General features: G+C 51.2%; 2 protein-coding genes across 5 annotated transcripts in view; both read left to right on the top strand.

Moving 5' to 3' along the window:
- The window catches only part of TFAP4 (transcription factor AP-4), an 18,096-nt gene extending 12,653 nt beyond the window's left edge, over positions 1-5,443 (top strand). For all 3 annotated transcript variants that reach the window (XM_042240440.2, XM_027961560.3, XM_027961561.3), the window contains exon 7: positions 1-5,443. This exon is cut by the window's left edge and continues 1,334 nt beyond it. The gene's annotated coding sequence lies outside the window, so the exon portion shown is untranslated.
- A 5,378-nt stretch (positions 5,444-10,821) lies between these two features.
- Positions 10,822-47,955, top strand: SRL (sarcalumenin). Of its 2 annotated transcripts, XM_027961898.3 has the most exons (7): positions 10,822-10,892; positions 33,523-34,500; positions 36,245-36,346; positions 37,474-37,569; positions 41,221-41,337; positions 42,934-43,167; positions 44,681-47,955. In XM_027961898.3, the coding sequence occupies exons 1-7, from the start codon at positions 10,832-10,834 to the stop codon at positions 45,490-45,492; spliced, it is 2,400 nt and encodes a 799-aa protein (XP_027817699.2). In that variant the 5' UTR covers positions 10,822-10,831; the 3' UTR covers positions 45,493-47,955. The 2 variants fall into 2 exon arrangements, with proteins under 2 accessions (XP_027817699.2, XP_004021201.1); XM_004021152.6 differs by lacking the exon at positions 33,523-34,500.
- The last annotated feature ends 22,186 nt before the right edge of the window (positions 47,956-70,141 follow it).

Here is a 70,141-nt window from a genome sequence, read left to right as displayed (position 1 = left end):
TTGTGTAACCTCTCTGAACCACAGGATCCTCATCTACGGAAGGGAAGGGAGCACTGCCTTAAGGTGCGGTGTTTAAGAGCTCAGGGCCTGGAGTCGGTCTGCTGTTGATCAGTTTCACCTTGGGCACATCTCTTGATCTTTGAGACTCAGTTTTCTCTTCTGAAAGTTGGGAATCATAAGGGCTCAAGGTTAAATTTCTTAATCCTGTATGATCAGAGATGGCTTAATAACATCTCGCTCTTGACCTGCTTTTCCTCAGGTATGTGACAGGTATGTTCGGACTGAGGTCAGAGCAGAATAGTGGATTCACACCTCACCCCACATTGAATGGTTCAAGACATGAATTTGTTGGATAGAAAGGAAGGCAGGGGCCTGTATTTTTTTTAACTTTGAATACTTTTTAAGTGAAATTAACAATTTAAGCATTTAAAATTGAACAGTTCAATGGCATTTTGTTGTTCAGTCACTAAGTCATGTCTGCCTCCTTGAGATCCCATGAACTGCAGCACTCCAGGCCTCACTGTCCTTCACTATCTCCTGGAGTTTGCTCCAACTCATGTCCATTGAGTCAGTGAGGCCTTCCAACCATCCCATCCTGTTACCCTCTTCTCCTGCCCTCAATCTTTCCCAGCATCAGGGTCTTTTCCAATGAGTCAACTCTTCGCATGAGATGGCCAAAGTACTGGAGTTTCAGCTTTAGCAGCATTCCTTCCAAAGAACACCCAGGACTTTAGAATGGACTGGTTGGATCTCCTTGCAGTCCAAGGGACTCTCAAGAGTCTTCTCCTTTTAGCCAGGTGTAAGACGCGCCACTCCAGTGTTCTTGCCTGGAGAGTCCCAGGGACGGGGGGAGCCTGGTGGGCTGCCGTCTATGGGGTCGCATAGAGTCGGACACGACTGAAGCGACTTAGCAGCAGCAGCAAGACGCGTCCTACGGGTTGCAGGCAGCGCCTAAAAGGGTCAATAGAGGGCGCTGTGGAACCAGGATGTCTGGCAAGCAGGGGCAGAGGCTCCGCCTCCTTCCGGTGTCTGCTGGACTACTCAGTTCCTATAGGCCAGAGGCGGGGCTCGGGGGCGGGGTCAAGGGAATACCCAAGACTTGTCCTTTGGAGCCCAGCTACCGTAGGCGGTCTCACCAGCAGGAGGCGGGAATCGGGGGCGCGGCCGCGGCCCCGCCCCTTCCCGGACTCGCCCCGCCCCGCCCGGCCCCTAGCTGCGCATGCTCCTTGGTGCCTGAGGCCATCTCGCGCGCTCCCGATAGCACGCTTCTCTGGCTCTGGCCCGACCCCGCCCCGCGCCCTCCCACGCACGCTCCGCACGCAGACGCTGCAAACGTGCGTTTCCCGCGTGTACTCCGCACGGAGGCGCTCGCAGGCTTTCCGCTGTGCCCGCTGGGTCTTGTGGTGGCTCCTTCGCTGCAGAAGTTTGGAGCCCCGCCGTTCCAGAGACTTAACGATGTCGCAGTCAGAAGGGAACAAATGACCTTAGTGTTAATAACTTGTTTCCTTTTAACCCAGGTAGCGAATGTAAGAAACTGAAACCATTCGCCTCAAATTGGGACTTGAACCCATGTGCGGAAACTTGGACACTGCCAAAGCCCAGCTTGGAACTTAAACCCAAATGGCTGGGACTCGAAGGTGGCCAAAACTCACTGTCTTGTGAGGTCATACATCTGATTTCAGGACCTAATGAAGCTCAAGCTCTTGATGTCTCATCACAGAAAGAATTCAGTGAGAGACAGAGTGGTAGGTAAAAAGTAGATTAATTTAGAAAGAAACGCTCCATAGTATGTAGGCCATTTCAGTGCCATAGAGTGGACCATGGAAGAACGCAAGTACAGCCTCGAAATGTGGTAGTTAGCTCTTATGGACTGGGTAGTTCATAGGCTAATGAGTGAGACGGTTATCCCAACAATTTTGGGGAAGAGTTGGAGATTTCCAGGAATTGGACCACCACCCACTTTTTGGTCTTTGATGTTCGTGGAACTGTCATGGCGCCTCTGGTGAGTCACTTAGCTTGATGAGCTGTTACTGAGGATGAAGTTCTAGTTGAAGTTGACTTGTCTGCCATCTTCGACCCATTTAGTTCTAATCAGTTTACCTCGTGTTCTTGGGCTTCATCATTCTTTCAAAGGTTGTGCGGTACCCCCTTCCTCTTGTTTACAAACTACACATGAAATAGCTCATTCTTCCTGCCGAATCTGGGAGCCCTGTATGCAATACTTTGGCCACCTGATGCGAAGAACTGACTCATTTGAAAAGACCCTGATGCTGGGAAAGATCGAAGGGGACAACAGAGGATGAGATCGTTGGATGGCATCACTGACTCAACAGACATGAGTTTGAGTAAATTCTGGGAGTTGGTGCTGGACAGGGAGGCCTGGTGTGCTGCAGTCCATGGGGTTGCGAAGAGTCGGACACGACTGAGTGACTGAACTGAACTAAACTGTGTGCATCTTGCTCTGGCCACACCTTTGTAGGGAAGGCCATGGATCTGGGCACTTGGGAGCCAGGCCTAGGATTCAGAAAGGGCATGGTGTCCAATGGGCACAGCAGACACTGGCCTGGGAGGAGGAGGAAGTGGAGATAATGTGGGAACCAGATTGTAGAGGACTTTCAAGTCACGCTATGAAGCTTGGACTGTATTTTTTGTGAAGGGAAGGAGTCTAGGAGAGACATGACCAATGCAAAGTTCAACAAAACCTTTCTTATAAACTGTTGTATTGAAGTACTGTATTACGTACATTTAGAGGGCTCATAATGAAGTGTTTAACTCCGTGAATTTTCACAGACTGAATGTACACCCATATAGCCATCATCTCACCAAGCCTTCAAGTGGTTTGTTTCTTAAACAAAAAATTGTTGGAAGTAGTTACAGGAATGTACAGGAGGCATCTGCAGCCTTCACCCTGCCTCCCCCAGTGCTAACATCTTGCCTACCTAATGTACCCCATGGAAACCAGGTGAGTGTTTTTGGTGCAGGCCACAGGACTTATGCAGAGTTTACAGTTCTGCATGGGTTCACTTCTGTACCTGTGTCTACAGTTGCTCTGTACCATTTTGCAACAGCGATTTTGAGAACTGGAGTTGCTCTGCATCCTTACCAGTACTTGATATTATATTGTCAGATCACTCTCTTTTTCAGGGTTTTTTTCCAACCAATTTGGTAGGTGTAGAGTAGAATCTCACCACAGTTCTATTTATATATTTTCGGCCACACCTTGAGGCATGCAGCATCTTAGCTTCTTGACCAGGGATCGAACCCTGGCCCCTTGCAGGGGAAGCATGGATTCTTAACCACTAGACCATCAGGGAAGTCCCTAGTTTTGCTTATTTTATATTATCATACAAATCGTACAGTATATATACTCTTTTTGTCTGGCTTCTTAATATAATTCTCTGAGATTCATATTTGATTTTGTATATATTAGCAGTTTGTTCTTTTTATTTCTAAGAATACTGCATTGTATGAATATACCACAATTTGTTTAGCCAGTCATTTAACAGTGGACACCTAGGGTGTTTCCAACTTGTGACCATTGTGAATATATTCTAGTAGAGACTGTCCCCCAAATAGACTGTGCCAGCCTATGGATTCTGTCACCAGAGTGACGGTGAAGGGGCATCGTAAGCCTGTGCTGTGGACCCTCTTGTGGTGGTTTCTTTGGGAGGGGACTAGGCGTTCTTGGTTCCTAGTGGCCTCCCCCACCCTATTTTAAGGTCTTCGTTAGGGATTAAATCTTATGGGGAAATGTATGTCTGCTCTGATCTGAAGGATTGTGGCATTGCACCATGTCCTCTTTGTGAAGATCCTCAGAAGAAATTCCTGTCGAGTCTCAGCAGCAGAAATAATTTCACTTCTCCGGAACAGTTGGTTTGTTCTTATTTTAAGGATACTGAATTGGCAAGTGATCAAGTTACACACACGTGAGGGTTTACGTATGCACTGCCGCTTGCTTTTGTATCAGCCTTACACATGGCTCCACTTCGTGTGCCTGTCTTTGTGTGGTTTTCATCTCCTGTTACTTCCCATTCTTGTTTTCTTGGTGTACTTTATGGATATTTGGGACCCATTTGTATGCTTTTCTGGCACAGGGTGGGTTATGATAAACGCTGCTTGTGCCCTGATTTGGGGGTGTCTGGCAGCAGAACATTAGCCCCCCACCCTAGTTCTGTGAGATGTTGAAGGGCTATCTAGCAGAAAGAGGGAGGGGACTCCCTGTGACCTTGGCCTCCTTAGCGGTTGGTTAACTGGCCTCAGACCAGTACATAAAGCCCTTGCAAATCCTCCAGCCACCTTTTGGGGCTGGTCGGCCAAGTTGTCCTTAGCCCCAGATTTGTCTCTGGCTCTCCCCTGCCTGCCCCTGCCCCTCCTGGACCCATTCTGCAATCCCTTCTTCATCCAGCTGCCTCTCTGTGCTCTCCTACAGGCTGCTGTCCTTGTGGCCTTTGTCTTTCCCCCTCTGTCTGGAGTTCCGCATGCCCTCCCTCACCCTGCAAGTCCTGGGCTGGGGCGTGGGGTCAGTGCCATCCCCTGCCTTGGTCCCCTCTCTCCTCTTGCCCTGCTGAGTTGCAGGTTTCGGTGTTGATTGACGCGAGCGCGTGCTGGCTGAGAGGAGGGTGGTAGGACTGGGGGCTGGGGGGCAGGATGGGTCCTGAATCCGGCAGCCGTAGGAAGGAATGAGCTCCCCGAACCGGCTGTCCCCCCCACCACACCCCTGGTGTTGAAAAGGAGCTAGGAGTGACAGCTGCAGGGTTTCCTGAATTAGGGGGCCCAGGTCACAAGTTCCCGCGGGTGCGGCCTGTCTCCATGGCAGCCTCAGGATCAAGTTCAAGAGGAAACCGCACAGCGATTGGAGAAGCCTGCGTGCAAGTGCTGCACACATTCCAGAGATTAGTCGTCCCTCTCACGTCGCCTCTCGCCTATCTGAGGCAGATAGAGAGGATGCTCTGAAAACGGGGAAAGAGAATTGACGACAGCCTGTTCCCTTGTAGGGAGAAGGAATTGTCTGGGTTGGACGGGCACTGACAATTAGTGGGGTCTGCTTGTTTGAGATCAGGGGAGGGGCGATCTCCATTCTCCGGGGGACCTCATGGTGCGTGTCCCTGGCTTCCTGCGAGAAGGTGGGATGGCAGTGGGGAGGAGGTCTGGAGCACGTGGCTGGCTGTGGGCCTCACCTGGCATGCAGAACAGCAGAGGCAGTACTCTGTGGTAGTACTCTTTGTCATTGGAGGTATTCAAGCAGGGATCTCTGTGAGGGTTATTGTAGGGAGGATGATGGGAATTTGGGTCCTTCCAAGGAAGACAGTCGCTAACTCCTGAGGTAAATGGGAAGGTCCTCTTGATGAGGGCTACTTTAGAAGAAATGAAATCTGCTGACACCTTGATCTTGGACTTCCAGCCCCCAGAACTGTGAGAAAATAAACTGTTGTTTAAGCCCCCAGTCTGTGGTATTTTGTTATGGCAATCCTAGCAAAGTAACATGCTGTCCTTTTGTGACTTTTGTTTCACTTTGCATAGCATTTTCAAGGTTTAGCCAGATGTTGTAGCATACCTTAGTATTTCTTCTTTTTCTTTTTAAAATGACTGAATAATATCCCATTGTATGGCTGGACCACATTCAGTTTATTCATTCATCTGCTGAGGGATACTTGGGCTTTTTTCACCTTTTGGCTGTGGCGAGTTGTTTGCTGGGTGTACAAGGACCTGTTTGACCGCAAACAGGGCATCTTTAAATCAGACGCAGTCAACCCTTTAAGCGGAGCTGGGCTCACCCTCCCTGTCTTCCTGGTGTGGGTTCCTGTGGTTTCTCTGACTCTCTGTCTGTTCCCCACATCCCCGCCCTGCCCTCCACGCCCTTCCCTGATGTGCTAACTCCTTTCCCCATACCATGGATGCTGTTCACTTGGTTGATGGGAGAAGCACCAGGTTTGTGAGGCGGGCTGATCTGGGCTCAAGCCCAGCAGCTCTGTTCCTAGTTGGCAACCCTGAACAAGTCCCTTCAGCCCAGAGCCTCAGACTTCTCTGTGAGGTAGTGACGTTCGCCTCCCATCCCTCGAAGCCCCGGGTGGAGTGGGCGCCTCCTTGGTTCAGACATCCTTTTCTCTCCCGTGACCGAATGAGGCCCCTCCCTCACAAGGAGGACCACACCCCCTCCAGCTCCCCAGCCATGAACACGGGTTGGAAGACTTAATGTTGGTGTGTTAGTCGGGGTCTCCTGAGAAACAGCCAATGGGATCCGTGTTTACAGAGGGGCCCAGAAAGTCAGAAATCCAAGGGGGAGGCAGCAGCTGGAAGTCAGGTGGGTGGACATTGCAGTCTGAAGGCAGAACTCCCCATCTGTGGGACCTCAGTCTTGCTGCTTAAAGCCATCAACTGATTGGGTTAGACCCACCCACATTAGAGAGGGTGATCTGCTTGACTCAGGCTGGGGTTTAATTATTTTTATTTATTTTTAAATTATTTATTTATTTTTGGCTGTGTTGGGTGTTCATTGCTGTGTGCGGGCTTTCTTACTTGCAGTGAGTGGGGGAAACTCTGGTTGCAGCGCGCGGGCTTCTCACTGAGGTGGCTTCTCTAGTTGCGGAACACAGGCTCTAGGGCATGCGGGCTCAGTAGTTGTGGGGCATGGGCTTAGTTGCCCCTTGGCATGCGGATTGTTCCCCAGACTGGGGATCGAACCCATGTCCCCTGCCTTGACAGGCGGATTCTTAACCATTGGACCACCAGGGAAGTGGGAAGTCCAAGACTGCAGATTTAAATGTTAGGCACATCTGAAAAACACTTGCACAGCAATATCTACACTGTTGTTTGACCAGCAGTTGGGTGTCATGACCTAGCCAGGTTGACACACCCATTGCAGCTGATACCTCATCAATTCTCTTCAAACTGATCTACAGATTCATCATAATTCAATTAAACTCCAAGAAGACTTTTAAAAAACAATTGATAGACTGATCCCCAAATTCATGTAGAACAGTTAAAATGACTTTAAAAAAGAATATCAAAGTTGGAGGATTCATACTACCTATTTTCAAGATTTATTAGGAAGCCACGGTGATCAAGATAGTGAGATATTCAGTTCAGTTCAGTTCAGTCGCTCAGTCGTGTCCGACTCCCTGTGACCCCATGAATCACAGCATGCCAGGCCTCCCTGTCCATCACCAACTCCCAGAGTTCACTCAAACTCACGTCCATTGAGTCGCTGATGCCATCCAGCCATCTCATCCTCTGTCGTCCCCGTCTTCTCCTGCCCCCAATCCCTCCCAGCATCAGGGTCTTTTCCAATGAGTCAACTCTTCGCATCAGGTGGCCAAAGTATTGGAGTTTCAGCTTCAGCATCATTCTTTCCAATGAACACCCAGGACTGATCTCCTTTAGGATGGACTGGTTGGATCTCCTTGCAGTCCAAGGGACTCTCAAGAGTCTTCTCCAACACCCACAGTTCAAAAGCAACAATTCTTCTGTGCTCAGCTTTCTTCACAGTCCAACTCTCACAACCATACATGACCACGGGAAAAACCATAGCCTTGACTAGACAGACCTTTGTTGGCAAAGTAATATCTCTGCTTTTCAATATGCTATCTAGGTTGGTCATAACTTTCCTTCCAAGGAGTAAGCATCTTTTAATTTCATGGCTGCAGTCACCATCTGCACTGATTTTGGAGTCCCCAAAAAAAGTCTGACACTGTTTGCACTGTTTCCCCATCTATTTCCCATGAAGTGATGGAACCAGATGCCGTGATCTTAGTTTTCTGAATGTTGAGCTTTAAGGCAATTTTTTCACTCTCCTCTTTCACTTCCATCAAGAGGCTCTTTAGTTCCTCTTCACTTTCTGCCATAAGGGTGGTGTCATCTGCATATCTGAGGTTATTGATATTTCTCCCGGCAATCTTGATTAGTGAAGGGACAGACACATATGGAATGTGATATATGTGACATATGGAATGGAACAGGACATAGTCCAGAAATAGATTCTCACATATATGGTCAATTATTAAAATAAAAAACCTTTTTTTTGGTCCAAGTTGTTTGGCATGTGAGATCCTAGTTCCCTTACCAGCGATGGAAATTGTGCCCCTCAAAATGGAAGTGTGGGAAAAAAAAGAAAGTATAGAGTTCTAACTACTGGACCACCAAGGTGTCCACATATATAGTCAGTAGATTTTTCTTAAAAAAAGATGCAAAGGCAATTCAGGGTTGATAAGACAGTAAAGAATTTGCCTGCAGTATGGGAGACCTGAGTTTGAACCCTGGGTCAGGAAGATTCCCTGGAGAAGTGAATGCCAAACCACTCCCATTCTTGCTTGGAGAATCCCATGGACAGAGAAGCTTGGCAGGCTACAGTCCATGAGGTTGCAAAGAGTTGGACACGAGTAAGCACGAACACTTTTACGCTTCAGGAAAGTCCTTTTAATAAATAGTGCTGGAACAACTGGATATATATTTGTTAAAATCTAAATTTTGGTCCAGTCTTGCAACATATTTCTTAAAAAAGCAGAAAATGGATTATAGATCTAAATGTAAAACCTGAAACTACTGTACTTCTGGAGAAAACAGGAAAAAATCTTCATGACCTTGGGTTAGACAAAGAGTTCTTAGGTATGACACCAAAGGTATAATTCATAAAATAACACATTGATCAGTTGGACTTTATAAAAATTAACCGTTTCTGCTCTTTGAAATACACATATAAATGAGAAGATAAGCCACAGACTGGATAGGGAATATTTACTAATGATGTATCTGATAAAGGATTTTCTCCAGAAGACATTAAAAAATGGGGAAATATTTGAATAGGCACTTCATCAAAGATGCACCAAAGAAGTGGATGACAGATACATACACAAGAACATGCTTAATATCATTAGTTGTTAGGAAGGTGCAAATTTAAACTACAGTGTGATATCAATACCTATAAGAATCACTAAAATTTGAAAAACAGGCCATACTAAATGTTGGTAAGGATGTGGAGTAACTGGTGTTGGGATTATAAAACCGTATGTTCATCTTAGAAAAAAGACTAAGAGGAGTGAATTAAGAGTTTGAGATGAACATACATGCACTACTCTATATAAAATAGATAACCACCAAGGACCTACTGTATAGCACAGGGAACTGTGCTCAATATCTTGTAATAACATATAAGGGAAAAGAATTAAAAAAAAATTTTTGCCACTGTGCGGCATGTGGGATCTTAGTTCCCTGACCGGGGATCGAACCCGTGACCCCTGACATAGAAGCCTGAAGTCTTAACCACTGGACTGCTAGCAAAGCCCAACTCCAAGGTATTTATCCAAGAGAAATGAAAGTGTATGTTGTAATGAATTGTATATAGATGTTTATAGCAGCTTTAAAAACTGAAAGTCTCTCAACGGGTGATGGATAACAAACTGGGGTCTATCCAGGCCATGAAATACAACTCAGAATCAAAAGGAGTCAACTCTTCATATGTGCTACAATGTGAAAATGTCTCTATCATTATACTATGTGAAAGAAGCCAGATAAAAAAGAACGCAGATGGGATGATTCCATTTATATCAAAATCTAGGAAATGCAAACTAATGTATAGTGGCAAGAAGCAGATCAGTGGTTGCCTGGGAAGGGGTAGGCATGCATGCATGCTAAGTCGCTTCAATCATGTCCGACTCTTTGCGACCCAGTGGACTGTAGCCCTCGAGGATCCTCTGTCCTGTAGGATTCTTCAGGCAAGAATACTGGAGTGGGTTGCCATGCCCTCTTCCAGGGGATCTTCCCTACCCAGGGATTGAAACTGTGTCCCTTACGTCTCCTGCACTGGCAGGCATGTTCTTTACCACTAGCGTCACCTGGGAAGCCCTGAGAAGGGGTAAGAGGGGTGAAGAGGGAGGGACTGTAATGAACATGAGGACAATTTGAGCGTGGGGAATCCGTTTGTCATTTTGATCGTGGTTGTGTACGTGTGTGAAGATATATCAAATTGTACACTTTGAATACGTTATTTGCTGTGTGGCCATTGTGTCTCATAAAACCGTTTTAAATGGGAAGTGCATGAAAGATGCCAACCAGACTTTTGTCCTGTCCCCCATGGCCAACGGTCGCCCCCACAGGGACGCCATCCCCAGCAGGACCAGCCGACGCCACCCCTTCTAGAGCTGGCTTTCAGGGGGCCGTCACGTGCCCCCGGGAAGAGTGCATCAAGTAGCGTGTTGCAGAAGCACTGCTGGACAGGCACTGGTCCGTCCAGGCTCTGCCCGACCGCACAGCATCCTATGTACCATTTCCCTCCCGTCAGCATTCTGTCTCTTCCAGGGGAGAGGGAAGCCAAGGCTCCTCGCCATCGACCTCAAAGGTCAGATGTCACAGGCTTTCCTCAACTGACCATCAAGACTCTACCCTCTTGACCTTCAGAGAGGGCCTCAAATGTGTGTCAGTGCCTGTCGTCTAATAGGCCCTTGGTCCACAAAGCCGAGGCGTGTGAAAGGGACTGCTCGCATGGACTTCAGCTCACATGACTGCAGGTGCTGAGAAGACTTGATCCCTGACTCCCAGACCAGACCCAAAAGGACACCCCACTTTTTCTCTGCTGTACACCCCCCACCCCTGCCCACCCTGCGACCCCTGTCATGTGACCCTGGGGCTGTCGCGGGAGAGGAGTCAGCCAGGCCCTGCCTTTCCCATGGCAGCTGGCGCCGCAGGCGCAGAGCAGCCTCCACGGCCTCTGGGGTCCGCGCTGCTGGCCCATCACGTCCGCCCAGTTGCCCTGGTGACTGTGTGACCCTGCCGCCCGCCCCCGCTGCCGCCTGCCCTATAAATAGAGGTCTGGAGCAGCTGGGCTCTCTTGGCAGTCACCATGAGGGCGCTGGTCCTGCTCTGCTGCTTCGTGGCCTCACTCCTGCTCCCAGGACAAGCAGGTACGACCCCCAGCCAGTTGGCCGGGCCAGCCTGTGACCCCATGCGCCCCTGAGATTTTCTGTTTACTGTGGGGTGGGAGGCTTGGGTGGTGGACGGAGGATGAGGCCTCTGTGGCTCCTGGAGCTGATGGCAGCCCTTTGCCTCCCGGCTGGTCTCACTGAGAAGGCACTGGGTGCGGAGACCTGAGAGCAGTCAGGGGGCTCGTGGGGAGGAGGCCAGAGGGAGCGGAAGCTGTGACCTGAGAGGTGCAGGCAGGTGCAAGGCCTGAGCAGGGGGCTGGGGAGAAGGGCCGGCCGGTAGATGGTAGGGGAAGAAGACCCCAGGAGTCAAGACTGGAGCCTCCTAGGCGGACAGAGGACCCTGTTCTTGGAGGTGGAGGGAACCCCTGGAGGTCACTGAGTTGACCCTCCCACCTGGTAGAGATGGAGTGGTGCCTGGCTTTGCATGAGTGAGGGTGGGTAGGGGGGCACGGCTTGGGAACGATGGGACAGAGCGGGGCTCAGTTTGGGGTGGATTGGAGCGAAGAGCTGGAAACCAAACTTGGCAGTTCAGAGGAGGGCCAGGACCCAGTCTGGAATGGAGCTGGGCTAGGCCGGGGGCTTCACTGGAAGGGGGCTGGGGCCCGTGTGCCGTGGTTTTCCTGTGACATCTCAGCACTTTTTGTGGCAGAGGCGGTGGCTCTGGTTACAGCGTGGGGGCTATTTATAGGTGTGGAGGGGGTACTAGAACATTTTGCCACCTCTGTTCCCAAGACTCCTGGGGCTGAATGCCCCTCCAAGATGCTTCAGGGGTGCCCTGGGAACCCCCCAGGAGTCCAGGAGCCTTGCTTCGCCTTTTCGTGACAACTGTAGGCTTCTTCTGCGCTGGGGACCGTGGGGCCTTGGGGGTTCTCTTTCTTGAGGTCTTGGACCCAGACAGGGAGTCTAAGGCAGGTCCCGTGTCAGGCAGGAGCAGAAGCCAGTCCCTCGAGGGCTGGAGACTGAGGCGGGGGGCTCTGGCCTCGTGTGTGCCACTGGGCCCTGCCCTTGTCTGTCCTTGAGTTAAATTTGGGCTCCATGGGGCTGCAGTGGCCGGGGCGGCAAGGATTCCAAGCGGCTGTCAGGCGGCTAAGTATGGAAACAGCCGTGTAATCGGAGCCTGAGCCGGGGAGCCACTGCCGACCTCTCCCCTGCACCGCCCAGCCCCAGCTGCCAGCTCCGCAGCTTCCACGCTGTCGCCCCAGGAACTTTTAGCCTTTTAGGGACATCCTTTATGTTTCCTCCCGCCACGGGAACTGGACATCTGGAATGTCCCACAGGTCCTGTTGGGGGACCTCGCCATTGGGAAAGGAGGCAGGCAGGTGCTTTCTGCAAAGATCCTTTCTTTGCAGTCCTTTCCTTCCTGGACTCTGCGGTGTGCCCCCCAACTGGCCCTGGCCTGGCCACTCGTGTGCGGGGTCCCCGCCCTCCTCCCCACTGCTCACGGCTTGTGCTTTGTGTTCTTCACAGTGGTGGGCTTTCTAACCCCCAGTTGCAGATTGTAAACCCCAGATGGTTTCCTCCTGTGATCCAGGGTAGGGGATTCCATGAGTGGCTTCCCTCACCCCATAGTGACAATCCTTTCTACCAGTTGACTTGCCTGGAGAATATGCTACCAGTAAATGCCACCATGCCCACAGACACAGCTTTGCTCCTGAACTTCCCACCCCTGTGCTGAATCCTCATTTCCAGCCCCATGTCACTCACCCCTCCCTGGTGGCAGGCCCCCTTCCCGCTTCCTGGGGGGACACTGCAGAGCCACCTTTCCTTCTTGTTTGCCCTCCTTGCTTCCGTGGTCCTCTGCACCAGGGTGATGAGCTCTACAGCCTCCCCGACCCCCAATCCACCCCAGTCCTTTGTAACCGCCAGCGTCCTTCTCTTTGTCTTGGGGACCTGGCCTGGGGCCAAGCCTGCTCAAGGACAGAGGAAAACAGCCCCAAGAGGGTTTACTCAGTCTGCTCATGGTCCAGGTGAGGGAGCAAAAACCAGAGGAAAGAACCGTGGTCAAGGTCAGACAGCGAGTCTGCGGCAGGCACGCTGGGCCAGGGCCGGTCTCAGCCCACCTGGGAGTTCCTGGCCTCCTTTGGCCCTTCTCTCTGCAGTCCTTCTTGGACACCCCAGTCCTCCTTGGACACCCCAGTTTCTCTGCCTGTGGGTGTAGGGCCATGCATGGCTGCCTTGGGATACAGGGCAAGACCAATGCCTTTGAACTTTGACTCCCCAGAGAGCATGTGGGAATGGGGGTGCTGTGAAAACATTTCTCTGGGCTTAAACTGCTGGTGTTTGTTAGGCTGAATTCAGGACAGCCTTGCTTTCTGTCACCTGCTTGAGGCAGAGATTGAGGGACGACAGGAGGTCTGAGTCTGCTTCCTCCAGCCCAGCCCTGGTTTGCAAACTCACCCAGTCTGCTCTGGCCCCACCCTGCCATCCCAATGGTGAGAGATTGGTGGGTGCTGGGGCTCCCAAGGCCCTCCAAGAGCAATGGGGGTCTCTAACCCCTTCGTGACATTTCCTCTCCCACCCAGAAGGAAGTGGTTTTCACAGCCCAGGTTCCATGATCCAGTTGTGGGGAGAGCTCGAAGAGAAGGTCATGAGCTAGGGGATCCTGGGGAGAAATTAGACCCAAGAAGCCTTTGCAGCATGTGCCCCTCCACCACAAGCTATGTCCCCAGTGAGGTCCCCAGCTCCTGGCTTGGTGCTGCCAGATGAGTCGTGGGGAGCAGGTGGTCCACTTCCCACATCGGGTATATGAGGCGCTAGTCTGGATCTGCTCAGTGGATGCAGCCCCCCGACATGGGCACCGAGCCTGGTGGCCTGTGGAACCACGGTTTGGGAAATGCAGGCTTTGCCTCCCATGTGGGTGTGGTGGTGAAGCTCACACAGCTAGCTCAAGGGCCAGAGCTGGAATCTTGGACCAGAGAGGGGTCTGATGAGGCTGGTTGCATCCACCTGGCCTTGGGTGCTCGCTCAGGTGTGGTGGCCAGGAAGGAGCCTAATCAGGACTCCTGGAAGGAGGAAGACGACTCAGGAGGAAAATGACTGTTCCTCCATTGATCTGGCCTGAGGGATCAGGACAAGGCATAGATACGATGCCTTCTGGCCTGGAAGGAGGGGTGTGGCTGGAAGAGGAGGGCGTGGATAGCGTCTGCCACTATGGGGTGCGCCCCTCTACCCCAAATCCAACCTAAAGCCAGACTCACCATCCCTTCCGTTTAAATACTGCTCGAGGATGCAAAGTGCTTTCACTCAGACACCTTCCTTAATTCATCCCGGATCTAGTGTGTGCCTGCTGGTTCGCAGGTGTGGGGCCAAGGGAACGCGGATAGGCACTCTGTCCTTGGCATGCTTACAGTCCGGGGCTGGGGGAGATAGGGTGTCCCCCTTGTGGCTGTGCACACACAAAGAAGACACACACGTGTCCTCGGGGAGGTCCAGGTAAATGGGGTGGGGTGGATGGAAGTGGATCTGAGTGGATCAGGAAACGTCTTCCAGGTGAGGGAGTGTCTGAGATGGGCCTTGAGAAGCATAGGGTTCAGAAGAGAATGCTGAGGAAAAGCAGGGATGAGCACATTCATGCACCAGGGAAGGTGGGGCTCAGGTGAGACCTAGGAGGGTCACGGGGAGGAAGGGTGAGGTGGGGTTTGTGGCGAGTCCGGGAGGCAGGGTTGGGGCCAGAATGTGAGCGGTGCTGGACTGAGGAGGGGGCTTTGCTCTGTGGGTGGCAGGTAACCACGGGGTGGGGGGTGGTTTGGAAAAGTGTGTCTGGCAGTTGTTTGTAGGGAGGAGTAGACCGAGCTGGGATGATGTGTACTCTGGCAAGGGAGAGGGATGGACTGGAGGGCAGGCCCCACAAATGCTGGGGAATCTGCTGGACTCCTTGGCCTGGCAAGCTAGGTGGGAAGGAGCCCCCAAGGGTTTCATGTAGGCCACAGCAGGCAGCACCTTGCCAGAAAAATAAGACCAGGATCGTAAAAGAACCGATTTTAAAAGGTCATCTGAAATCATCATGAATTCTGGGTCCTGGAGGAACGCCTGGATGCAGGTGGTTAGCTTAGGAGGAAGGTCGGGTCTGGGGATCCAGAAATGAGGCTCGTTTGGGTAAAGATGAGGGCAAGGCTGTGAGATCCCCGAGGATGCTGCTGCAGAGAGAGAAAAAGAAGAGAGTCCAGGACCAGTCCCCAGGGAGTGGGAAGAGGAAGAAGATAAATGGATTTCAGGAAGATGGGACGAGATCCAGGCAGAGGCGTGACCTGGCAGCGGAGGACAGGGTGCTTCCTGCAGAGGCTGTGAGTCCTGCAGAGAGGCCAGGGAAGGTGAGGTGTTGGCTTGGACACCAGGAGGCTGCGGACTGGTCACTCAGTGAGGACACGGAGGCACATTCACTGGGACAGACTTTCAATATTAAGTCTACGAGAGCTAGAGGACGGTGAGAGGAGGTGGGGCGGCTGAGTCTGCAGAGGAGGCGGTGTGTTCCTGGGCCGATGGGGAGGATGCAGAGGAGCAGGAAGGGCTGATGATTGTGGGGCATGGGGTGGGAGACAGAGTTTGAGAGTGAGGTGGACAGGTCCGAGGGGGTTTGAGGGGGGATCTCAGAGGGAGCCCCCGTGCACTCAAGGTTCACACAGCAGTGCCTGTGCCCACCAGTGAGCTCAACAAGGAAGTGAGGATCCTGGTCTACAAGAGGGGATTGCTACAGAGCAGAGAGAAGGCCATGGAGGGGAGGAATCAGCCAGAGCTGACCAAGAACCCCTTGAGGTAGAAAAGGAGGCCGGTTGTCCTGAGATGCGTGGGATCAAACAGCAGAGCCCAGACCAGAACCTGGTCTCCAGTCCAGCTGAGATGAGGCCAGGAGGTGGCCAGTGAATCAGCATTTTCATCACAGCAAATGTTGGTCTCTCTCTGTTGGTGAACCAGCCCTCTCGAGCCTTCAGATGCTGCAGAGAAGGGGGCAAAACCCGACCCCAAGCTCTGTCCCAAGGTGTTCATTCCGCAGACACGCACACACCTGCTCCCGGGAAGCGCTGTGTTCGGCTCTGCAGGGACCGTTACTTTGCTGGAAGCTGGCGCAGGGCACGGTGCAGGGCACCGGGCCCAGAGGCAGCTGGGCTCAGGTTTCCTCTGGGTGTTTTCCAGGTGGCTGCAAGGCCTCCCTCTGCAGCTCCTGGCCCATCGGCAAGACTCTTTTCAGGCTGAGGGAATTCAGGATCTGCTCCGGGAGGCCAGGGCCCTCAGAGACCACCCCCCACCTTCCTCACTTGCCTTCTCAGGGGCCTTATAGATTTAGACATGGCTTCAGGCGCCTGTCTCTGCCCTGTTCGTTTCCTTCTCTCCTTGGAGGTTCCCTTTTCGCCCCAGACACTGGCCCTGCTTTGTCCCCATGAGATGTGCCCTGAAACTCATTCCAGCAAGGGCTAACGGCTCAACACTTAAACTGTCACTTTCCAAAGTCACTTTTGGTTTGAAAGGAGTCAGAAGATTTTAGCTCAAGGAATGCATCTCTAACATGGAATTTCTCATTGCTTTGGTGGGCAAGGTCTTACCCTAAGTCCCTAGTCACGGCGTTGAGGCAATAGATAGTCCCCAATGCTGAGCTGTAGAGCAGGGCTTCCTCTACCTGACCCTGAAGGAGAGGAGACAGGGAGTGGGCTGGAGCCATGGTGGCCGCAGCTGTAGGACTTGCTCTGTGGTTAAAAAACCACCCGCTGCTCACCCGCAGCCTTGCTGTCGTCAGCAGGAGGTAAAGCGGGTGGTGTAATTCGGCAATGGGATGGGTCAGTTTTCATCTGCGCTGAGTTTCTGGAGACATCCATTTCCTGGTCTGTGTCACCTGGGATGTATCTTTCTTGGGGCTCAGGGACATCCCATCCCATTTGGTTTCAGTCCCATCCCTCTCCAGCCATGAAGATGGATTTGTTCAGAGTCAAGGTCCCAAGCACCCCTCTGGCGTGGGGTGTCCCTGTCACTTCCTGTCCCCTCAGAGACCTCCAGGTCAGCCTTTCCTGAGCTGCCCATCCTCAGGGTGAGGGGCTGGGGTGGTGGAGTCTGTTTTTAAAATGCCTGAACTGTTAGGTCCGCCATTCACACCCCTGGCAGGGCCTATAGCATCTGCTGCTTCCGCCCTCCAGCTCTTCCCCGGCTGGTGTGGAGGGAAGACTGGTGTCATTGTTGTTTAGTCGCTGAGTCGTGTCTGACTCTTTGCAACCCCAGGGACTGTAGCCCACCAGTCTCCTCTGTCCAGTTCCTCTGTCCGTGGGATCTCGCAGGCAAGCGTACTGGAGTGAGTTGCCATTTCCTCCTCTAGGAGATCTTCCAGACTCAGGGACTGAACCCATGTCTCCTGGGTCTCCTGCACTGGCCGGCAGATTCTTTACTGCTGAGCTGCCTGGGAAGCCTAAGGCTGGTGGTGGGTGTGCCCAGTTCTGAAGCCCACGAGACCGTGGGGCTGGCGGGCAGCTCCTGCCTGGTGCCATCTCAGGAGCCTGTCCTTCCTGGGACCACATTGTCGGGACCATAGGAAAGCACAGTCGCTGTTGCTCTGTCCAGTTCCTAAGCCGGGACCCAGAAGGATTTTGGGTGGGACATTGGCCCAGTGGGGCAGGCTCCCCATGTTCATGGCAAGGCTGTTAAATGATGAGAAGAGGCTTTTCTCCTCTGGCCCTTGGGGTCCTTGTCTTCCACAACCTTGAGGGCCCTTGACCTCTAATCCTCTGTCAGCTCAGAATGCTCAAGCGCAAAGGATCAGTGCAGACTGTGGCCAACCCTGGGGAGGAGGGTTCAGCACAGCCTCCTGAAAAAGCAGGCAATGTGGCCCTGGGTTGGGAATCAGGATGGACACAGTTCGGGGGGATGGGCAGTATGTGATCATCAAGAGGCATGAGGGTGCGACGTGGATTCAGACACGGCAGGAAGAGGGAAGGAAGGGTGGGGCTGGGTAATCACACAGGGTGGTGGCTCAAGACGCGAGGCAGGACCGATTAGGCAGGCAGGGTCCCTCTCGGAAAGGCCCAGCTCTCTAGCCCAGAGGCCAGGCCGTGCCCATTGTGATGTCTGGGCTGGCCGCACTGTGCTGGCAGGAATGGGTCATGCCCCTGCCCTGAGGCGCTGCCTTCTATTTGGGGAGATGACACGCACTGAAAAAAAGATGTAACTAACACTCCGGGCAGCTCTGTTTGGAGTTCAGAGGAGGCCTGGAGGTCTGGCCTCACAGAAGGGCAGGGTTTCAGCTGCACTGGGAAGAAGGGGTTGATCCCTGGGCTGTCAGCTCCAAGAGGACAGGGCTGTGCATTTAACTTGCTCACTGCTCCATCGCCGACGCATAGCGCAGCGCTTGGCTCACTGGAGGTGCTTAGCAATGTCTGATGAATGATGAAAGGTGACTCGTGTAGGCAGAGACGGGCCGGGTCGGGGAGCATCTGGAGCTGGGGGTCAGAGCCGGGAGCGGGAATGCTCAGAAGGTGGTGCTGGGTGGATGAGAACAGCTCTGGCTCGAACATGGGGCTCGAACATGGGGCTCCCATTGAGGGAGACTAGACCACCCTGATGGGCTGGAGCCCACTGGAAAGTACCTTGAATGCTGAGCCAAGCCTCTGTCTCCCTAAGCTCTCAGCATGCTCTAGCCCCTCCCTTTCCAGTAAGCTCCTCCCCTTCCCTTCCCTCTCAGATATTTTTGGATCCTTCTAGAGCAGGGACTGCATTCTGAGCTCAAACAGGTGCAGGCAAAGTCTGGCCTGGAGTTTGGGGCCCGCGGGAAGTGGGTTGCACAGGGATCCCTGCCCAGAACCAGGCCAGGGGGGAGCCCTGGGGTGTGGGAGCCCCCGCCCGCCCTCCCTCCCGCCTCCAGGCCGCTGCCAAACCTGCGGCCCCTGGTTCTCCTTCAAGTGGCCATTCAGTTAGGACCTCGGCCAGCGCAGTTGCCTCCCATAGAGTTTTCCCTAGATGGCAATAGGTTAACACAAAGCCATTGCCTTGATCTTTAGGTCCCCAAAGTGCCTCTGATTCCATGGGTGCCTGCCCTGTATACCTGCACCGCCCCCTCACACCAGAGACACTTCCTGGTTACTTGCTTTTTCCCAAACTTCCTCCTACGCTTTATTAATCAAGGGTCAGGCAGTAGAAGACCATTTATTTCTCTAGCTTATCCCAGGTGGTTGAAGACACCAGAAACACTCCCTGGAACCTAGGGAGGGGTCTGGAAACATCAGGGAGGGGTCACAGCTCTCGTAGTGGCCTGGGGGAGCCCATCCTGGCCTCAGGCTCCCAGAAGATGAAGCCTGGGTCCCAGGGGTCCCAGGAACAGAAGGCCAACGGCGACTCCACCCCTTTCTCCTGTCTCTTCCTGCCTCAGTTCCGTTTCAGAGTAGATAGTTAAGCTGATGTCCTCTTCACCCAGACCTCCCTCCCCTGAGGCTGCCCACGAGGGTACCTGGGAGCGGGGGCGGCATGCACTCTGAGACTTGAGGACAGAGCAAGCCCTGGCATCGTCACAGTTCACCAGCGAGCCCCTTACCACCTCGGCACCTGTTGGCTCTGCCCATAGAGTGGAATAGTACTCGCCCTATTTACAGCATGGGGTTGTTTCGCGACTAAAATAAGAAAGCGGCTATCGGATGCTTAGGATGTTTCTCGATCTCAGATACTTAAGGTTAGAAGGGCTGTGACAGCGATTACAGGCTTTCGCTGTGGACAGTATTCCTGTAGTTTGACACCTGCCTCTGGTTCCCTCAAATATCATGAAACGCGAGTGACTCCAAGGATCTCATCATCAGTACAGCTGCCCCTCTCGGCACTGCAGATATCCTCCGATTCTGTCCTCAATGAGCTTGCAGACCAGGAGGGCAGGCCATCCCTGTTGGTGATAGGAGGAGGGAGCCATATAAAGCAGGTGTAATTGGGGCTAAAAATAAATGGCCAGAGCTTGCAGAGTAAGTGGGAGCAGGGACGGGGCCCCAGGGCTGGGGAGCACGGCCAGCATAGCCTCAGAGGGGCTCAAAGGCTTTCGTAGGGCCAGCTCTGGTGTTGGTCCTGTATTATTTTCCTGGGCTGCTGTTGCTGTAACAAATGACCTCAAACTAAGTGACTTCAAACAAGAGAGAATTTGTTTTAATTGAAGGATAATTGCTTTGCAGTATTGTGCTGGTTTCTGCCATACATCAACATGAATCAGCCACAGGTATACATATGTCCCCTCCCTCCGGAGCCTCCCTCCCACCTCCTACGTCATCCCAGCCCTCCAGGTTGCGACAGAGTCCTGGTTTGAGTTTCCTGAGTCATACTACAAATTCCCACCAGCTATCCATTTCACACATGGTGCATGTGTGCGCTAAGTTGCTTCAGTCGTGTCCAACTCTTTGTGACCCTATGGACTGTAGCCCGCCAGGCTCCTCTGTCCATGAGATTCTCCAGGCAAGAATACTGGAATGGGTAGTCATGCCCAGGGATCGAACCCGTGTCTCCTGAATCTCCTACATTGCAGGTGGATTTTTTACTGCTGCCACCGGAGAAGCCCCTCCACACATGGTAGTGTACATCAAAAAACAGAAATTCATTTTCTCCCAGTCGGCAAGCTGGAAGTCTGAAGTCGAGGGGTGGGCAGGGCACGCTCCCCCTGAGGCTCCAGGCGAGAGTCCTTCCTGCCTTTTCCCTCTGGTGCATCCAGCAGGCCTAGGCCTTCCTTGGCTCCTGGGTGCGTCTCCCTGATCTCTGCCTGTGTCCTCACTTGGCCTCTTCTTTGTATGTCTCCTCCCCCTCTTATAAGGACAGAAGTCTTGGACTCAAGGTCCACTCTAATCCCATATGAACTTATCTTGACTAATCACCTCTGCACAGACCTTATTTCCGAATAATGTGACATCCTGAGATTCTAGAGAGAACGCTCTCTCTTTTTGGTATTCATTATTTGTTTGTTTATTGATAGCTGCACCAGGCCTTAGCTGGGCCACGCAGGGCCTTCAGTCTTCACTGCAGCACGCAGGGTCTTTGACTGTGGCATGGGAGCTCTTAGTTGCAGCATTCAGGATCTTGTTGTTTCCTGACCAGGGATTGAGCCCAGACCCCCCTGCATTGGGAGCACAGAGTCTTACCCACTGGACCAGACATTCCCTCGTTGCTGGCTCTGAGCAGTTCCTGTCTGTCTCCCAGGATGTCACACCTGTTTCCTTGGTCCCCTCTCCAGTCCCACAGCCCACACAGTTGTTCCCAAAGGCTAATATGGAGCTCTGCGAACACTCCCAGGGTGAGTGTGTTGAATGAATGGACGGACAGCTGGCCGGGGATAGGGAATTTCAGGAGCAGTGTCTTGCCTAGCGGTGGTCCTGGGGAGGATCGTGGGGAGGATTTTCCAGCTCCCTGTGCTCGATCACGTGTGCCCAGGTACAGAGTGAGTTGGAATTGGCACATCTGGAGGGCAGGGGTCTGGTTCCTGGCAGCCCATCGTGTGATGGAGAGAGGCAGCGAGAACTGAGAACCAGCAAACTCCCCTGAGTGCCTGCGCCCAGCTCTGCACTGTCTTCTGCGAGGGGTGGGGGGTGGCCAGAGAGGAGCAGGATGGGGGGCCCTCCTAATACTCAGCAGATGTCACATGCAGAAGGAACGTCTGGGTGACCCTCCACCGCCATCCATGAGGGGTTCACCTCTCAGCCTCCTATGCTCCCCTCGCTGGAAGGAGCCCCCAGCTGCAATGTATCTGGGGCTCCTCAGGGTGGAGTTAGGGGTCCCCAACCCAGAGACTGGGGTGTCAGCCAGCTCTGGAAGCTGGTGGCTGTAGCTCTGTGGTTTGTCCTGGCTCTGGAGGGACGAAGAGGTGGGGGGCAAGTCACCAGGGTCCCCTCCCCTTTCCAGAAATGCTCACCGGTGAATCCAGTTGACACCCAAATCCCTTACCCCTACCCCAGGAGCTCCTGCAACGAGCTCCTGGGGTCCACATCCCTGTCCGGTGCTGAGACTCCACTGCCAGGATGAAACTTCTCTCTCCCTGCCTGCCACTCCCTCCAATTACCTGCTCTGTCTTTGAGGGGAGGATCTTTATATTCAGGAATCCAGATCGGCAGCTACTCCTAGGACCCTTTGATCACAAAATAATAGGCCAGTTAAGTGCCTCCACCCATGGGTGCTTCTCTGGTTCTGAATCCTGGTTCTGAATTCCTCTCTTCTGGAACTTTGAACTTTCTGATTCGTAGGAAGGCCTTACATTTTGCCACCATTCACCTGTCCTCTCCTCCCATCTACCCATCCATGCACGCATGCATCCATCCATTCATCTGTCCATCCATCCATCCATCCAATGGCTGTTCTAGATGCCAGGACATACAATCTCTGATAGACAGGCAGTCAGATAAGCAAGTTATCTAGTCTCTTAGACTTTTATAGGTACAGTGGAAAAAGAGAGACTAGGATGGAAAGAAGGGACAGAGGGTTGGGAGGCAGCCTCAGCAGGGTGGCCAGGGAGACCTCACAGAGAAGGTGACAGGGAGCCAGGACTCAGGGGAGGATGGGAGATAGCCAGGCAGTGAGGGGAGAATTCCCCAGCTGAAAGCATAGCATAGGGAGGCAAGGGGGGGCCTGGCACTCCCAGAAGAGCAAAGCAAAGAGACAGAAATGGGTGATGGGGAACAGGGCTCGGAGGGTGTGTGCAGAGGAGGGCATGAGGCTCAGGGAGGGGCTGTTCCATAATCCAGGTGAGAGATGACAGTGCCTGCCTACCTGGGTCCTGGGCTGGCAGCGCTGCTCGTGGAGTGGGGCAGGGGGTCAGGGCTGGTGGGAGGGAAACAGACTGAGAGATTTTGAAGGTAGACCACAGGTTCAACTAAAGTTTTGGAGAAAGAAAAAATTGTAGATGCTTTATTTTTTAAACAGCTTTCTTGAGATATAATAATTCACATGTAAAAAATTTGCCCAATTAAGTGCACAAATCAATAGTTTTTAGTGTATTCACAGAAATGGGCAACAATCAGCGTCATTTTAGAAGGGCTGTTGGCTGGGAACAGAACAAGGGGCAGGCCTGGTCCGCACTTTGCACCCAGTAGGTTCCTGGGAAGATGGGTATAGGTTGACTGCCAAGGTCAAGGCCCAAGGACAGTGGTTCTCAGATTCTAGCATGTGTGAGAATCACCTGGGTGCTCGTTAAAAAAGCAGATTCTGGACTTCACTGCTAGTCCAGAGGTCGCAACTTTCCTCTTCCTATTCAGGGTGTGTTGGTTTGATCCCTGGTCAGGGAACTAGATCCCGCAAGCCACAACTAAGGATTCACATGCTTCAACAAAAGATCCCTTATGCTGCAGTTAACACCTGGTGTAGTCAAAAAAAAAGAAAAAGGAAAAAGAAAAAAAGGCTGTCATGTTGGTTTGACAGGCGCTGTGGGGACACAGAGCAGAAGCCCCTCAGTACCAAGTCCAGGGATGCGTCCCAGGGGTTCGGCCTCAAAGCTGAGGTCTGAAGCAGGAGCTGGAATTAGCCAGGCAGCACTTGGGAGCAGGGAGAGAGGAACCGACTGGTGTTGGGGAGGCTGACCCAAAATCCTGTAGCCAGATTTGCGGGAAGCAGAAAGCGTTCCAGGTGCATGGTAGTCTGGCTGTCAGCAGACCCATCACAGGTTAGGTCGTGTCTCCTAAAAAGATAACCTCAGCATCTCAGAGGGTGGCCACCTTTGGAAATAGGCTTGTTGGAGATGTAGTTAGCTTGTGTGACTGGTATCCTGAGAGGAAGAGGAGGAGAGACAAAGAATAGAGGCATGGGGAACAGGCCACAACTGACACAGGGTGAGACTGGGCGAGACTGGAGGTGCCCATTGATGAGCCAAGGGCTGTTGAGAGCCGTCCAAGCTGGAGGACAGGAAGGCACCACTCCTATAACCTTGGGGAAATAGGGCCCCTTGATATTGGACTTCTGGCCCCAGAACCATGAGGGAATACATTTCTGTTGCTTTAAGCCACCAAGTTGCAGGACTTTGTTACAGTAGCTTCAGGAAAGGAATACAAGACCAAGTTCAAGTTTTGTGCAGGGACTTGGGAGTCTTGTCTGGCGGGGGTGGGCAGCCCCCTGGGCAGGCGGCCTGCTGGATCCTCAAGTGCAGTCTGGTGGAGTCTGGCTGGCAGCAGTGACCAGGAAGGGTCACCCTGGGGACAGTGTGTGCGGAATGTCCACTCGCTCTTGCCCCGCCCTCTGTCCTGCCCTTGGCCTTAACTTTCCCCTCCCCAGGGGAGACCCAAGAACTAAGGAATCAGAGACCGGCCCTGGCCCTCTGCATGGCCACCAGGTACCAGAGGAGGAAGAGGTTCCTGCACGGTCAGAGCCCCATCTGGGGTTTTAGTGTTTGAAGAGACGAGGAGTACCCGGGTTCTCGGTGACACTGGGTTCACGCGAGAAGGAAGCTGCTCTTAGGTATAACTGCCTCCATGATTCCTCCCCGGAGTGGGGAGGTCCTGAGAGGGAGCCAGACCCTAGCTTCCTGGGAAAGTGTGGCCCACATGTCTGAGGCTACAAATGGGAAACAAGTCTGCTTCCAGAGGAGATGTGGATTTTCAGAACGTTCCACCAGAGAGCAGCCTGGGTGTTCCAGACATCTTTGTCTATGGAGTCCAAGCTCTAGAGCTGTGAATGAGGGTAACGGATGGTTGCCTGCTCTGGTGACCATCCATTACCAGATGATCAATGCTCTGGAGGCTTTGGGGGTTGGTGAAGTTCACGGAGCAGCGGGTGGGCGGTGGTCTTCTGCCCTTCCTCTGTGACCCCCAGGCCTTCTCCAAGCATCTGTCCAGATTCGTACTCGGGGGCACAGCCTGATATCAGCGCCCTCCCCTGGCCCGTTCTGGCAGGCTGCACTTTATAGGGGAACGGATGGGTGATCCCAGGAACACTGGGCCCCAGGGATGGGGTGAGACTTGGGTGTAAGGGGTTGGAAAGATCAGGTTGACAAGGACACCATTACCATTTGGAGCCTTCCAGAAAGGCCAGAGCTAGAAGCCTAGGAGCCATCCCTTTACATCTGGCTTTGCCCCAAGGGGCTTGGCAACATACAGGCAGGTTCTTTTCGGTCTCTGGGCCTCAGTCTCCTCATCTGTGAAATGAAAGAGCTGGGTTAGTGAATTCCTAAGTTTCCTTTTAGTTCAACAAGGCTGTAATAGGAAAACCAAGGCTGAACAATGAGATGAGCCCAGGGGCCATGAACCTAAGGATTCAGAGGTAGAACCTGTCAGTCTTGAATTTGAGGAAGCCCTTTGGGAGAAGGCAGAGGATCTGGCATCGTGGCTGTGGGCAGCGGTTGTTCTGGAAGGGTCCACAGGGTGGAGTATCCCCTGTGTTGCTGCTGCCCCAGCTTCTCCCATTGGCTTGACCTTCCTCTGCAGTCTCCTCTGAGCGGACCTAGGGCTGGGGGGACCCCTGGGGGTGGGATCTGCTAAGGAAGACGCCTCACTCCTGAGAGCAGGCGGGAGAGGGCCTGGGGGTGCTGAGGGGGCGGGGCTGCTGGCAGGCGTGGTTGGGCAGAGCTGTGTGTGAGGTACCCCCCACCTCACCCCCGAGCTCTGATTGCAGGATGAGCCAAGTGCTGCTGAGCGGGAGCTGGAGCCGCCCTCAATCAGCTCAGCAGCCAGAGCTGTGTCTCAAGGCCCAAGTTGCTCCTGAGGGGCTTGATGCTCCCTGTGCTCGCTGGTCAGAGGGATGGTGGCGAGGCTCCTCGGGGCCCCCGAGTGGCCTGTCTCCCAGAGCGGGGAAAGGCCTTCACCCATCCTCATGCTGACGCAACCCCTCACGCACCTTTGCGTTGGGGTGCAACGCAGGGCCACCTCAGAGTGACAGGAGGGGCCAGGGAGGCAGAGGACAGAGAGGGAGCTGTGCATGGTCGTGGAAGTTTCTGAGTGAGCCAGGGCTGCGTGGAAGTGGGAGTCAGTGACTGTAGGAGTTGTCCTGGGGCTTGGCAGGACAAAGTCTGGGTACAGGCGTGCCAGCAGCCAGGGCTCCTGTCCCAGGCCAGCGGGAACCGCAGAGAGCAGGGACACCCACAGCTCCTCTCTGAGGTGCTTCCAGCTGGAAAAGGGGGAAAAAGACCCCAGGCAGAAAGACCTCACCTGGCCCATGGATGGACCACTTAGAAACGAGGTTGAGAGGAGTAGGGTGCAAGTGAGCCAGGGTGGCTCCCGTCCAAAGCCAGTTCTGTTTTGCCCCACCCAGTGAACTTGGGATTCAACCTGGCATCTTTGCTCTTCTAGGAAATTATTATTATTATACTTGACATTTGTAGAATGCTTTTTTTTTTTTCTTTTTGGTTCTGTACCAACTTTCGGGCTTTTAATTCCCTGAACCTGGGCCCACGGCAGTGAAAGTGCCAAGTTGTAACCACTGGGCTGCTGAAGAATTCCCTGTAGAGTGTTTTAAACATCACCTGATGTTTAAAATACTCCAAAGAGGTGGCAGAGCAGGTATTGTTCCCTACTGCGTTTTATGGGGGGAAGGAGCTGGGTGCAAGTCAGTGAGGGGCAGCCTATATACTAACCGCGTGGGCGGTGAGGAAGACGTCAAGGAGCAGAGCCCAGCTCTCCTGGCTTCTGACTGAGTCCAGAAGGATCAGTCTGGCTCTGGGTCGCACGGCAAAGGAAAGCCCTGAGATGAGGGCCTGGCCCGGGAAGGTGTCAGATCAAGTTTCTTAGCTCAAGAACCAAGCTGACTTCCCCCAACTTCCCCAGCCTGGGGAGGAGGTGGGTCTGTGTCCTTGCTCCCCCACCTGCCAAGCCCACGACAGCGGCTCTGAGCTGAACACAAGGCGTCCATCTGACAGGGGCCTCCGGAGCCACTCTCCTCTGGCCCCCGGTGGGTCGCCCCTTGTCTGGTGCCCCAGAGTTAGACCATCAGTCCTCCCAGAGGTGGTCCTCATGCTCCTAGGAAGGTTGTTTCTTTGGGTGGGGAGGTCGTGGCGGGGGAGGCTACCTTCATACCTCAGCCCGTCTCAGAACCCAGCCTGTGTCCCTACCCCCTGCCTTTCCCCTCCTGCCCACTTAGGGCCCTCTGAACGGAGGAAGCATTGCCAACGACTCCTGCGAGGATCTGTGCTCCCTCGAGGCAGGGAAAGCCGTGTGCTCCATAGAGTTTCCAGTTGCCCCCCAGGGCTTAAGGCATAATGTCCTACTTCTTCCAAAGGTACTTGTCTTTTGAGAGTGAGTGCTTACCGTTATCCACGAATCCTCTGGGCATCAGTGTATACACCACAGCTGTGGAATCCTGATCGAATTTCCCAGTGTACTTCCTGAGCTAGGAATTCCTGGGATTTAGGGGTGGGGAATGGGGATGGAGTTATTCTGTCAGTCTCTGGACTTTATGGGTTAAGAACAATTGTGTTGAAGTCTTGAGCATGGTTTTCAAAGCGAGGAAGAAGAGGGCAGGCTGAGAAGTCGCTGTCCTTCTGAGGTTGACTCACCCCCTCTCATTCCGAGGTTGGGGGGCAGCGACCAGGCACGGGGACAGTACATGAGACTTGGAGTTGGTACAGAGCTGGGTCCCAGAACCAGCCCGCTGCTGACTAGCCTAAGTAGCCCTGTGGTCTTGGGATAATCGTTTATCAGAGTTCTAGGATCCTGACCAGTGAAATCAAACCAGTTGGTCTGTGAGGAGGTCCCCTCTGACCACCAATCCCATGGTTCCCACTGGCCGCTGCCCTTGTCATCCTGCTCCATGCCCTGGGTGAATCATCTTGGGGCTAGAGTCCAGCCTGGGACAAGCTGTCCTGGTGGGATTAGCCTTGACTTTAGGAGCTTGGCCAGGAAGCCAAAGAACCTTCTGAGAACGGCTGCCTGCCAGGGCCCCTTGAGGGGGCTGTCCACAGAATGGCAAGGGAGAGGGCCTTAGGGTCCCTAGTGGGAGGCAGGCACTTCCCTCCTAAGTTCCTTTCCAGCATCAGAGCCTGTAAACGATCTGAAGTCTCATTTGAGAAGCGAAGGAACAAGGGGCCTTGAGTGGTGAATATTTATTCCATAAAATAAGGTTGAGGAAAAATGTGATGCCAGAGGGGCTGCTGCAGTCTGCTCAGTCCAGGAGCGCACAGGGGCGCAGAGGGGTCAGCCTGCCACCCCAGCCACGTGAACGCGAACTCCAAAGTGCTCTCTGCTGTACCCAAGGCACCGCCGGTGAGATGTCCAAGTGTCTGGGCAGAGGAGAGCCTGGTGAAAGACGGGGGCCTCCCTGGGCACCCTGACCAGTATTCCTGGCTCCCAGGGGCAGACGTGTCTGGAGGTAGAAGTGGAAAGGGATTGTGCCCCCGGGGACCTTTTTTTTTTTTTTTTTTTTTTTTTTTACCGCATGTGCATCCTCGTGTATGAGTAATGGTATATCTTACTTGTGATGATCTTTTTTCTCCTGAGGTCCAGTCCCAACGTCAGGACAGATTCTCTGACACTTGGGGGTGTCCCGGAGCAGGACTTCTCACATGTAGGTGTTTGTTAGAATCACCTGTGAAACACCCAGATTCACACTGACCCAACCCTGGACACAGGGCATCTTTGTCGGGAAAGCCCTGCAGGGCTTGGATACCACTTGCCACAGGCAAGAGATCCTGGGCGTTGTTTCTTGGTGAGAATGCTAGCCCATCCCTGGATGGCCTGTCAAGCCCACACTGGACTTTCCTGTGTCTGCTTCCTCCTTTCCAGAGAAGTGAATAATCAGTTAATAATCCTTGCTTTCCCTGCTTCAGAGGACCACTGGGGGGTGGAGAAGAACACAGAGTTATTTGAGGGGAAGTGTGAAATTCAGCTTGAAGGTCAGATGGCCTCTAGCTCTCTGCCGGGCGCATGTTGATCAGCAAAGTGAAAAGATGCTGTTGGGAGGCTTCTTGGGCTGTTGGAGGAAATGAGCAAGAGGAGGAATTCTCAGGGAAAAGGCAGCGGAGGCAGAATAGTAGGGCAGACAGACCCAAGGAGAGCTGGCTGGGCAGGAAGTAGCAAGGGGGTGGCTGAACTCTAGCTCCTTCATCTCCCTTCACCCCCTAGACCCTTCTATGGAACCCTAGCACCTCATGGGACATGGTCTTTGGGAGCAGAAAGAACTCTAGACTGAGGGCCATGATCTTGGGCTCTGTCCCAACCCTACCCCTCACCTTGAGCAAGTCTCTAAAGCTCCCCGGCCAGAGCTTCCTCCTCTGTAATGGACTCACCAAGGCCCCAGTAATTACTGTGGGCAACTCCACAGTAATCTGAGTCCCTGCGAAAGCATTTGGGAACAGTTAGGAGCTGGAAAAAAATCTGGTGTTTGGCAGTGGAGGGTGGAGAGAGGAACTGAGCCTGGGGCCCCCACTGAGGCTATGGAGGAAGGGGGGAGCAGCTGAGAAGCTGACCCCCGCAGAGAAAGGCTGATGACAGAGAGGGTGTCAGGAGAGAAAATGGAGCCAGTTTATGCTGTGCTCTGCCCCGGGGCACCTGTCAGGCTCAGGGGCCTTCCTTGATCGCCAGGGTTGAGCCGGGGGCTTGCTATTTGCATACGCTGGCGCGTTAGCACCAGGCTTGCCTGGGGCCTGGGCGGCTGCCTTGGCAGCAGCACATACAGTGCAGTACTGACACCCATCTTACCAGGCTCTCAACCTGGTCAGGGTGTCCTGGGTCCTCTGTGTACCCCACCCCTCCTCCGGGGCCGCTGGGGGGCTTCCGCAAGAAGTTAAGGAAGTCAGAGTGGGTGGTAAGACCACGCTGGTTTGATGTCACAGAATTGAACTAAGTTTAACCAGAGGCTCTTTAAGCCTCTGAGCTGCTTCCAGGAGGAGAGATTGGACCCAATGGCACAGCTGCTTCCTGGGCTTTGAGCTCTGGGGACCCAATGGCACAGCTTGTTTCATTGAGAGAGTTTCAGAGAAGTTATTTTTAGCCTGGGAAGGAAGATCATGGGGCATGAAGTCATCACCCTCGCTCTTTGTCACTGGAAGGGCAGGAGAAGCTTGGCACTAAGTCATAAAAGCCAGGGAAGAGTATGCATATAAATAAGTAAACACACAAGCACACACCTGAGTTCCTGTCGAGGGCCAGTGCGAAGGTCATGTGTATCCCCAGAGTCTGGGGTCCTTATCTCCCTTCTGGAGCCCTCCCACCTCCACTGGGCCAGAGGGTGTTCGGAGACTAGCAGAAATGCTGCAGGTAGTCAGACCCAGAGTCCGTTCAGCCTGCGCTCATCACCACCATCAACACTATCACATCACCATCACTATCACTGTCACCATTACTTTGTCCACTTGATGAGAAGAGCAGACTCACTGGAAAAGACCCTGATGCTGGGAAAGATTGAGGGCAGGAGGAGAAGGGGACGACAGAGGATGAGATGGTTGGATGCCATCACCGACTCAATGGACATGAATTTGAGCAAACTCAGGGAGACAGTGAAGGACAGGGAGGCCTGGCATGAGTCCATGGGGTCTCAAAGAGTCAGGCACGACTTAGCAACTGAATGACAACAGTCAACATTATCATCCTCAGTACCACCATCATCATCACCATCATCACTATCACTTTGACCATCACCATCACCATTATCAACATCACCACCAGCATCACCATTACTAGCAACATCGCCATCATCACCATCTTCATTATCATTGCCACCAGCATCAACAGCATTAACAGTAGAGGGTGACAGGGCCTGTTGAAAGGGGCTGGACTCCCCAGAGGAGAAGTTCTGATCACTGCTCTTCCAAGGTCATTTGCCAAGCCCTGGTGACCCATCTAATTTGGAAGCCTCCAGTGGGCACATGAGTGGAGAGAGGCCAAGAGCAGAAGCCTTGGGGTCAGGGTTATTTGGCTAGGTAGCATTTCCCTTCTCCAGAGGATCTTTCCAACCCAGGGATCAAACTCAGGTCTCCCACATTGCAGGCAGATTCTTTACCAGCTGAGCCACAGGGGAAGCCCAAGAATACTGGAGTGGGTAGCCTATCCATTCTCTAGCCAATCTTCCCGATCCAGAAATTGAACCAGCGTCTCCTGCATTGCAGGCAGATTCTTTACCAACTGAGTTATCAGGAAAGCCCCTAAGTAGAATCACCCCCCCGCCCCGCTAATTTTTTGGAGGGGGTTACAGTCCTGATGCTGGGGCTACACCCTGGGCTAATTAATTAATTCAATGAGAACCTTCAAGGAGGAGGAGAGGAGTGGGATCAAGAACCAGGTGTTTCCACGTACAGACAGTGGTGAGAACCACTGGTTTAGAGGCAGTTTTATAGGCTCAGGTTGACTAGTGCTTCTTGAACTGTAATGTGCAGCCAGTGAGTGGTTCAAATGCAGATCCAGAGTCAGTGGTTCTGGGCAGGGGCCTGAGAGTTGGCGTCTCTACTGATTCTCCCAGGTGATGCTGATGCTGCAGGTGCCTGGACCACAGGCTGAGGAGTGTTGGGAGGGGTGCGGGGTGGGGTAGGGGGCGGGGGAGAACCCCGCTGCAGGATCAGACAATCTCCTTTGCAGTTCCGAAGTTAAATGGCCTCAGCTGGTTGCTAGCTGTGTGATGTTGGGGGCAAGACATTCAGTGCCTCTGATTCCAGTCCTCTCATCTGTAAAATGGGGATGAGAAGAAGAAAGCACAGAAGAAAGCAAATAGAGTAAGATCAAGTTCATGTTTTATACATCCAGTGCTCAAGCACTGCCTGGCACACTGAATAACTGTCCAAATGTATCTCATACGATATCTATATATCTACCTTGCTGCTCAAAGGCCTGTCAATCTCTTGCTGCTAAGTCGCTTCAGTTGTGTCCGAGACTCTGCAACCCCATAGACGGCGGCCCACCAGGCTCCCCCATCCCTAGGATTCTCCAGGCAAGAACACTGGAGTGGGTTGCCATTTCCTTCTCCACTGCATGAAAGTGAAAAGTGAAAATGAAGTCACTCAGTCGTGTCCGACTCTTTGAGACCCCATGGACTGCAGCCCACCAGGCTCCTCTGTCCATGGGATCCTCCAGGCAAGAGTGCTGGAATGGGTTGCCATTGCCTTCTCCATGTCAATCTCTTGGGTTAAACCAAATTCCTGCCATAGATTTTTATTTCCCCAGAGGTTGGGGGAAGGGCAGATAGAGATTCAGGGAGAGGAATGAGGACTTACAGGTATTCAGGTGGTGATGAAAGAAAATTTTAATGAGTTAGCTCCCCAACTACCAGGAATTCTGAATGTACCCAAATCTCCCCATGGACCTCTTCACAGCACTTTCTTGGGGGAGTGGGGTGGGTCAGGCAGGGTCCCAGCCTGCAATCCAGGAGCCAGAGCAGGTGCATCCAGGGAGGGCAGAGGTACCAGTTGGAAGGGGCTCCCATGTGCTCCCCTCAACACAGCATGGCATGGAAGGCCTGGACGAGGAGTGGGCAGTTCTGGGTTCCACTTGCCCACTAGCCACCTGGTGTTTTGGGCAAATCAAACATTCTCTCTAGACCTTCAGCTCTGAAATCTGGTTGATAGTAATAAGGGAGGTGAATGGGGTCACAAACATGAGTGGGGGGAGAGTTACATCAACATACGGGCTCCTTTATAATGAAAGGGACCCAAACTTCCCATCCTTCTGAATCTGATAGCAGATTATGTCTGTGGGGATTAATGAGAAAATATTTGTGCCTGGCCCTTAAGAGGCTTCCCCAACTTTCAGGGAACAAGGGGGTGGGTACTCCCAAGAAGTGGCTTTTCTTTGTGGGAGGCAGAGCTGGGCCAGCACTGAGGCAGGATGCTCCTTCCTCAGAAAGAGTCCTGTGAAACCACGGAGACCCAGGAGCGTCTCAGCGACCCTGAGGCAGGGCCCCCACTTTGCCCTCATCCCCATGCGCCTGCAATCACCCGCTCTGCAGGGCTCCTCCTTAAACACGCCCCCACCTGGGCGGGGAAGGCTCGGAAAGACTAGACCCCACCCTCTCTTCTGACCCCACTGTCCAAATGCATCACATTCATCCCTTGACAGAGGCTCCTGGCACATTCTGGGCCCCTACCTGCCCTCTGCTTTGCCCTCCCAGTGCCCCTGGCTCTCCCCTTTAAGCCCTCGGCCCTTAGAAGGGGAAGGCCATCGGGAAGCCCAGGCCTGCCCCCGTGGGTATCTCCTCCTGCCACACGTCCCCTCTAATCTAAGGTAGAGAGGCCAGCAGATGCTTGTCCTTAAGAGGACAGAGTTGGATGTGTGACTTAATAAGGTTGAGAGCCATAAGTAATCCTCAGAGTGCTGTGCCCCGTAACCCAAGAGGACCTGGCCCGCATGCACCTGTTTTCACTCCTTTGCCGATAGCAGTATAAAAAGCATGCTGCTTAATGACTCTAGGAACTGACCAGGGGTGGCAGTTCCCATCGGCCCTGTCTTGGAAAGATCTGCCGGGCGAGCCAGGCTGCACGTGCCCGCCCGCGCGGGTGAGGAAGGACTGGAAGGGCGACGCCCAGCTTCCATCCCCCCGGGATGCCGGGGCGGGGCTGGGGCGGGTCAGCTGCTCGCTCAGAGCCCAGGCTCGGGTCAGGAGGGGGCACGCCCGCTCTGCCGGCCACTCGGGGCGGTCCCGAAGACGAGGGAGGGAGGAGCCCCACCGTCCCCGCAGGTCCGCACAGCTCTGCCTCTGGGAGACAGGCTGAGTTTTTAGAGTTGTGAGAAGCAAAGCGCGTGCCAACCCCTTGACACTGACCCCTCGTGTTCTGATCATCTAGAACTGCAAGTTTCCTCTTCGGGTGGCACGGAAGATGTTGGCAATTTGTTGGAGAATCATTTCTCTGCCGGAGACGCAAGTCTAGAGGAGAAAGAAAGGGCGGTTCGGGCAGAGGCGGCCCCAGGAGAGACGCACCCGCTCCTTCACCCCCCAGAAGGCCGGGAGGATGGGAGCTCGGAGAAAACAGCTGCCGACGGCCTGGGCTCCGATCCCGATCCCGAAGCCAGCCTCTCCAACGCCTCGGCCTCCGAGTCTGCTGCTCCCGGGGAACCTGCGGGGCCCGGGGAGGAAGATGCGGGCCCGCCGGGAGCAGCGAGCGCCCTTCCCCCAGGAGGGGAGGGTGAGCCCTGGGAGGAGGAAGGGGCGCGGGAACTCAGCTCCGGAGAGGGCCCAGGACAGGAGGCGGAGGGACCGGCTGGGAGCGGCGAGGTCCCCGAAGAAGCTGCGGAGGCGCTAGGGGAAGCAGCGGCGGGGTCCCCGGAGCCTGAGAACGCAGGGGACTCTCCCAGCCAGGAGGTCGAGACAGGAGGGGAGGGCAGCCCAGGGCCGGGTCAGGAGCCAAAAGTGCCTGATGGAGCTGCGGATGTGGACGCAGAAGCCGCGCAGAGGACGGAGGACCAGGCGGTACCCAACTCCATCTCGGCTGCGGCCGCGGAAGACGCTGCCGCGCTAGAAGAGGAGGGGGGTTCCCGGGAGCACCGCCCGGAGGAGGGGATGCCCGCGGAGCACCCGGACGAGGCCTCCTCTGAAGAAGAGGGGGGTGAAGAATCCGAAGAGGAGAGCGGCGACGAAGAGGACAGCGGCGACGCGGCTAGTTCTGAAGAATCCGGGGGCGCCTCGGAGGAGGAGGAAGACGAGAAAGAAGCTGGGGAAGGAGCCCACGCGGCAGCGGGAAGCGCGAGCCTTGGGGAGGAGGGGTCCCCGGAGGAATCGCCCGAGGGTGCTGACGCGCAGGAGCCCAAGGAGGAGGGGCCACATGGTAGGGGAGCGTCCCAGGGCTGCCCACCCCCACCCCCGCCCGGCAGGCACCTCGTCGGAAGGGGCTGCTTCGGGCATTCTGGTGGCTGCAGTCTTCCCGGAGGTTTTGAATGCAGAGGAAGATAAGGACCTGCAGGGCAGGCGGGAGAGCCTCTAGACAACCGCGGGGGTTGTAGGGCAGAGGCCCCATGGGGGTTCCTGTCCCTCTGGGTGCCTCCAGGCTGTTCCTTACCTCACTTATCCCCACTTCAGAGAGACCCACTGAGAGCCTGCACCCTGGAGGGCCCAGAGGAACCTGGTTACATCTGAGTTAGGCCATCAGAAACTTATCCGTTAGAGTCCCTCCTTTAACACAGACCAGTGCCTAAACAGACCAGTGTCTAAACCCAAAGGACAAGGGACACGGGCAGAATTTGAGGCCGGGAGGCAGGCTGGTGGGTGTGAGGGGCATTGGGGGACCATGCTGGTCGGCTAGCTCCTGGGACCTCCCTTTGAAGGCTAGGTCATGTCAGGATCCTTAAACACTGGGCTGGCTGAGACACTAACGTCCAGCAGATGTCTGTCCCGCAGATGAGTGGCTGGAGCAGCCACTCAGGGCCAGGGGACAGGGTGGGGGGATGGAAGTGGGCAGGACCTAAGCTATTGGGCAGCATTAGAGGTGTGTCCAGCACTGGCCATGGCCTCATCCACTGAGTACCCTGACCTGGACCTAGAATTGGCTTGTAGGATGGAGGCGCTGGACTCAATCTTCAGTTTCCAATGCAGGTTTCCTTCCAAGAACTTCATTTCCCCACTGGTCGGGGACTTGCAGTGGGGGACCCTTCCCCTGGCCTCCCAGATCTGGGTCTGATCGCAGAAAGGATCACCCTGTTGAGACACATTGATTATTCTCTGCTCCCATCCCTCCTGGAACTGGTCTCCCCTTGTTCCCACAGGCCAGGTCCATCCTCCTTCCATCACCTAAAATTCTTTGTGCAATTAGCCAAGGATTAAAAAAAAATGGCTGTGATGTTAAGAGGCCTGGGGCACCCCTCCCTGGGAGCCTCAGGTGGTCACGGGCACCTCTGGCTGGGTCAGAAGCAACAGTGTACCCTCACTCCCTCCCCCCCTCCCTACTCCCCCTCCGCTCCCCAAGACTGCCTGTAGCAGCTCTTCCTGATGAAATGCTCACTTGACCAAGCCAGTGGTCCACCTAGAACCTAAAAGGCAGTCTCCTATAAACCTCTCCTTCTCCTGTCCTGGATCTCAGCTCACAGGCAACCCTCAGGAAATTTTCCAACTTCCCCACCTGAGATGTCATAGGCACATGTCTTAGGCCCTCCCAGCTTCCGGACTCTCCTCCCAAAGCCACATCGATGCCTGTAATTGTATTGCTTTCCAGGTTACTTCTCCCCCTCTCCCCGCAGACTGTGGAAAACTCCACGTGGGCAGAGCTGGGTCGGTTTGGGGCACCACAGCATTCACAGTGCAAGGCTCCGTGCTTGGCGCGTGTATAGTAGGTGCTCAGTCAACATTTGCTGAACCCCTAGAATGGATCGTGGAGCTTCACAGGTGTTGAGTTTGGATTTTCAAAGTCCCTCCTAGAGACAGAGCTCCGTGCAGTTGAACCTGGACCGACTCCGATCAGCACTTGCTTGCGATCCTGCCCGACCCTGCCCACTCCCCAGCTTGCCTGACTGGAGGGAGCCCCAGAGCCAATGACTCCTCGCTCTGCCCTAACCCCCCATCTCTGCTTCTTTCTCCAGAAGAGGCGGAGGATGTGAGTGAGGAAGCCCCGCTGAGGGACCGCTCCCACATCGAGAAAACTCTGATGCTGAATGAGGACAAGCCAGCTGATGACTTCTCCGGTAACCCGAGGCAGGGGCTGGGTGGGGCCGGGTAGGGCTGGGAGAGCTCCGGGGCCAGTGGCCAGGCAGAGCCCTGAGTCTGTAGCTGAGGCCGGCAGACACCCCAGGGGAAGAGGAGTGCCCTGGAGTTGAAGGGAGGGGAGTGCTTCTCTTTGTGGAGGAGGTTCTGTGAGCAGATCCAAGCTGGAGGGCTCTGGGTTGGCAGGAAGGAGGAAAGGCGATCCGAACAGAGGGACTGGTTGGGGAAGCAAATGGCAGAGCTGCGACCTGGGGACGGTTGTCGTTGTTCAATTGCTCAATCGTGTCCCACTCTTGGGGATCCCGTGGACTGCAGCACTCCAGGGTCCCCTGTCCCTCACTGTCTCCCAGAGTTTGCTCAAGCTCGTGTTGATTGAGTCGGGGATGCCATCCAACCACCTCACCCTCTGTCACCTGCTTCTCCTCCTGCCCTCAATCCTTCCCAGCATCAGGGTCATTTTGACGGTGCCAGCATCCAAGTCGTGGCCGGGGGGAGGTTGTTCATCACACTGGCTTCAATTTTTACAGTTTATAAAGCCCTTTCGTGTCCGGTATTCCATTTCACCCTCATAATAACCCAAGGCTGTCAGCAGGGCTTTCTGTCTCCTAATCGATGAGCCAGTGAGAGCTCAGGGTGAGGCCGGGGTCTGCTCTGGCAACAGCAGGAGATGGGCCGCTGACGGGCAGCTGGAGAGCCTGACCCTCGCGGCTCCTAGTTGGTCCCTCCCTGCACCTCACCCCACGAGCCCCTTCTCCCTGGAGCCACATTCTTCCCACGAAGACACTTGGATGTCTGAATCCTCCCAGGGGCACCAGGGATGCGGTGAAGGGTGCAGTGCTGGGGTGGCCATGCCTGCTTGCCTCTGATCCTAAGGCAGGTAGCACTAGGGGGGGCAGAGAGAAGGAGGTGGAGTTTCCAGTACCTCGAGGTAGCTGCAGGCCAAGGTGGTGCTGTGAACTGTTAAGGGGAAGGACCAGAGGGCTAAGTTAAAAAACAAAAATGCTGTGGTGACTTTCAGGGGTGTGTGTAGGGGGAATGCCTTCTAGACAGTGCCACAGCTGCTAAGCCCCTGCCTGACCCTTAACCTTTCGCCCTTCTCTGCCCCTAGTGGTGCTGCAGCGGCTTCGAAAGATCTACCACTCGTCCATCAAGCCCCTGGAGCAGTCTTACAAATACAACGAGCTTCGGCAGCACGAGATCACAGGTACCGGCCACGTCTCTCCCCTGAGCCCTTGAGGCAGGGAGGGGCAGAGACCTCAGTGACAAGGGCCAGCCTTTCCCAGCAGGTGTGCCCCTTGATCTACACAGGGATTTACCGCGAGATCCATGAGTGCAGTTTGGGTTTCCAAAAGATGCTAACTTCCCTGACTGACTGCTGCACTCCAGCCCCCACGGGGCTCCTGATTCACTTACAGATCACGTCTTCTGTCCCCTGTCCACTTCCCATGGGTTTGGATTATTTTAAAAATTGATTTTCAAAATAATTTTAAAAAATAAGATAAACTGGCAACCGAAAAAATTTCTGTGCAAAATAGTATAAGTTGAAAAATAAAAAAAAAACCTCCCTGTCTTGATTTCCAGGCTCTCTCACTCCACTCTCAGAGATGCACGTGGCTAAGGTTACGTAGCTCATCAGGGCTTCCAGACAGCACTCTGCTTCCATGCTCAAGGGTGTTTTTTCCTTTGTTTGACAAAGATGGGATCACAGCACACAGTTGCTCTTTGTGTTCTTTGTGAACCCACCACCTTAGATAGCGTACCCTGTTGATGAACCACTGGGCGTTTGCCTCGTTCCCTTTTTAGTGTTACAGACACTACTGTAGTTGTTCCATATCTCACACAAGTTTATTTGTAGGATTTTTTTTTTTTTAAATGCTGGAATTCAGCGTTTTGATAGTTGTCGCCCAGTTGCCTTAGGTTGTCCTCTGTGTACCACAGCAACGCGATACAGTTCTTGTTGCCTCACAGCAAGGCCATTTTAATTAAAGTGTCACTTGTCTTGGAAACCTGTTGACAATGACATGTAATTGCTATTATTGTTCTAGTTGTGGTTTTTTAAAGGGGCAGCAGAAAAATTCCTCTTTCACCTTTGATCACCTTTTTCAAAAAAATAATTTAATTAAAAATGTTTTGTTGGAATATAATTGCTTTACAATGCTGTGTTAATTTCTACTGTACAGCAAAGTGAATCGGCTATACATATACATAGATTCCCTCTTTTTTGGATTTCCTTCCCATTTAGGTCACCACAGAGCACTGACTGGAGGTCTCTATACTATACAGTAGGCTCTCATTAGTTATCTATTTTAACATAGTTTATAGGCTTCCCAGGTGGCGCAGTGGTAAAGAATCCGCCTGCCTATGTAGGGGATGCCGGAGACATGGGTTTGATTCCTGGGTCAGAAAGATCCCCTAGAGGAGAAGATGGTAGCCCATTCCAATATTCTTGCTTGGAGAATTCCGTGGACAGAGGAGCCTGGTGGGCTACAGTCCATGGGGTCGCAAAGAGTCGGACAGGACTGAGGAACTGTGCCTACATGCACACACGCACACTTCAATAGTGTATATCTGCCAATCTCAGTCTCCCAATACGACCCAGCCTGAGACGGGAATCTAATTCGTGTTTGAACGGGGAGCGAAATTGCACGTCCCTTCCTGTGTTAGTTGGCTGTTTCTGCATGTCTCCTGTGATGCTCTGATGGCTGTGCAGGGAGGGGGTGTTGTATGGCCTCCCTCATTCCTGCTTTACAGAAGGCGGACCAGAGGCTCAGAGAGATGCTGGGCTGCCCAGGCTACGTGGCCGGAATTAGGAGCGGTAACTTTTTGTCTCCTCCTTGTTTCACCATTCCCTTCCAGGCTTCTCAGAATGTGTAGGCCAGAGACGGCAGGCAGGTGGCCCGTGGGCATGGCACTCTGCAGAGAGGGTGCCCCCGGGGCCTGATCTATCCATCCAGGCGCCCCTCCTCTGCCCTCTTCTCTTGCCAGTGTCCGGGCTCCTCTGAGCCCAGGGTCATCCTCCTGTGACCTCCCTCCTGGGTGCCACACCTGTAGCCTCTTGCGTGTTCCAGTGCCGCCCCCTACTGCAGGGAGCAGGAACAGCAGCTGGGAAAACTGGCGAGGTGGTCTCACAGGGGAGCTGGAAGGCCAGGTTCCCCTTGGTGAGGCCTGGGCTGGGGAAAAAGATGCTCCTTCTAGGATCTCTGTGGCTGTGACTCGGGATTCCTGCCACCCCACCCCCACCCTCCTGTTCCTTCCTGCTCCCCAGCAAGGGGTTGTTCTTCAGTCATTAAATCATGTCTGACTCTTTTTGACTCCATGGACTGCTGCACGCCAGGCTTCCTTGTTCTTCACCATCTCCCAGAGTTTGCTCAAACTTGTGTCCATTGAGTTGGTGATGCCATCCAACCATCTCGTCCTCACCCGTCCCTTCTCCTCCTGCCCTCAATCTTTCCCAGCATCAGGGTCTTTTCCAGTGAGTCAGCTCTTTGCATCATATGGCCAGAGTACTGGAGGGAGCTTCAGCTTCAACATCAGTTCTTCCAATGAATATTCATCATTGATTTCCTTTAGGATTGACTGGTTTGATCTCACAACGAACTTTGGGAAATTCTTAAAGAGATGGGAATACCAGATGTGGTCTCATACACACATTCAAATATCTGAAAGGACACATAGCCTAAGCAGCTTGAGGACATGGAGGGGAGACTTTTCTCTGTATACCTTTTTATACTTCTGATTTTTGAATCATGAAATGAAATCAATTAAAAATTTAAAAAATAACTGAAAGAGAGAAAGAAAAAAAAAAAAAAACCACCACAATGCATCCTGTGTTGAGGCCTTGCCTGCCAGGCTCAGTGGGGCTAAGATGTCTGGTGAACTTTAGGTACTAAGCTGTATAGGGCTGGGGACTTGCCTGGTGGTCCAGTGGTTAAGACTCCATGATTCCAATGCAGCAGGTGCAGGTTTGAGCCCTGATCTGGAAACTAATATCCCACATGCCTTGCTGCAGGGACAAAAAAAAAAAGCTGTGCTTGGTCGACCCTATGTGCCCTAAGGGCTGGAAGTCTGCAACAGGAGATTGTGAATCTCCCATGTGGAAAGCCTCTCACTGTCCCCTCCCCATCCCTGGGTTTTGAAAGCACTGGAAAATTCTGTTTTTTTTCCTACTCAGGGACCTGCGCTGGAGAGCCCCAGGCAGGGTGTTCTCCCCAGCATGAGACAAGAACCCGACAATTGCCGAGTCAGTGCTTGGTCTTGGACACTGGCAAATGTGTCTTGGACTTTGGAGGCTGGCATTTGGGACTGGCCCTGTTGGCCGGCTTAGGCTGAGCCTGAGGAGGGGTGTTGGGAGGTGCAGCTAAGCAGAGGGAGGCAGGGGGCAGGCAGCGCCCAGGTCCAGACCATCCCAGAGTGTATAAACCTCTTCCATGACTGTTTTTCTGTAACCAATCCAGGTAGCAGCATTTTAGCCTTTCCTCGGTGGCTGCTCTCTCCTGCCCCTCTTATGAATGCTGTGCTCCCAGATCTGAGCCTGGAGGTCTCCCCCAGCGTGAGCTCTGAGTCACTGTTTGTTGACCTCAGTGGATCCCTCCCTCTCAGGGGCTGGTGTGCTGTGCATCTGTGCATGGTCCAAATGCTGGTGTGCCACAGTCCAAATGCTATCTTCTCGTGGGTGCTAACTGGGTCATCACACTAACACAGAACAAGACATGCTCCAGACCATACCAAGCTCTGTGGTCCAGGGTAGAAACCCACAGCTCCTGATCGACTCTCTGGGGCACAACGTGAAGAACCCTGGCCTTCCACAGTGAGGAGCTTTGAGTTCATCTCCATGTCTTGTCCCTGCTGCCCACAGATGGGGAGATCACGTCTAAGCCGATGGTCTTGTTCCTGGGACCGTGGAGTGTTGGCAAATCCACCATGATCAACTACCTCCTTGGCTTGGAAAACACTCGCTACCAGCTCTATACAGGTAACAGTGTGACTTTCTTGTGTGCCTGTTGGCATTTCAATGTCACATGTAAAAAGCACTGTGAAAAAAATGAAACACTTAAGGGCTGTGGTATATGGCACAAAGTACCAGGAAAGAGATCCTGTACCCACTAAACTTAAGCTGTAATGCCATGGGGAAAAACTTGGAGATCAATGAGAGATCTGTGATTCAATATGCAAAGATTTAAAGGGGTTACATTTGTTTAAAAAAATATATATGTAAAATCAGAAGTAAGTTAAAAGGATATTTGACTACACAGGAAATTTTATTTTTTTAAATTATGGTATAGCATTAATATAGGGTTTCCCTGGTGGCTCAGTGGGAAAGAATCTGCTTGCCAATGCAGGAGATTCAGGTTCGATCCCTGGTCTAGAAAAAGCCTTTGGAGAAAGAACCGCAAGCCCCTCCAGTTTTCTTGCCTGGAGAACCCCATGGACAGAGGATCCTGGTCAGCTGCAGTCCGTAGGGTTGCAGAGTTGGACATGACTTAGTGACTGAACAGCAACAAGTGCATGGCATAAATGAAAGTGAAAGTCACTCAGTTGTGTCCGAGCACTAAACAGTCCATGGAATTCTCCAGGCCAGAATAATGCAGTGGGTAGCCCCTCCCTTCTCCAGGGGATCTTCCCAACCTGGGAACTGAACCCAGGTCTCCCGAATTGCTGGCAAATTCTTTACCAGCTGACCCAGGGAAGCCCAAGAATACCAGAGTGGGTAGCCTATTCCCTCTCCAGCGGATCTTCCCAACCCAGGAATTGAACCAGGGTCTCCTGCATTGCAGGCAGATTCTTTACCAACTGAGCTATCAGAGAAGCCCAGTGTATGGCACAGGGAGTATAGAAAACAATACTAGTAACTTTGGATGGTGACAGATGGTAACTGGACTTACTGTAGAGATCATTTCTTAATGTACGAAAATATTGAACCACACTGTTGTATACCTGAATCTAACATGATATCGTAAATCATTTATACTTCAATTTAAAAAATAGGATCTGACAGATTGAAAAAGAAAAATGAAAATATTCATACACATCTTCAATATAGTAATGAAAATTATGTGCAAGAAACCAGCAGTTATACCTGTATTCACAGCAGCATTATTTGCTATGGCTGAGAGGTAGAAACAACCCACATGTCCATCAATTGATGATGGATAAAAGACATGTGTTCATTCCATCTACACAAGGGAATATTATTCAGCCTTGAAAAGGAATTAGTTTCTGATACATGCCACAACATGGCTGAATCTTGAAGACATTATGCTAAGTGAAATAAGCTAGACATAAAATGACAAATATCATATGACTTCACTTATATGAGGTCCCTAGAGTCATCAAATTCATAGAGACAGAAAGTGCAGGAGAGGGAATTCCCTGGTGGTCAAGTGGTTAAGACTCCGCACTTTTCCTGCTGGGGAACTAAGATCCTGAAAGCCAGGCACCATGGCCAAAAAATAAAAATAAATAAACACTAACTTCCATTCCTCCACCCTCCACTCCCAGTAATCTCTCCTGTGCCTCCTTTTGTATTGCGATGTGAGATGACTGTGTTCTTTCTAACCCATGTGTGCAGGTGCCGAGCCCACCACCTCGGAGTTCACGGTCCTCATGCATGGGCCCAAGCTGAAGACCATCGAGGGTATTGTCATGGCTGCTGACAGCGCCCGGTCCTTCTCACCCCTCGAGAAGTTTGGCCAGAATTTCCTGGAGAAGCTGATCGGCATTGAGGTTCCCCACAAACTTCTGGAGCGGGTCACATTTGTCGATACACCAGGCATCATTGAGAACCGCAAGCAGCAAGAAAGAGGTATTTCAACACTCATTTCTGAACAGCATGAGCTCTGTCTTAGGAAACTGTTTGAGGCAGAGGATGGTAGGCAGACCAGAGGAGACCAGTATTGTCCAAGACTCTGGGGTGCATTCTTTGCTTCCAGCCCTTTCTTTGTCATCACTGTGGAGCCTCCTAGGTGTGAGTACCTCATCCTTTTATTTCCCTGAGGAATGGTCTGGTTTGGAGACCGTCAGCATCTTCCCAGGGGGAGGGCTGGCCTTCTTGCCAGGAGCTCCTCCAGGTCCCTGCTGTGTCTTTGAGATGCACACACTGTCCAGGTGATCAAGGGACTGGACTGATTGAATCCCTGTCCAGGTGCACTTGACCTCTGGCTAACCTGAGTCTGGGTTAAACTTGACCTTCAAGTCGTCCTGGTCCCAATATCTGCTTTGCCAGACCTGCTTCAACACAATCCTGTCTCAGACTTTCCAAAGCCCCGCTTGCCTTCGGGTGGCAGGGGAGTGCCACTGAATGTCACTGTGATGCAGCACCATCTGCAGAGATGAGTCATAATGGGGCATTTGTCAGAATATATGAACAGATGGTGGATCTCAGTTTATGGTTATAACTCTCATTTTGTTATAACCAGATCCTGTTTTATAGCCAATAATAATGTTGTTGCTAATAATTATAGTAATAAACTAACCTTTATTGCACTCTTCTAACGCACTGGATAATTTCCATGTGTTGTTGGTTGATCATTGTAGAAACATTTCAAGACAGGTATCCCTACTCTTCCTATTTTGGAAATAAATTATAGGAGTTAGGATGTATTGAGCACCTACCCTGTGACTGGATGGCAGTTTTAGTTCAGTGCTTTCCTGTGTTTCTAGCAACATTGTAATCTTTATATCACCTTAGGTGGTATTGTTCTTCTTGTCATTTTTCAACTAAAATGGTAAGGCTTAGAAGCATATAATTTTCAGCTGGTCAGTGACGGAGTCCAAATTCTAGTCCAGGTCTCGATGGTAGGTCCACATATATTTCCCCTGAGTGATGCCCCCTCTCTTTTATTTCTTCTAATTCCCTGACTTAGTTCCTTTAACATCTTTGCCACTGCCCCAGATCTTTTCAAGCAGTGGGAAAATCTCCATTTGGCAGAAATGTTTTGTTTTCCTGGAGCCCTGAATTCCACTGTGGATTAAAACAAGGATCAGGCCATTTCTTTCTTTCTTTTTTTTGGCTGTACCACGCAGCTTGCAGGATCTTAGTTCCCCAACCAAGGATTGAACCTGAGGCCTCAGCAGTGAAAGTGTGGAGTCCTAACCACTGGACCGCCAGGACATTTCCCCAGGCCATTCTTGACTGAGGGTTGACAAGGAGCAGGGGATGTGTAATGAATTCTTTAAAAGTCTTCAGAAACCCAGAAAATCCCTGAGGTTCTTAGTCCCTTCAAAGCCACAGAATGGTCTGGTTCCGAAAGGAGGGGCAGGGGGCCTGGGGGTGTGTGGGGTCTGCCCAGCCTGACATCTCGCTCCCTCTCCCCAAGGCTACCCCTTCAACGATGTGTGCCAGTGGTTCATCGACAGAGCGGACCTCATCTTCGTCGTCTTTGACCCCACCAAGCTGGACGTGGGTCTGGAGCTGGAGATGCTCTTCCGCCAGCTGAAGGGGCGCGAGTCCCAGATAAGGATCATCCTGAACAAGGCCGACAACCTGGCCACGCAGATGCTCATGAGGGTCTACGGGGCCCTCTTCTGGAGCCTGGCCCCGCTCATCAACGTCACAGAGCCTCCGCGGGTGTATGTCAGCTCCTTCTGGCCCTACGACTACAAGCCCGACACCCACCGGGACCTGTTTCTCAGGGAAGAGATCTCCCTCCTGGAGGACCTGAACCAGGTGATTGAGAACAGGCTGGAGAACAAGATCGCCTTCATCCGCCAGCACGCCATCCGGGTCCGCATTCACGCCCTCCTGGTGGACCGCTACCTGCAGACGTACAAGGAAAAGATGACCTTCTTCAGTGATGGGGAGCTGGTCTTTAAGGACATCGTGGAAGACCCTGATAAATTCTACATCTTCAAGACCATCCTGGCCAAGACCAACGTCAGCAAGTTTGACCTTCCCCACCGCGAGGCCTACAAGGACTTCTTTGGGATCAACCCCATCTCCAGTTTCAAGCTCCTGTCCCAGCAGTGCTCCTACATGGGAGGCTGTTTTCTGGATAAGATCGAGCGGGCCATCACCCAGGAGCTCCCCAGCCTCCTGGGCAGCCTTGGGCTGGGGAAGAACCCAGGTGCTCTCAACTGTGACAAGACAGGGTGTGGCGAGACCCCAAAGAACCGTTATAAGAAACCCTAGGTGGCCACGTTGCCATTCTCGAGCTCCCGTCGTCGTTGGTGAATGAGCTTGTGTCCTGACTGTCTGAGAAGTCCTGGTTTATTAACCCTTTGAGCCACACTGGCAGGAACCATTGTGCATTGGAGACGGGAGTTAATTGAGGCCAGTGGTGGGGGAAGGGGTGGGTCGAGGGGAGGAGTGGAAACTGTGAATTAGGGCCTGCTTGTCTTGTTGCTTCAAGTAGGGGCCTGACTGAGGCATGTCAGGCCACACCTGCTTTTCCTGGGTCCCCTCTCTGCAGTGGGGCGGCGGGAGGGGACAGAGAGCAGCTAAACTCTAGTGTAAACTGAATTAATGAGCGTCACACAGGCTAAAAGCAGCTGAAGTTCCTTTTTCCCCGATCAGCTGAGAGGCTAGAGAAGACTTGAGTTCTGCAGGGCTGTCTGCTCCGTGCACACAGCTACCTCCCACACAGTCTTCTGTCTGTCCCCAGCCCTCATCTGCCTCTTGAGCTTGGGTTGGCTTCAAAGGAGACAGTCTCTTGGGTCTGAATCAACCTGGGTGTTGAGCCTACCCCCCGGCCCTCTCCCCTGTTTCTTCAAGGGGCAGGGAACGGTTTGGAATACCAGGACGCTGAGAGAGAACAAGCGCTCCCCAGGCCAGTTCTCTGGCACCTTCTAAGCCAGCCGGAAGCTCGGTCCCTTTCTCGGCCCCAGGAGGAGGGTGACTGTTCCATGTGTTCCAGTCATTTCCTTGTTGGAAGTGACTTCAGTGAGAGTCCCGGCAGGGCTCAGAGGGTTAATTGGTTTGCAGTGTGTCTTTGTCTATTGCATGTCTTGGAAAACTCAGACCCCAGAGGCTTTGGGTTTCAGAGGGGACAGTGGAGAGCTTGCTCCTGCTGTTGCCACAGCTTCTCCGTGGAGACACTCGGCACAGGAGTCGTTCCTTCCTGGTTTTCATCACACGGCTTTTCCTTTCGCTTCTCCATTCCCTGGTGCGTCAACACTCGAAACTCGGAGTAATTTCTGGGGAGTCAGAAGCAGCACCAGCCACTCGGTGCCACTGGCAACCCAGGCCTGTCTGTCAGTTTCCCACCTGAACTTGATGCTGATGCCCACCGAGCGCATAGCAGGGGTGCCTGGCCTTCCAGTACCAATGAGTGTGAATGTGTGTGTGTTACATTGTCCAAGAGAGATTAGGGAGATGACAAATGCCTGAGGGCACAGAGGGGGAGCAAGTGGTGAGAGTCCTGCCTGCCTGGCGCGCCCCCTCAGAGGGCAGGAGCGGACGGAGGGACGGGGCATGGAGGGGATGCGCCCCCTCAGAGGGCAGGAGCGGACAGAGGGACGGGGCATGGAGGGGACAAGCCTTCTGATGGAAGACGGGTTGGTGATGAGTCTAAGTCTAGGGGACCTGGCCTGGCTGCCCCTTCCCCTCTAACTTGGGGCCTCCTTCTGCCTGTCCTGGGAGGGAGCTATCTTGGGGGACTTCCCCAAGAGGCCCTGCCTGCACCAGAGCGTCCCCCAGACCCAAGGAAAAGCCAAGACAAAGGCAGAGGGAGAAGTGGCCTGAGGGTCAGGCAGAGGAAGCAAACGGGCACGCTGGTGGCCACGTTAGGCTCACACAGAGATCTGCAGTCTGGAATTCCTTGAGTTTCTCGGAATTGTCAGCAGTCTGGCATGTGCTGCCTCAGAGGCTGCTTCTTCTGGCTCCTTTGGAGGATCTAGAACCTCCCACAAGAAGACCAGAGGCCCCACCACCTCCAGGACATGTTTCTAAGGACAGTCAACCAGAGAAGACAAGTCTGCAGGGACAGCCGAGGAACCTGGTGACCAGCACCCGGGGAGCTGCTTCCTTCTCGTTCAAAACCAGCCCTGGCCTCATCTCTCCATCCTTTACGCTCTCAAGGGGCTGCCCTCCCACCTTGCTCCTTAATGCCCCTTCGCCCCCTTGGCTACTTTGGGCATTTCTGTTTTCTCAGTGCAGAAGGGGAAGAAAAAATGCAGAACTGGGCATCGTCGTAGCTGCCGAGGTCAGCACTGCTTTGGGAGCAGCAGCTGGAGTGAGATGAACACATTCATACGGTATTTATATTTCTGGGGGTGCGTGTGACATCATCAGTGATCTTTCCCCCCTTTTCTTTTCTCCATTCAGCTTCCTTTTCTTACTCCTTCTGTTCCGCTGTTCACCCCTTGACTTCCCTTCTCTCTAACTTCCCGCAGGCTTGTCTGCCAGCCGGGGCTTTGAGCACTATTTGGTGCCCTGCTCTGTGGAGGTGGATTTCGAGCAGAATTCTGACTCTTTGGATGGGGGTGGGGATCGTGGGGAACTGTGTGGGGAGTTAGGAATCCCCTAGGAGGAGTATCTGTGAATGTTTGTGCCTGAACAGTTGCTGTTTCTCTCCAAAGCGGAATCTTTCCAATGCTCTTTCTGTTCTGAGTTCATCAGGGAGAAACTCTCAATAAAGTTCCCATCTCTCTTTAACACCTTGTACTGTCTCGGTGCCTCCAACCTGTGTAATCTCTCTCTCTCTCTTTTAAAAATTTTAAAGAATTTTGGCTGTACCCTGTGGCATGTGAGTTATTAGTTCCCTGATCAAGGATCGAACGCACACCCTCTGCATTGGAAGGCAGACTCTTAACCACTGGTGCGTCCCCAGTGTAAACTCTTTCTTCCTTTTATCCAGTAGAAGGGATTTCCAGGTGGTCTAGTGGTAAAGAACCTGCCTGCCAATGCAGGAGACAAAAGAGAACTAGGTTGGATCTCAGGGTCAGGAAGATCCCTTGGAGAAGGGCATGGCAATCCACTCCAGTAGTCTTGCCTGGAGAATCCCCATGGATGGAGGAGTCTGGTGGGCTACAGTCCATGGGGTTGCAGAGTGGGACACAACGGAAGCAACTTAGCAAGCATGCATGCACATACTGATTTTAAGGAAGACAAATCTTTTTTAAGAGCATTTTTCGGTTCATAGCAAAACTGAGAAGAAGGCAGAGGTTTCCCACATGCCCCCTCCCCACAAGGCTTGCCCATTATCTACGCCCCCCTCAACAGTACATTTGTTAAAACTGATGATCCTCATTGACACATCATAGTCACCCAGCTCTGAATCTGCTTATGGGGCAAGCAAATGGGCACTGAAGTCCCTTTTATAAGGATTAGCCAGAGCAACTTCACGGTCACGTTTAGGAAAAAGTACTGAATAAATTTGGGGTAACCATGGGGCTGTACTGATATCCAAGGTGGAGCTAAGGCCATCTTTAAATTAAGTCTGCAGTCAGGATGATAAGAAAATCAGAAGGGTGAAATACAGAAAGCAAAATCAAGGATCATTCTAAACACAGCCTGATGACATGAGGGACACTGTGAATGGAGGGGGTGTCTACAGCTGTATGTATGCCTCCCCTGAATATTTGGGGCTTACAGGTAGCTGTATGTATAAGGGACACCCAAACACTTGTGTGTAGTCTATGTGTGGGTGTAGCGGCTCAGCAGATGCACATGTGGTCTGGGGTGGTGAGGTAGTAATTGTATGAACAGTGTGAGGATTTCAGATCATGGGAGCATGTGTGCAGGCAGATGTGTTGGGGGTGGGGGTGAACTGGGTGCCCAACCCAGGATGGAGAACCAGCGAGATCTGGCCCAAGGAGGACATCGCAACTGTCCTCAAGTTTTACGTGTGTATCCCAAAGTCTGAGCCTTGAGACAACATTTCAAGCCAACTTCTCTTTCTCTCTCTCTCTTTTATTTTAAAGCCAATTTCTCTTTCTGTGACATAAGCTCAAGCTTTCCTAGCCCAGAGAAACTTGAATTTTTATTTAGAAGATCATAAAAACAATAAAAAAGAAGCCTAAGAGAAACAGAAAAACGAGAGTAGAGCAATGCAGCAAAGGAGGATTGAACAGGTTCTGAAGGAATCCCTTGCGCCAACTTCTTATCTGAAGCATACAAAAATGACACACATAAATGAGCATATTCTGTGTCTGCCTACACTGCAGAACCTTTCTCTGGTTTACCGTAATGTCAGTGGGGAAGGGAAACAACTTCTAGAGCACTCGTGCCAGGAACCGGGCTATAGACCTACAGATATTGCCACTCTTAATGCCTTAATTTTACCAGCTGTGTGCCAAGCCACACTGAGTGCTTTATGTGCTTTATTTCTTTTCCTTTTTTTCCCTTTTCTTTTTTTTTGGGGGGCTGCATTGTGTGGCTTGAGGGATCTTGGTTCCCAACCCAAGCCATGGCAGTGAAAGCACTGAGTCCTAAGCACTGGACCGCCAGGGAAATCCCTGCTTCGTTTCATGTAATCTTCAAAATAACCCCAAGGGGAAGGAGCCATCCGGCAGGGACAAGAGCACAGGCTCTGGAGTCAGCGCTTGGGATCCATCCTGGGCTCCACCATGTACTAACTGAGCACCCGTAGGCAAATGTCTTAACTTTGTGCTTCAGTTTGCTTACCCATAAAATGGAGATGTTAATTGTTCTTCTCTCACGGGGTTGTTGAGAGGATTAAATGACTTAATGCAACATGCTTGAAATAATACAGAGCCCACAGAAAGTATTCAGTACATGTTATTACTATTATTAATCATACTTTACTGAGGAGGAGACTGATGGTCAGAGTGATTGGGATGATGGCATGTGTATTTGGGAGGTCGGAATTCTTCTGAAGTCTGATTCACTCTACAGGTCATGCTAGGTTACTTGCCCAGGGGTCACATTTGGTGACACTGTTCTTTCTGATCCCTTTCCCTCCTCTTCATAAACTGTCTAAAATGTTTGGTCAGTACCTTAAAGCTTGTAAGTAATAAAACCTATAATTAGAAAGATTATTGAGGATTATTTCCTGAACAACAACAAAATATTATAAGAAAAAAAATCACACCCTTAATTCCATTTCAGTTTTATCTCTACCATGATCATCTTGTAAAGTATTAATAGACTGGGCAGGTATATTTACTAACCTTAAATTCAAATCCAGCCTGGGGAAACTGCATATCCAGAGAAGTTAGGTCCAAATTCACCCCATTAAAACCTGACAAACCAAACTAAAAGGCAATTTTCTATCCATCCTGCTATTCTTTCAACTATATTCTATCATACTGACTTGTGCTAATCTGGAGCTTAGGCCAAATTGTGATAGTACATTTTTCTGATACACTGAAGAGTGATTTTGTATTTGTGAAGACTGCAAAAAAAATTTGTTGGTTCTATTTCCATTTTCTCCAAACTTCTGGATTTTTCTCCCACCACAACTTCAAAAGCCTGGAATTCTCACATATTTATTCAGGCATATTCTCTGCCCTGGGGGAGCCAACAGTCCAATTAGGGAAAGAGTCATGGAACCCGAGTGACCACAGAAGTCCTCTGGGATGAAGTGACCACATTTTCTAAATCATGAGGACACATGGTCTGGCAGAGAATTTTTTTTTTTAATTTGAAAATGTGATTATTTGAAAAGTCTGACCAATGCATAGTGACTGTGAAATTTATTTCAGCATTTAATAGATTCCCTTTGTTGAGAATCTGTTTACATCATATCAGGACTCTCCTGAGAATACTGAGACAGCCAGGGGGTTATCGACCTTGGGAAGGGAATTCTAGGTACACGCTGAGGGATGGGTGGGATTGGAAGGTCAGAGACCAGGGGGATGGATCCTGCCGGGAGATCAAAGGCCCAGACTCAGAAAGGAAGACATCTGTGTGTCCAGCGAGGAATCAAGGTGAGATGAGGTGATTTAGGGGAAACCAGCACTTTGCTGACAAAGGTCCATATAGTCAAAGTTACGGTTTTTCAGTACTCATGTGTGGATATGAGAGTTGGCTGAGCACTGAAGAACTGATACTTTCAAATTGCGGTGCTGGAGAAGATTCTTGAGAGTCCCTTGGACAGCAAGGAGATCGAAACAGTCGATCCTAAAGGAAATCAACCCTGAATATTCATTGGAAGGACTGATGTGGAAGCTGAATCTCCAATACTTTGGCCTCCTGATGCGAAGAGCTGACTCATTGGAAAAGACCACGATGCTGGGAAAGATGAAGGGCAGGACAAGAACGGGGGCAACAGAGGATGACATGGCTAGATAGCGTCACCGACCCTATGGACATGAGTTTGAGCAAACTCTGGGAGATAGTGAAGGACAGAGGAACCTGGTGTGCTGCCGTCCATGGGGTCCCCGAGTTGGACTTCACTTATCAACAACAACAAGGCAATTAAACGGAAGCCCAAGGAACCAGGGTTTGAGGTCACTCCATTTCTTAATATTGAAGGCCATGAAGAAGAAGGAAGTTCCTGCAGGCAGCAAACGGGCACTGCCTGGAGAGGTGAGCGCTTAGCATCCAGGAGCCTGCTTTGGCTACCCAGTATCCCTTGGGTAATGCCCTCTTCCCCCAGTGATTCATGGCCTGATGGGTGGGGGATACTGGGTCTCTGTCCTCCCTGTCCCTGCCCCACTCCTAGGAGCTGAGAACCAGGTGCTGGAGCCTGGTAAGGAGGCGCCAGGAAGAGGCCCACCCCATCAGTCCTGCCCTACTCAGGAACCCCCGTGGGCCCCTGGACCCCTACTAGTGCCTACACCCAAATCTGTGTCCCTTCTCTGGCCCCCCTGTGACGTTTCGGTCACTCCAGCCCAGTTGACCAGGGCCAGCGGACAAGAGGACAGGAAGGCCTGCATGACGGGGCAGGACAAGGACATAGGGCGCTCCTGGCCCCGGGGTCTCAGATCATTCAGTGAGGTGGGCTCCTGGTGGGGTCGGGGGCCACTTCTGGTGTGGGGACGTCTGGGGACCTCAGGGTCTGCGGCCCGAATCCTCATACCGGTCAGGTGCGGTCCGAGGTCAGCGTCAGCCTTGGTTGGTTCATTCCCCATTCCCTTCCCTCAGCCTCCCCCGCTCCCCGCCACCTTTCAGGTGAAACCAGCGCCCGGGCAGAGCAATTCTGGACCGGGGTCATGAGGGTAGGGGAACGGGTGCCTGGTGGAACTTGACCTGGCCCCTCAAGCCCGGCTCTTAAACGCGTAAATAACTATCCCCGAGAAGCTCGTCACCCCGACTCTGAGAGGAACGGCGGGAGGCCGCGGCACCGGGACCCGTCGGAGCCTCGCGTGTGGGATCCCGCCCCGCGCAAGCGCCTCCGCTCGTGCCCGCGGCCCTGCCCCGCCTCCTCCGGGGCCGCGCGCTCCCGAGACAAGCGCCCGGGACCGCGCATGCGCAGGCGCGCGGCGGCGCTTCCTGGGAACTCGGGCTCGGCGGAGCCCGGGCGGCGGTGACTCAGCGCCTGAGGCGAGGAGGACGGCCGGGGTCCCCTCCCCGCGAGGCCGAAGAGCTTCACCTTCTCGGCCCTTGCCGCCCCCAAAGTTAAGGCCGCCCCGGGGCCGGGCTACGGTGCAGGCTCGCCGCCTCAGCCGGCCCCGAGCGCTGTCCGTCCGTTGGAAGCCCTGAGGAGCTCGGAAGTTTTTCATTTGGGGCGGGGAAAGGTCTTGAACTTGCTCAGAGTTGTGGGGTGAAGCCACAGCTTTCTGGAGGCATTTGGGGAACGTGAAGAACGTCAGAGACAAATTGGTGCTGGCAGTTACTGTGTTGTGGTTTTTCACCTGCGGTCAGCCCTCAGGTAAAGCAGGAACTGATAATTTTAGGAGTTTATCGCACCTCCCTCACCCCTCCAGAAATTCAGAAAAGCTGGAGTCCACGCTGCTCTCTCCTCTTGTCTTTAGTACAGAAACCAGCCTTATCTGGCTCACTTTACCCTCCTTCTGGATGACCGAGGGCGGGAAAGCACTTAGAACAAATGAAACTTCAGATTCGGGGGTGGCAGGCGGTGGGGGACAGGGTGGCGGGGGTGTGGGCATGGGGAGTGATATTATTAGAACATATTTCTTGTGGCTCCTGGATTCCTCTGGGTCACTAATTTTAGGAGCTAAAAGGACTTCACAGATTCTGTAATAAGCACCTAAGTGGTCCTTAGCTTCTACTTGAAACATGTCCCACCACAGGCGTCTCCCAATAGGGTGATGGTTTAGATTCCTCTGTCTTAGATGCCAACTGTGAGATGCCCCCCTACCCTGCTGCAGCCCCGGGGAGTGGGGCATCAACTGACCAGGCTTTCCTGCTTGGACCCCTGGGCCATTAGAACTTGGGAAGGGGCCTTGGTGGCCAAAGCAGGGTTGGCGGCTGGCTATTGAAAGATAAAGGAATTTATTTTAATTCCCTGAGTTTTCTTGGCAATTGCTTTGGGGGTGGGGGAGATCCTCTGGGCATCTGGTAATCTGGTGGCCTGAGAGAACAAGGACACAGAACATCCTTAAAAGGAGTGAGGCAAAAAAAATAATAAAAAGGAGTGAGGCAATTCCTGGGGAAGGATGCGATGGTGTAGGCCTGGCAACCTCACCTGCCCTCTGACTGAGGCAGCTCTCCTTTGTATGCATCCCTGTCCTGGGCTTAAGTTATAGAACCCCCTGTGTGTGTTTGTATGTGTGTGTGTCGGGGTTGGGGTTGTAGGACAAAAGAGCTGTTCTTTTTACAGATGTGGAAGCTAAGGCCTTGGAAAGGAGAGCCTGGCTCAGGGTCACAGAGCCAGTGAGGAGGAGACATGAGACTCAAATCCAGGTCTCTTGATCCCCAGGCCTTTTCCTGTGTTCTCCTGCACCTTGGATGTCAGGGGTCCCAAAAAACAGATGGCACATATCAGCTGGGTAATTTGACACAAGGTATAGGGAAACAGCTATGGAGTGTGAAATATTCTGAGGCTAGTCACAGTGGGATTGTAATCACCTCTGCGCCCAGAGGTAAGGAGGCTGTGTGGAAGGTCATTTTCCTAGAGCTGAGACTTTGCGTCAAGGGATTCAGGAAGGGAGCTGGGGAAATAAAAGCCTTGTCTTCAATTTCTCCCTCCCTTAATCTCGCTCCCCATGGACCAAACCCAGTGAGAAGTCAAGGGGCAAGAGAGTCTTGACTAGTCCATTCTAGGGCACTGCACAGGGTGGAAAAGGGTGTGGAGTATATCTGGGAGGTGGGAGGGGTGGAAGAAAGATAGCATAACATGCAATCTTGCTTCTACCAGTATAACAATAATTTGCGTTTCTGGAGCACTTATTCTATGCCAAGTATGTTCACTATCTCATTGCATCATCCTGTGAGCCTATTTTCTTCATTTGACAAATAAGGAAACTGACTAGTGAATCAGCAAGAGGAATGGAGGTATGGACGACAACTGAGCTGACATTTGCCTCTCTGGGATCTTGTGTATGATAGTTCCTCTGTGGATGTTTGTGGGGTGAAAGAATGAAAGAGGAGCACATAAGAGGCCAGATTCTTTGAAGAATTGCCCTGAAGATCCATAGCTGTGCCTCTTCTCTGCAGGACAGGGGGATTGGTGTCAGCGTCTCTCCTGCTGCTTTGTGATAAGCCAGGTTATTCATGTTAAAAGAGTAGGTATATAGATCTGAAAAAACAAAAAAACCCTGGACATTTTGCCTTTCCTGTAGAGGATAGTGTTGGAGTTAAAAGCATTTCTCTTTCTGCAGCCATCGTTCCCTGTCCCCTGATTTCTGGTTCCCCCCACAGTCTGGGCAGGAGCCCAGGTGCTGCCTCTCATCCCTGCTCAACTCCTACACTCCACCCACAAGCCTGATTCTGCTAATTGCATCGCTGTGCCACTCCTGGAACACAGTGTTGTTGGGGGACAAACCAAAGACCAATGTGATAGGGAGTATTTTTCTAGCATCCCTAAAGTGGCCTGCCATGGAGCAGAACCTCAACTCAGAAGCTTTGGGTTCTTTCCTCTAGGAACCTCTTCCTTCACCACCACCCCCCCTCCCACTTCAGAATCCTTTTTTATTGGCCTCTTCCTTCCTCAAGGGTCCCCCAAAGTTGCTGTTCATTGTCCTAGCACCTCAGACGTGGAGATGGAACCTGACATTCAGTGACCACATGCCGTGTGCCCGATGCTGCCAGATGCTCCTAGCAACAATCTCCTTTCATTTCTTAGTGATCCACTTAGAAAGTAGCAGGGAGGGACTTTGCAGAAAAGCAAGATTCTGGTTAGGTAATGTGTTCAGGATCACACAACTCTTTTTTTTTTAAGGTTTTTTTAATTGTGGTAAAAGTCATATAAAACACTGTTTTAACCATATTTAACTGTAGAATTCAATGACATAACTATATTCACATTATTGTGCAGCTCTTAGCATCAGCCCTCTCCCAAAGTTTTCACCTTCCTAAACTGAAACTCTGTCCCCATTAAACACTAACTCTCCATCCCCTACTGTCGCCCCTGGGCATGGCATCTACCGGTGTACTTTCTGACTCTGAATTTGACTATTCTATGTATCTCGTACAAGTGAAATAAGCAGTAGTCTGCATCTACTGTATACTGGAATACATTTTAAAGGTTAACTTAGTATGTTCTACAAGCATGTTATACCTTTTTTTTTTTTTTTACTCCGTGTGCTATACAATAGGTTCTCACTGGTTATACAAAAGACCCTGATGCTGAGAAAGACTGAGGACAAAAGGAGAAGTGGGTGACAGAGGATGAGATGATTGGATGGCATCACTGACTCAAAGGACATGAATTTGAGCAAACTCCAGGAGATAGTGAAGGACAGGGAAGCCTGGCGTGCTGCAGTCCCTGAGGTTGCAAAGAGTCAGACACAACTTAGGGACTGAACAACAATACATAGGATGGGGTTTCCCAGGTGGCGCTAGTGGTAAACTCACCTGCCAATGCAGGAACATAGTTGCTGGTTCGATCTTTAAGTGGGGAGGATGCCCTGAAGGAGGACACAGCAACCCGCTCCAGTATCCTTGCTTGGAGAATCCCCATGGACAGGAGCCTGGCAGGCTACAGTCCATGGGGGTCACAAAAAGACACAGCTGAAGTGGCTGATTACGCACACATACGTAGTAGGACCATACAGCTGTTAAGGCAGAGGAACTTGGTAGCTACAGTCCATAGACTTGCAAAGAGTCGGACACGACTGAAGCGACTTAGCACACATGTATGCATGGTCCATGGATCCTCCCCTAGTCCATGTGGCGGGCACTCCAACTTCTGAGTGGCAAGTTCCCTGTCCTCTAGAGCCCAGCTCAGGCACCACTCCCTTCAAACTCACCTCCAGATTCCCAAACTCACCTTGGTGAGCCTCCCCTGGAAGACATCACATTACTCCCATCTGTGCATGAATGTGAAGATGCAACTTACTTTCTTTGCTGGGGATAGGGATTATATTGCAGTAGGATCTGAATTTTCAGTTCCTAATAGAGGACCTTATACACAGGAAGCCAGCAGTGAATGAGTGCATCTGGGGAGCTCTTTTTCCTCCTTTAAAAAAAATTAAAAAAAAAATTTTGGCCATGAGGGGCATGTGAAATCTTAGTTTCTTCAACCTGAACCCCCTGCATTGGAAGTACAGAGTCTTAACCACTGGACTGCTGGGGAAGTCCACCTCTGGGGAGCTTTTTGTGGTGAAAAGAGTTAAGTGAAGCTCCATCTCTTAACTTTACATGCTCACTTTGCTCAAAACAAGATTCAGCTGTAAAACAAACATCCTGGTTGCGTTTGAGGGCTGGATGGTGGAGGATGTTTTTCTCAAGGATCTTAATTCTCCAACCAGGGATCGAACCCGTGCCCTGTGCCCTGTAAGTTACGCAAAGTGAAAGTCGCTCAGTCATGTCTGACTCTTTGCGACCTCATGGACTATACATTCCATAGAATTTTTCAGGCCAGAATACTGGAGTGGGTAGTCTTTCCCTTCTCCAGGGGATGTGCCCAACCCAGGGATCGAACCCAGGTCTCCCACTTTGCAGGTGGATTCTTTACCAGCTGAGCCACAAGGGAAGTGGTATAAATGCAGATTCTTAACCATTGGACTGCCAGGGAAGTCCCTTAGGGAAGCTTTGGATTAATTTGGGGAAATGAAGACACACCAATGAGGGCAGGCAGTGGAGAACAGGCTGCTTAGGTGAAAGGCCATCCACATCTGTCTCTCCAGATGGATCGTGACCTGTGTCCCTTGACCTTTATCAGGGGCTGCAGCTTTTCTGAGCCCATCCCCTGCATCCCTGAGTCCCTATAGGTTGGCTCCTTTGGGTAGAGGCCATCACTCCTGCTTTCATCACCAGGGGTGGGGGGAACCTTGGCCACGATGGCAGCCATCCCTCCTTGGTTCAGAGTCAGCTCAGAGCACCCATTTCCTGTATCACCAAAGACAGGCAGATGCTGGAGCCCTTGAGCAGAGAATGAGCGTGGGCTGCGATGACTTGCCTGCTCTGCCACCGCCTCCAGCTCAATTCAGAGCCCCTCGGCAGCACGACAGTTCCCCAGGATGGGCACGGAGACTATCCTTACAGATGGCAGCTTGGGCTCCTGCTTCTGCCAATGTCTGTTGCTGCCCCAGGGTTTCTAAGTCCAGATCAGTGAGGAGAATCCAACTGGATGGGCACGGAAAACGGAAGAGGCAGCCTAGGAGAAGACCCCTGATCTGGACATCAGACAACCTAGATTTTTAACTGGGCTCTGCCAGGAGCTCACTGTGTGTTTATAAAGGGAAGGGGTTCATTCTTTATAAATGAACACTTTTTTTGACCACTTACTACAGATACATCAGGAATACATCTTTAGACACAGAAGTGCATGCAGAACACCAGCTGAGACCAGACAGGAGTACCTGTTCAGCGGAAAAGAATATATAGAACCATGCAGAACTAGGCGGGAAAACAGGAGTGTTAGTAGGACGCTGGCTAGCAACTGGTGTGCTAGCAAGTAGGGGTGTGAGAAGTCAAAACCCATCCCTACCCCTATGGTCTGAGTCTCTAAATCAGTACAAATCAGGGTCAGAAAGGCTATGCAGAAGCATACATATATGTTTTTCCCAACTTTATTTTTTAAAATTAATTAATTATGTATGCACTGGGTCTTCATTGCTGCATGCAGGCTTTCTCTAGTTGTGGTATGAGAGCTTCTTATTGTGGTGTCTTCTCTTATTGTGGGGCATGGATTAGAGGGTACGTGGGCTTCAATAGTTGTGGTTCCAGGGCTCTAAAACTCAGGCTCAGCTGTGGTACACAGGCTTAGTTGCCCTGCTGCATGTGGGATCTCACCAGACCAGGGATTGAATCTGTGTCCCCTGCATCGGCAAATGGATTCTTAACCATTGGACAACCAGGGAAGTCTGCAGAGGTATTTTTGGAACATAGAAGATCAACTAACTCATTCTTCCTTGGAAAAGTGAGGGGGGATTTAACTGAGGAGGTAGCACCTGGGCTGGACCTTGACATTTCAATTCTCCTGGCAGATGGGAGTAAATTTATTGCATCTTTGGAGAATGTTGTGCAGTGTTTTGTCAGTGGAATGAGGTCAGTGGGGTGTGGAAAGGCATAGGATAAAGACAGAATATTGTATGTGAAGATCTACCTGGGTTGGGAAGATCCCCTGGAGGAGGGCATGGCAACCCACTCCAGTATTCTTGCCTGGAGAATCCCATGGATAGAGGAGCCTGGTGGGCTACATACAGTTCATGGGGTCGCAAAGAGTCGAACACAACTGAAGCAACTTAGCACTACCTGTGTTTAACAGAGAGGGACCGTTTTAGGCCATATGGACTTTGAACTCTAACCTGAAGGTTGAGGAGCAACTTGAATGGACTGTTTCAGAAAGACCACAACTTGGAGGATGGATTGGAAGCATCAAAGATGAAGATTGATGCTGAGTGAAAGTGGCTACTACTCTGACAGGAAGGAATGTTTGAGGACCTCAACTGTGGGATCAGAGAAGGGGGTCAGACTAGATAATCCCTAAACCACCTAGGACTTTGGTCTCTTTTGCCCCTTTTGCGCCCCACCCTGTTCCTATTTGGTCCCCTTGATGGACCATCTCCCTGGGGGGATGGAGTAGCTCATGATCCATCTCCCTGCCAGGGGGACTTGTTTGAATTTTGACCCTATCTGATGTTCCTGTCTGTCATTCTTGTCCACCTAGCCCTTCAGAGGAGACCACCTCATAGAAAGCTGTATTCTGCTTTGGGGTCCTTTCCACCCCCACCCCCGTTGGGCCCCGATTCAGCTCTCCCCTCTGGCCTCGAACCCTGGGGCCCCTAGACTGGCAGTGGCAACCTTACCATCCTTCCTGTTACTCTTCCCAAGAGGAAGGAGAAGACCCCATGTCTCCTTAGAAGATGTTGACAAGCAGGAACTAGAAAAACAGGGGAACCTTGGGACCTTGGTCTGAGAGAGCAGAAGGTGAAATACTGGAAATGCAGGGCTGTCCCACAGAATGATCCAAACCCCTTGATTTAAATATGGCTCAGTTCTATAAAAGGCAAACCTAAAACCAGAAGTACATGTCTACTCTTCATTGCTTCACTGTTGTCCCAGATGAGGGATGCTCTCCTCATCTTTGAAACTGTCATCCTGTGATTCTTGGGCCTGTAGACTTCAGCAGGGGCTTCCCTGGTGGCTCAGATGGTAAAGAAGTCACCTGTCAATGCAGGAAAAACAGGTTTGATCCCTGGGTCAGGAAGAGCCCCTGGAGAAGGTAATGGTAACCCACTCCAGTATTCTTGCCTGGGAAATCCCATGGACAGAGGAGCCTGGTGGGCTACAGTCTATGTGGTCACAAAAGAGGACATGACTGAGTGACTAAACAACAAGATTTCCACACAGAGGTTTTCAGTACCTACTTGCTCTGTGCCCAGCTTCACGATGGCAGGGATAGGATACAGACACCCTGTGGCCATGTTCACAAGGAATCAGGGGACTGATGTTTTAATCTAGTCAGAAAAGCAAACCAGACATAGAGAACAGAAAAGCTGAGTGGTTAAAAAGGCAGTTAAGATCAGGTGGGACATGACACAGACACCTTAGGACCTGAGAAGAGGAGGAGCAGGTGGTCTGGGTCTCTTGGCTTCCCTCATGCTGGGGCAAGATCCAGCCCAGATCTAGCTGGAGGCCTGACTGAGCTGGACGGCCCCTAGGCTCAGGGTGACATGGGGGCTGAGCAGACTTCACGCTGTTCTCACATGGGGCTCCGTCCCTGTTTCCCAAATGTTCACGCTGTTTCTGCCATAACTGTATGTCTTACCTGAAATCTTTTAGTATCTTCATGGAAAAAAGTTGCCTAGTGGGCTTTCCTGGTGGTCCAGTGGTTAAGAATCTGTCTTGCAATGCAAAGGACACCAGTTCGATCCCGATTGCACATGCTGCAGAGCAATTAAGCCTCCTGCGCTACAACTACTGAAGCCCACATGCCTAGAGCCTGAGCACCACAATGAAGAGTAACCCCCACTCGCCGCAACTAGAGAAAGCTCGAATGTAGCAACAAAGACCCAGCGCAGCCAAAAAAAAAAGTCTTAAAAGTTGTAACAGAAATTGCTTCTGCATCAGTTCCACAAACAAAACAAGGACCTACAACATCCAAACTGTTCACAGACAAAGCCCTGTTGGAAAGCAAGCTTGTGATTGAAGTGCCATCTTTGGCAGGATCAGAGCTGAGCCAGGAACTTACAAGAGATCGGTGAACATTAGCTTGGTTACTAATGCTGCAAGCAGGAAAGTGCTATTCCTTCTGCAGTGAAAGACTTGATGATTTCTCAAGTACGTCTGTGGAGCCATTCCAGTGTTAGAGGGATCCATCTTCAGGCCAAGTAAATAGATGATCTGAGTTGGATGGGTGAAGATGGACTTCCCGCATCTCAGCTTCCCGAGCCTTCAGTAGAGACACGGCCATTGCGCCTGTCTAACACCCCAGATACTCAACATCCGGCCTTGGTCACTAGCAGCTACAACATGCTGCTGGTTGGGATGTCTATCGATAAACACAGTGGAGTGGCACTCCATCACCATAACTGTCACCAGTCAGTGACCCACACACGCCTGCTTCTCCACTGTGAGTCCAGATTCTCCACTCACCCATCAAGGTCCAGCCCAAGGCTGCTTGCTTTTTAGGAGTACACTTTTCTTCCTCCAGTCGGAATTGTCCCTGATTCTCCACAGCCCTTTGCTTATAACTCTGTTGTGACATTTATTCCATCTCGTTATGCATTCATGAATGTCATGTATCTCCTCAGGTATTTGTGTTTTCTTCAGTTCCGCTAGACTGTGAGCATCTCGTTAGCAGGGAATATGTCTGGTTCATTTCTCTAACATCAGGGCCTAGTCTAGAGTGAAGCCCTGCTCAGAAACAGCTGTTAAATGGACAAACAGCAGCTTGACAGATAACATTGTCCCTGGTTTATCAGTTATATAAAATCAGTTGTGTAAAAGTAATCCTAAAACCAAAGGAGATAAGTGAAGGACAGGGAAGCCTAGCATGCTGCAGTCCATGGGGCCGCAGAGTTGGGCCTGTCTTAGGGGCTGAACAATAGCAACAATCCTAAAACCAGAAGGGGGAGGTCCCTGCTTCTGGGGCAACTTCCGGCAGAAGAACAGTGAAATGAAAGGTGTCCCAGTGGTTAGGATGCGATGCTTCCACTTAGTCCTCGATTTGGAACTAAGATCCTGCAAACCATGTGGCATAGCCAAAAATACAAATAAAGAAGAAAGGTCACCTTAAGTTGGACTTGTATGGACACACAAGAGAAGGGTGTCCAGTTGTCTCTTGGTCCTGACCCTCAGGACCAAAGGGACAGAAGTAGGGTATGTGTGCTAAGAATGCCCTCACTTAGGTTATGGAAAGAGTTTGTGAATCGGAAGAGTTAGGGGTTGATTCTGAGCCAGCCTTCTTACAATCAGTCGGTGTGTTCGTTGCTCAGTCGTGTCTGAGGATTCTTTACCGTCTGAGCCACCACTGTACTTGCTTTATTAACCTTAGGGGATTGTTCTTTGAACCAAATGAGATAAGAAATATGTGAGTTCCTTGAAAGCTCTCAAGTTTTGGAGAGTTTTGATAGTTACTGGATTATCAGGCATCCTTGTATTTTCCTCTTACTCTTGATCCTTACTTTTCTTTCATTCTTTCAATAACAAAATTCTCAAAAGAGCAGCCACTAAGGCCAGTTGAGAAGAGCTCAGCTAGTCTCCCTTTGAATTCCCATTTAGTCCCAAAGACTAGAGACAAGATGATAGAAAGGGAAGAAACATGAATTTTTGGCTTCTAAACTAGGTGACCTTGGGTGAATCACCTCAACTCTTGGAGCCTCAGTTTCCTCATCTGTGAAGTGGAGATGGTGGCTCATTGGCAAAGAATCCACCTGCAATGCAGGAGACGCAGGTTCAGTCCCTGGGTCAGGAAGATCCCCTGGAGAAAGAAATGGCAACCCACTGCAGTATTCGTGCCTGAAAAAACCCATGAACAAAGGAGTCTGGTGGGCTACAGTTAATGGGGTTGAAAAAGGACTTCAGTTCAGTTCAGTCTCTCAGTTGTGTCTGACTCTTTGTGATCCCATGAACTGCAGCACGCCAGGCCTCCCTGTCCTGGAGTTCACTCAAACTCATGTCCATCGAGTCGGTGATGCCATCCAGCCATCTCATCCTCTGTCATCCCCTTCTCTTCCTGCCCCCAATCCCTCCCAGCATCAGAATCTTTTCCAATGAGTCAACTCTTCCCATGAGGTGGCCAAAGTATTGGAGTTTCGGCTTTAGCATCAGTCCTTCCAAAGAACACCCAGGGCTGATCTCCTTTAGAATGGACTGGTTGGATCTCCTTGCAGTCCAAGGGACTCTCAAGAGTCTTCTCCCACACCACAGTTCAAAAGCATCAATTCTTTGGTGCTCAGCTTTCTTCACAGTCCAGCTCTCACATCCATACATGACCATTGGAAAAACCATAGCCTTGACTAAACGGACCTTTGTTGGCAGAGTAATGTCTCTGCTTTTGAATATGCTGTCTAGGTTGGTCATAACTTTCCATCCAAGCTATAAGCATCTTTTCATTTCATGGCTGCAATCACCATCTGCGCTGATTTTGGAGCCCCCCAAAATAAAGTCTGACACTGTTTCCACTGTTTCCCTGTCTATTTCCCATGAAGTGATGGGACCAGATGCCATGATTTTAGTTTTCTGAATGTTGAGCTTTAAGCCAACTTTTTCACTCTCCTCTTTCATTTTCATCAAGAGGCTTTTTAGTTCCTCTTCACTTTCTGCCATAATGGTGGTGTCATCTGCATATCTGAGGTTATTGATATTTCTCCCGGCAATCTTGATTCCAGCTTGTGCTTCCTCCAGCCCAGCGTTTCTCATGATGTACTCTGCATAGAAGTTAAATAAGTAGGGTGACAATATACAGCCTTGATGTATTCCTTTTCCTATTTTGAACCAGTCTGTTGTTCCATGTCCAGTTCTAACTGTTGCTCCCTGACCTGCATATAGGTTTCTCAAGAGGCAGGTCAGGTGGTCTGGTATTCCCATCTCCTTCAGAATTTTCCACAGTTTATTGTGATCCACACAGTCAAAGGCTTTGGCGTAGTCAATAAAGCAGAAATAGATGTTTTTCTGGAACTCTCCTGCTTTTTCAATGATCCAATGAATGTTGGCAATTTGATCTCTGGTTCCTCTGCCTTTTCTAAAACCAGCTTGAACATCTGGAAGTTCACAGTTCGCGTATTGCTGAAGCCTGGCTTGGAGAATTTTGAGCATTTCTTTACTAGCATGTGAGATGAGTGCAATTGTGCGGTAGTTTGAGCATTCTTTGGCATTGCCTTTCTTTGGGATTGGAATGAAAACTGACCTTTTCCAGTCCTGTGGCCACTGCTGAGTTTTCCAAATTTGCTGGCATATTGAGTGCAGCACTTTCACAGCATCATCTTCCAGGATTTGAAATAGCTCAACTAGAATTCCATCACCTCTACTAGCTTTGTTTGTAGTGATGCTTCCTAAGGCCCACTTGACTTCACATTCCAGGATGTCTGGCTCTAGGTGAGTGATCACACCATCATGATTATCTTGGTCTTGAAGATCTTTTTTGAACAGTTCTTCTGTGTATTGGGGAATGGCTACCCACTCTAGGATTCTGGCCTAGAGAATTCCATGGACTGTATAGTCCATGGGATTGCAGTGAGTTGGACATGACTGAGCGACTTTCACTTCACTTCTGTATATTCTTGCCACCTCTTCTTAATATCTTCTGCTTCTGTTAGGTCCATACCATTTCTGTCCTTTATTGAGCCCATCTTTGCATGAAATGTTCCCTTGGTATCTCTAATTTTCTTGAAGAGATCTCTAGTCTTTCCCATTCTGTTGTTTTTCTCTATTTCTTTGCATTGATCGCTGAGGAAGGCTTTCTTATCTCTCCTTGCTATTCTTTGGAACTCTGCATTCAAATGGGTATATCTTTCTTTTTCTCCTTTGCTTTTGGCTTCTCTTCTTTCCACAGCTATTTTTAAGGCCTCCCCAGACAGCCGTTTTGCTTTTTTGCGTTTCTTTTCCAAGGGGATGGTCTTGATCCCTGTCTCTTGTACAATGTCATGAACCTCTGTCCAGAGTTCATCAGGCACTCTATCTATCAGATCTAGTCCCTTAAATCTATTTCTCACTTCCACTGTATAATCATAAGGGATTTGATTTAGGTCATACCTGAATGGTCTAGTGGTTTTCCCCACTTTCTTCAGTTTAAGTCTGAATTTGGCAATAAGGAGTTCATGATCTGAGCCACAGTGAGCTCCCAGTCTTGTTTTTGCTAACTGTATAGAGCTTCTCCATCTTTGGCTGCAAAGAATATAATCAATCTGATTTTGGTGTTGACCATCTGGTGATGTCCATGTGTAGAGTCTTCTCTTGTGTTGTTGGAAGAGGGTGTTTGCTATGACCAGTGCATTCTCTTGGCAAAACTCTATCAGCCTTTGCCCTGCTTCATTCCATACTCCAAGGCCAAATTTGCCTGTTACCCCAGGTGTTTCTTGACTTCCTACTTTTTCATTCCAGTCCCCTATAATAAAAAGGAGATCTTTTTTGGGTGTTAATTCTAAAAGGTCTTGTAGCTCTTCATAGAACTGTTCAGTTTCTTCAGCATTACTGGTTGGGACATAGACTTGGATCACTGTGATATTGAATGGTTTGCCTTGGAAACGAACAGAGATCATTCTGTCATTTTTGAGATTGCATCCAAGTACTGCATTTCGGACTCTTTTGTTGACCATGATGGCTACTCCATTTCTTCTAAGGGATTCCTGCCCTCAGTAGTAGATATAATGGTCATCTGAGTTAAATTCACCCATTCCAGTCCATTTTAGTTCGCTGATTCCTAGAATGTTGATGTTCATTCTTGCCATCTCCTGTTTGACCACTTCCAATTTGCCTTGATTCATGGACCTGACATTCCAGGTTCCTATGCAGTATTGCTCTTTACAACATCGGACCTTGCTTCTATCACCAATCACATCCACAACTTGGTATTTTTTTTTGCTTTGGCTCCATCCCTTCATTCTTTTTGGAGTTATTTCTCTACTGATCTCCAGTAGCGTATTGGGCACCTACTGACCTGGGGAGTTCCTCTTTCAGTATCCTATCATTTTGCCTTTTCATACTGTTCATGGGGTTCTCAAGACAAGAATACTGAAGTGGTTTGCCATTCCCTTCTCCAGTGGACCACATTCTGTCAGACCTCTCCACCATGATCTAGCCGTCTTGGGTGGCCCCACACGGCATGGCTTAGTTTCATTGAGTTACACAAAGCTGTGGTCCTAGTGTGATTAGATTGACTAGTTTTCTGTGATTATGGTTTCAGTGTGTCTGCCCTCTGATGCCTCTCTCAACACCTACCATCTTATTTGGGTTTCTCTTACCTTGGACGGCGGCAGAGAGGAGCAACCCCACCTCCAAGGAGCGATGGTTACGTGGGTGTAGGAGGGCTGAGAGGAGCTACTCCACATTCAAGGTCAGGAGGGGCGGCCGTGAGGAGATACCCCTCATCCAAGGTAAGGAGCAGCGGCTGCACTTTGCTGGAGCAGCCATGAAGAGATACCCCACATCCAAGGTAAGAGAAAAAGAACTTAGTGAGTAAAAAAAAAAATGTAGAGATAATAATCTTTACCCTACCCACTTCCTAGGGCTCCTGGGAGGATCAGATGAGACAATGAACGTGACAGTGCCTTGTCAACTGTAAGTGAAAGTGAAAGTGAAAGTGAAGTCGCTCAGTTGTGTCCGACTCTTTGTAATACTATGGACTGTAGCCCAGCAGGCTCCTCCTCCGTCCATGGGATTTTCCAGGCAAGAATACTGGAGTGGGTTGCCATTTTCTTCTCCAGGGGATCTTCCTGACCCAGGGATCAAACTCAGGTCTCCCACACTGCAGGCAGACTCTTTACCATCCGAGCCACCAGGGAATCCCAAAGGTCTGTTCAGATGCCATGGACTTACTTTTTAATCTGTGCTTGAGGGCTCTGGATGAAATTTGCCAAGATTGTCACACAGTTATTTAGACAGTGACATCACCGCCTGTGATGGGAGTCAAGGGTGGGGCACAGAAGGCAGGACAGAATCCCAGGGGTGGGTTCAGAAGGGACCCCACTTACTGCCTCCCCAGAGCAGGCTTGGGTTTGCCCCCACTCATTTTCACAACCTGAGAAAATTCAGTCTCCTGGTCTCTAAACTGTCAAAGACTGCCACAGCCTCTGTGCTCAGGGGAGTCCTGGATTCAAGTTCAAGGGTTAGAATCACTCTGATCTGATTCTCTGTCACCAGGGTCTTTGATTGGTGTCTGGACATGGTGGGTATCCGGAATAAATCTGTTGTTGAATGAAATACAGGTAGTATGTTGTGTGAGCTCTCTCATCCTCTTTAGTCTCACTTCCTTTGTTTGCACATTCCAGGCGTAAGTAAACATTCAAATAAAAAAAAAACTGATTGTGATTGAGAGCAGTGGTAGCCCACTTGTGCTTGAAAATATGACTTGCCAGTGTTAATGAAAGGTCAGGCTGCAGAAATGGGTATCCCCACCTTGCATGTGGTGCATGCACACTTGGTTGTGTCTGAATCTTTGCAACCCCATGGACTGCAGCCTGCCAGGATCCTCTGTTCATGGGATTTCCCAGGCAAGCATCCTGGAGCAGGTTGCCATTTCCTCCTCCAGGGATCTTCCCGACCTAGGGATCAACTCGCATCTCCTGTGTCTCCTGGTGTTTCGTTAACCCCAGGACGCTGTGAGACCAGAGTCTCCTGGGAGGAGCTCTCTGGGTTCCTGTGGCCGGCTGGGTTTCGGGTTCCTTCATTGGCCCCGCTGGTCACTGGAGCTGAAAGAAAATGTCTCAAGCCAAAAACATTTCTGAGTGTTTATTGTGTGCTTGGCCCTGTCCTGGGTGCTTTGGGAAATATGAAAAAGGTCCGGTTGTGGCTTCTCTGTTGGAAGCATTCAGCCTAAAGTTGAGAAGATGTGGTGGCTTGAGGGGAGGCTCCCCACCGGTGGGCAGTGTGTGCCCAGGGCCAGGGGCGTGGTGGGCCGGTGGGCAGAGCGGCAGGTCCTCAAAAACTCGAGGAGGTGGAAATATGTGAAGAAGCCAAAGTCAGTCACTGAGATTCATTTCTCCCCCACCAAATATCTTCTCTCTTTTTTTGTCCCCAATTAGGAGACTGTATGGTTTTCTGCTTCTGCCTAACAAATAGCCACAAACGTAGCAACTTAAAACAGTGCCTAAAGGGGCTTCCCTGGTGGTCCAGTGGTTAAGAATCCACCTTCCAATGCAGGGGGCAGGGGTTCCATCCCTGGGGGGGGAACTAAGATCCCAACATCCGCAGGGCAGCTAAGTCCAAGTGCCACAACTAGAGAAGCCCAGACGCCACAGGGGAGATCCAGTGCAGCCAAGGTATACATGGGGACCTCATATAAGTGGAATCACACCATATATTTGCCTTTCTGTGAGTGGCTTGTTTTACTGAGATAATATCCTCAAGGTTTATCCATGTTGTACTGTGTGTCAGAATTTCCTTTCTTTTCAAGGTGAATAGTATTCCATTGTATGTCTGTGCCACACTTTGCTTATTCACTCATCTGTCAATGGACACTTGTGTGGCCTCCATCTCTCGGCTGTTGTGAACAGTGCTGCTATGGACGTGGGTGTGCAGATATCTCTCCAAGGCCCTACTTTGAATTTTTTGAGGGTATATCCAGAAGTGAAATTTCTGGATAGTGTGGTGATTGATAACTCTATTTTTAAGTGTTTGAGGAACTGCCATATTGTTTTTCCATAGTGACTGTGCCATTTTACATTCCCACCAACAATGCACAGAAGTTCCAATTTCTCTACATCCTCATCAACACTTATTTTCTGTTTTCTGTTTTCATGGTAATTTTTATTTATTTATTTACTTGGTTGTGCCAGGTCTTAGCTGCAGCACACAGGATCTTCGATCTTTGTTGCTGCATGTGAACTCTTAGTTTCAGCATGTAGAATCTAGTTCCCTGACAAGTGATCACTCCTGGGGTCCCTGCTTTGGGAGCTCAGAGTCTTAGCCACTGACCCCCAGGGAAGACCCTATTTTCTTTTCCTTTTTTTTTTTTTTTTTTTTGATAGTAGCCATCCTAAAGGGTCGGGGCATAGATTTGGATTACTGTGATATTGAATGGCCTGTGCCCAGACCAGTAATGCTGAAGAAGCTGAAGTTGAATGGTTCTATGAAGATTTACAAGACCTTCTAGAACTAACACCCAAAAAAGATGTCCTTTTCATTATAGGGGACTAGAATGCAAAACTAGGAAATCAAGAAACACCTAGAATAACAGGAAATTTGGCCTTGGAGTACAGAATGAAGCAGGGCAAAGGCTAATAGAGTTCTGCCAAGAGAATGCACTGGTCATAACAAACACCCTCTTCCAATAACACAGGAAAAAAGACTCTACACATGGACATGACCAGATGGTCAATACCGAAATCAGATTGATTATATTCTTTGCAGCCAAAGATGGAGAAACTCTATATAGTCAGCAAAAACAAGACTGGAAGCTGACTGTGGCTCAGATCATGAATTCCTTCTTGGCAATTTCAGACTTAAATGGAAGAAGGTAGGGAAAACCACTAGACCATTCAGTTCAGTTCAGTTCAGTCGCTCAGTCATGACCGACTCTTTGCAACCCCATGAACCACAGCACACCAGGCCTCCCTGTCCATCACCAATTCCCGGAGTCTACCTAAACTCATGTCCATTGAGTTGGTGATGCCATCCAACCGTCTCATCCTCTGTCGTCCCCTTCTCTTCCTGCCCTCAGTCTTTCCCAGCATCAGGGTCCTTTCAAATGAGTCAGCTCTTCGAATCAGGTGGCCAAAGTATTGGAGTTTCAGCTTCAACATCAGTCCTTCCAATGAATATTCAGGACTGACCTCCTTTAGGATGGACTGGTTGGATCTCCTTGTAGTCCAAGGGACTCTCAAGAGTCTTCTCCAGCACCACGGTTCAAAACTGTGGAACTCTTGCTTTTTCGATGATCCAGCAGATGTTGGCAGTTTGATCTCTGGTTCCTCTGCCTTTTCTAAAACCAGCTTGAACATCTGGAAGTTCACGGTTCACGTATTGCTGAAGCCTGGCTTGGAGAATTTTGAGCATTACTTTACTAGCATGCGAGATGAGTGCAATTGTGCAGTAGTTTGAGCATTCTTTGGCATTGCCTTTCTTTGGGATTGGAATGAAAACTGACCTTTTCCAGTCCTGTGGCCACTGCTGAGTTTTCCAAATTTGCTGGCATATTGAGTGCAGCACTTTCACAGCATCATCTTCCAGGATTTGAAATAGCTCCACTGGAATTCCATCACCTCCA

Source organism: Ovis aries, chromosome 24, assembly GCF_016772045.2.
Source record: "Ovis aries strain OAR_USU_Benz2616 breed Rambouillet chromosome 24, ARS-UI_Ramb_v3.0, whole genome shotgun sequence".
Lineage (NCBI taxonomy): Eukaryota > Metazoa > Chordata > Mammalia > Artiodactyla > Bovidae > Ovis > Ovis aries.
This window is presented reverse-complemented; position numbering and strand designations above follow the sequence as displayed.

What these genes read in the sequence shown, in the direction of transcription:
- SRL (XM_027961898.3), top strand. Translation starts at nt 10,832, where the DNA reads ATGAGGGCGCTGGTCCTGCTCTGCTGCTTCGTGGCCTCACTCCTGCTC. An exon ending in CAAGGAGGAGGGGCCACATG is followed by an intron (nt 34,501 to 36,244) that starts GTAGGGGAGCGT and finishes TTCTTTCTCCAG; the next exon opens with AAGAGGCGGAGGATGTGAGT. An exon ending in TCGGCAGCACGAGATCACAG is followed by an intron (nt 37,570 to 41,220) that starts GTACCGGCCACG and finishes TGCTGCCCACAG; the next exon opens with ATGGGGAGATCACGTCTAAG.